Source organism: Cyprinus carpio, chromosome B12 (assembly GCF_018340385.1).
Source record: "Cyprinus carpio isolate SPL01 chromosome B12, ASM1834038v1, whole genome shotgun sequence".
NCBI lineage: Eukaryota > Metazoa > Chordata > Actinopteri > Cypriniformes > Cyprinidae > Cyprinus > Cyprinus carpio.
Window position 1 is genome coordinate 10,161,822 of NC_056608.1, and position 72,089 is coordinate 10,233,910.

Below are 72,089 nucleotides of genomic sequence, written 5' to 3' on the forward strand. Positions count from 1 at the left end.
CTGGCATTGCCTAATTTATTTCTTGGAGTGCCACAGTGCTGCATTAACATGGCATTTGCCTTTGCTGAAGTTGAGAGACTGACTTACATAAGCATCTATGAATAATTTTTTGAGCATCGCGGTACATGGCTGTGCTTCTTACAGTGAGGTCCATCCCATTTAGATGTAAAAATACAGCGAGAGTAAATTGGGTGACCCAAACATTGGTCAGGATAGTGGCAGGTTTAAAATGGAAATGAAATCTTGCATGAAACTAGAATAATTTTTTTGCATATTGCAACTAAGAAGATCCTGATTTTGAATCTGCTGTCATCAGGGGGCTTAATGTGAAATAATTCCCAAATAAGATGTAACCTCACAAAGACAAAGGCAGCCGTGTCATTTGATTGCAGTTTTCACCCTGTGTTCCAGGCTGGCACCCCACACGTTCTCACTTCAATCAACCTTATCACACATATAAACACAGACAACCTGCAAGGATGAATTATAATGAGTTACGGGGTTCTTTATTTACCAGAACATCCTCAACAAACAACGCCACGTTTCTTTAGTCACCGTTGACTGAAGTAATGCATGTTTGAACATAGAAGAAACCTTGTAAGATGACCTTATATATATATATATATATATATATATATATATATATATATATATATATATATATATATATATATATATATATATACAGGTGCATCTCAATAAATTAGAATGTCGTGGAAAAGTTCATTTATTTCAGTAATTCAACTCAAATTGTGAAACTCGTGTATTAAATAAATTTAGTGCACACAGACTGCAGTAGTTTAAGTCTTTGGTTCTTTTAATTGTGATGATTTTGGTTCACATTTAACAAAAACCCACCAATTCATCTCAACAAATTAGAATACTTCATAAGACCAATAAAAAATAAATAAATTAGTGTATTGTTGGCCTTCTGGAAAGTATGTTAATTTACTGTATATGTACTCAATACTTGGTAGGGGCTCCGTTTGCTTTAATTACTGCCTCAGTTCGGCGTGGCATGGAGGTGTTCAGTTTATGGCACTGCTGAGGTGGTATGGAAGCCCAGGTTTCTTTGACAGTGGCTTTCAGCTCATCTGCATTTTTTGGTCTCTTGTTTCTCATTTTTCTCTTGACAATACCCCACATAGATTCTCTATGGGGTTCAGGTCTGGTGAGTTTGCTGGCCAGTCAAGCACACCAACACCATGGTCATTTAACCAACTTTTGGTCCTTTTGGCAGTGTGGGCAGGTGCCAAATCCTGCTGGAAAATGAAATCAGCATCTTCAAAAAGCTGATCAGCAGAAGGAAGCATGAAGTGCTTCAAAATTTCTTGGTAAACTGGTGCAGTGACTTTGGTTTTCAAAAAACAAAATGGACCAATACCAGCAGATGACATTGCACCCCAAATCATCACAGACTGTGGAAACTTAACACTGGACTTCAAACAACTTGAGCTATGAGCTTCTCCACCCTTCCTCCAGACTCTAGGACCTTGGTTTACAAATGAAATACAATACTTGCTCTCATCTGAAAAGAGGACTTTGGACCACTGGGCAACAGTCCAGTTCTTCTTCTCCTTAGCCCAGGTAAGACACCTCTGACGCTGTCTGTGGTTCAGGAGTGGCTTAACAAGAGGAATACGACAACTGTAGCCAAATTCCTTGACACATCTGTGTGTGGTGGCTCTTGATGCCTTGACCTCAACCTCAGTTCATTCCTTGTGAAGTTCACTCAAATTCTTGAATCAATTTTGCTTGACAGTCCTCATAAGGCAGTTCTCTCGATTGGTTGTGCATCTTTTTCTTCCACACTTTTTCCTTGATTGTCAATGATTGTCTTCTGGACAACTGTCAGATCAGCAGTCTTCCCCATGATTGTGTAGCCTAGTGAACCAAACTGAGAGACCATTTTGAAGGCTCAGGAAATGTTTTGAGTTGATTAGCTGATTGGCATGTCACTATATTCTAATTTGTTGAGATGGTGAATTGGTGGGTTTTTGTTAAATGTGAGCCAAAATCATCACAATTAAAAGAACCAAAGACTTAAACTACTTAAGTCTGTGTGCATTGAATTTATTTAATACACAAGTTTCACAATTTGAGTTGAATTACTGAAATAAATGAACTTTTCCACGACATTCTAATTTATTGAGATGCACCTGTATATATAAATAGGGTTTATGGCACTCTCAGATGTCACTGAAAAACATCTGAGGATTTCCAATTTAGACAATAAACCTTTAGTGATGTTCTTACCAGGTAGTGGATATTATGTCATTATATGACACACTGAGTAGCAATTATGACTGTCAATGTGTATTTTTGTATCTTAATAATTATATGATTTGCCTATAAATTAATCTAATTAGTCACAAATAATTATGTATCAATATTTGCTGAGGTAAAAAAAAAAAACTCTAAATAACCCAAATAAATAATTAAAAGTTTAATTAAAAAACACCATGAAAAGTGGCCTTTCAAAAAGTTAATGTTGAATGTTTAATACATGTTTAAGTTATGTTTAATTATATAATCTCCTCATTAATGCAACACATTCTTGTATTCTGTCTGGAATATGTTTTAGCCTCTTCATCACATCTTGCTATTCAAAGGAATAGTTCACCCAAAAAAAAAAAAAAAAAAAAGAAAATTCTCTCATCATTTACTCACCCTCATGTCGTCCCAGATGTTTATGACTTTCTTTCTTCAGATGAACACAAAAAGAGGTTATGCAAGGGGACAGGACCACTTCAGAAACCGAGTGAACAGAAAAGTGAACACGACGGTCAAGTTTAAAATATTGTTTTTTGTATTTTTTGTATTTATCCTTTCACTTAAGAATACACTGATTCATTGACGAGATGTATGAGTTACAATCTGTCATATTCATTTTTGGACATCCCATTCACTTGCATTAAACTAAGAGAGATGATTTTTTTTTTCTAAAACTCTTAGTTTGTGTTCATCTGATAAATGAAAGTTATATATATATATAAGTTCAGATGCAAAAGCCTCTAAGTGCCATTTGAAATTTTCTTTTAAAATGAGCATTTTGTCAGGCTTCTATGTTTATGTTAAGTTATTTCACTTTACTGCCAATGAAGAGAACCATCACCAGCTGGGTCATCCTTCATTTGTGGTGGCAAGTTGTGTCCCTCTACTTTACAACAGTTGAAATAAACATTAATTAAATATAAATAATTTATTTTAAATTATTTTTTTGTTTTTGGTTTGTTGGATTTGTTTTGTAAATGTGCATGTTCTCATCTTACCTTAGAGAGGTATCATGGAATGTAACTGCAACAATATAACATTTTTAAAACAAATAAAATTGTTATATTGTGAATAAAGATTTTATTTAACGATTTATTATTTAACAATTTTATTAAATTGTTTTTTTTTTTAAATTGTTTTTTTTTTTTTTTTAGAGATTTTGTTCCTGTTATTTAAGAATTAATGTGTGTGGTGTTACAAATTTGGTTTGGTTTTGTAAATTTGATTGCTTTGTTTGATTTGTGGGGTGCAAGGGTATTTAAGAAAAAACCTGTGTCCCCCAAAAGTTAGAAAAATTTCTGACAATTTCATGTGTCGCAAATTAGTGTCTGTGGGTGTTGATAACTTGCAGATCTGACATATTTTAATCAAATCAAAATTCTGATTACATGTCCCCTGATCTTACTTTGTGTCCAAAATGTCGTGGTATTACAGTACTTCAAAATGTATCTGACTTTATTTCCGTCCTTCTGCTCAAATAATATATAGGGAATTTTAATAATTAATCAGGAATATGATTGATATATATCTCGCATAACAGTTACATTAAAATTATTGAAGATGAAAAATAGGTCAATTGTATATATCAATAACTCATTACAAGGCACTGTAATTTACTCATTAATATGTCAATATTCCATTCTTCATATCAATTAACGTGATATCTTTTACTGGGAATTAATGCAAATCAAACAGTGGTTTGTCCAGCAAACGGCCGTAAGATTAACTTATCAACTTCAATAAAGTTATCACTTCTTATAATTCCAGGAAAAATAGTTTCTGGCCATGAAACCATTCTCCCGTCCTTATAAAATTTAGGTTACTGAAAAGTAACAAATAAGCTTTGTAGCTAAGATCAAACATTTCATTGACTTCGTAATGTGAGCATTTTAGACAGAAGCAATCATGAATATATTGGCTTTTAATAATTGAACTAATAATACATCAAACTACGATTCACACAGAGTAAATATGCGTATAACAATACAAACAGTAAAAACAAATACAATACAAAACGAATAACAAAATGAGAGAGAGAGAGAGAGAGAGAGAGAGAGAGTGTGAGTGAGTGAAAGGGTGAGCGAGAGAGGAGAGAGTAGAGAGAGATAGGCAGAATCATGCAGAATGATCGCGCAGTATGGCAAAATCACATACAGTAACCTTTTTGAAAGACAACAAGGAATCAGATCACCTTGAAAAGGGAATAGACAACCTTAAGCAGCGTTTAAATCTCTATAGGAAATAATACTTGCATGTGGGTATCTTTGTGCCTGCTAAGAGCTGCGTGCGTCGTCTTTTAGAGCTGGGCGTGTTCTCTCGTGTCTTCCGGGGCGACCAGACTCGCGCGAAGTTTCAAAGGTTCAACGAACGTGGAGTTACCAAAGAAATAATTCAGAGTTCGTCTCCCTCGTGTAGGGAGAGGCGAATATAAGAATAAAACTTAGTAAAGAAAAGAAAAAAGAAAAACGGAGATGAAAGCTCCCTAAGGAGCCATCGCGACAGACGTTCTCTCGACGAAGTGCCGAAACAAAAAGTGCAACGAGAAAGTTCTGTGTCAGTCTCTTATGGAGCGACTGGGTTCACGCCTCTGTTTGCGCGAACAACCAATGAACGTCCACGATCTGAAGCGGGAAAAAGTTCCTTTGTCTCTGGGGAGACACCCACTCGAGTGAGTTATGGTGTTGTCAGAATTCAGCAATTATATTCCAGCAAGATGGTAATTCCAGAATAATACATTTTACTGTAATTTCCTATGTATGAGTGGTTCGGTCAAAGCAAGACGGTTTAAACAGATACCAAAAATGACAGGTAAAGGTAGGAGAAACATAAAGTTACATTCATATGCAGAATTACACACATTTAAAGTTTGATTAACACACAATAAAATTGCAGATACTCCAATTTGATTTGGAAGACATCTAAGCACAAAAAGGAAATACAGTCAATACATTTAGAAAATATATACTTTCCTTTTTCCTTTCAAGAATTCCTAGCGAGTTGGGCTTTTTCTGTTTCTCCCAGTTGGGGTAATAAAGTTTTACGATCTGGTCAGGAATTTAAACCCAGCCATGCTGGCACCAGGCCGGCCATTCAGCTTGCAGAGAGTTTGATTTACCTGCATGAGTTCAGGGGCTAAAAGCTTTGGGTTTTAGCCAAGGAATGTGCATTGTTTTAGATTCAACGAGCCATGATTCATTAATTCAGAACCAATGAATGAATGAACTGCTCATACGCTACAGTCCCCCTTTTCGTCGGATGAAGTCCCTGTGTGGACATCATCGGACGGCAATCATCACGATGGGCAGATGGCAGGTGAATCATGATGGTCGTGTAGCAGGTGGATCATAATGGCAGGTGGTTCCTGGAGCTGAGGATTCAGCTTGATGAGGTTCGGTGTGGTCTCGGACTTGGCACCCCCCTTTCCGGGGATTCTGTCTGAGACCTGTAGAGATGCACAGTGCAATGTCGGCAGCGGTCCAGGCTCGGACCGCAGATGACGGGTTCAGAACGGGCCGTCGAGACAGTGCTTGGAGGGCTGTGTCGATGGGAGCAATGTCAATGTGTCGGGGGACCCCCTTTCCTCAATCCAGAGTTCCAGTTCTGGATCTAAGATGAACTTGTAATCCTTGAAGGATGGGAGTTCCAGTGCTGTCTGGTACTCTTCACTCGGAAAATGGTATAAGGCCAGGTCGTGAAGGTAGGGTGTGGCACCTTTCGGTACTTGAATCCCCCTATTGGGGTTGGGCACGTTGACACGGCTGGTTGTGTCATGCTGGTCGTAAGTGAGAGTAGCTGTACGCACGGGAGTGTTGACGAGCCATCTGTCACCTACAATCTCTGCTTGCGTCTCTGTGACTTGTGTACGAGGCTTGGATTCGGCAGGGCAGTGTGTGTCGCTGACCAGGGTTTGCAGCCCGCAGATTCCTTCAGTGTTGTTTCTGAGGAAGGGTTTGCTAGGGCAGAGATAATGCATGTCTTTGGTCAAAGTACACATGTGCAGGTTTGGGGCCAGGTACAGCTGTGTGTCGCTGTCGTGGTAGGCCACCACATCTGGAATGTGTGTCTTGGTGTGGGTGTTGCTTTTCCAAAACCTGACATTGACAATGTCTTTAAGTCTGTAGACTTGGCTTGACTCACTGATGGGTTGGTTCAGGAGCACATCCACTTCCCTCTGCTCGGGATTGACGTGCAGTAGGATGGCGCTATCCAGAGAGTAGGCCAGGTGTATTTGTAGTGGGTCAGCTGGCGTGGTGATGGCGGAAGCCAGCACAGTTAGCACAAGGCTTAAGGGTATCATGTAAGGTGGGATTCTACCCGTGGTTAGGCTGTCATTGGAGGAGTTAACCTCCCACAGCATGTCTGTCGTTAGCGCTGTAACTAGCTGAGTCTTGGCAAAGTCATTCTGGAAGGCAGTAAACAGCGGTTTCGTGGAGTTCACGGCCTGGTTCGCTGCATTGACACTGGACATACCAATGTTAAACAGAGTTCTGGCGGCAGCGGCGGCTCCGAGCAAAGCTCCCAGGAACCGTTTGGAGTGGTGGTTGTGTCCAACTAACTCCACTTGTGTAACAGTCATTTTCTCACGTTGGCTGAACACGTGTTTGACATCGGCCTCAGCGTGAGTGAGGAAGTTCTCTGTCCATCGGGCACCTGCCCAGCTGTATTGGGCTACGGTGCTGGGGTAGTGTGGTCTGTAGTCGGTGGTCAGGAGTCTCAGTTGTTCTCTCGGTGGCAGCCGTCCTCTGGTTGGCTGACAGCACAGCATGGCGAACCACAGCAGCATCCTGGTACAGACAACAGGGAGAGAGAGACAAAAAGGGGAGGAAGAAACAAGCGAGGGTTGTCTTTGGTTGGACAGGGCAGTCTCTTTACTTTGTGTGGGCGGCGACTGGGTTTAGCTCGCCTTGGCCCATGTTTTGCCACATCTTGCTGCTGGCATGACGCTTGCTTCAGTGTCTCGTCAGTGGCTCTGGTGCTGCGTTGTGCAGCACATGATGCGTCATGGAAATACATTGGCATTATCCCCCTTTTGCGCCGTGGCATTACAAGCCTTGGCATTGTGATGTCAGACGGTACACAACCCACAGTGTTGTTCTGTGCACGCAGCATGTTCTTTGTTTCATGCAGTGGTCTGAGGCACTGGTTGTCAGTGAGTGTAGACAGCGTGCAAGGGTGGATGGAGGGGTTTGAGAGGTGGTTAAGCAAAGTCTTTATGGAGGTGTCAGAAACCCGCTCGTCTGCTATGTTGGTATTTGTAAACAGCGGAGCCAGCGTAAGCGGCTCTGAGGTAGGCAGTTTAGTTTGTAAAGTTCTTATGCTGTGTGTAATCACTTTAACCTTGAAAGTGGGGTGGGTGGGTTGGGAGTGACCACAGCCTGTTGTTTAGTGCGCCAGTTTTGGCGAGGGTGTCAGTTTGAACATTTAAGTCCTTGTCGAGACGTAGTAGCTTCGAGTGTCCTTTTACCTTCTTCCAGTACACAGTGACATTGTGTGTTTTTGTGATGTTATCACGTTCCTGGAACAGGTGTTGGTGTTTGACTGGCTTGTTGTTTGCAGTTTTGAAACCATTCTGTTTCCAGCTCGGAAGATGGCACACAAAACTGAGTCTGGCATAGTTAGAGTCTGTACATGCTTTGTTCAGAAAGATGCTGAATTCAGCTGAGTTGGCGTAGCTGAACGGGCACCTGTTGAAGGTGAACTGTCGGTTGCCAAATGTGAATGCCAGCTTGTGTTGGTTTTCCGGGTGCACCGGAATGGTCCAGAATCCAGAGGCCACATCAAGTGTAGAAAAGATTGTGGCTCCTCTGATTCGGGGTATTTCTTGTTCTAGCTGGGTCATGGGCCGTTGTGACAGCGGCACCTGTTGATTCAATTTCCTGTAGTCAATGGTGGGTCGCCATTCGCCGTTAGGTTTGAGGACGGGCCAGATGGGGGCTGAGTAGGTGCTGTTGCGTGGACGGATGACACCTTTCTCAAGCATAGATTCGATGATCTCCTGCACTGGTTCGTGTGAGGCGATGGGAATCTTGTACTGTTTGACAAAAGTGGGAGGAGCATCAGGGTGCGTAGGGATGTGCACCATGTGGAGGTTGGTAAGACCACAGTCTAAAGAGTCTTTGGCACAGGATTCTTTGAATTTATAAAGAACTTGTCTGAGTCCTTGACGAACTGTATCGCTCTGAAGTGCATTAGCGTCTTGTAGAATTCGCTGCACTGGAGATTCAAAACCTGGGTAAGGCTCCTCCATCGGTGTGTCATCAGTCGGTTTGGTATTAAGAGGTGTAGCAGGTTCATCAGTCTCACCGACGCTCTGGTGGGAGACTGTGTATACTGCGAGGTGTTGGTCCTCGGTCAGCTCCGTTCTGCACACCTGGTCTTTGGTCACTGACATGACAGATGTGATGGCGATGAATTTGAAGGGTGCAGTGAACAATGTGTTGTCTGTACTCCCTTCGGGTATCAGTGCAGGTGGAATGGGCCCTATGACAGGTCGTACACGTTCAAAGTCATGAAAGTCATGGCTCACTAGCCATCCCAGCCGGTAGGCCTTGGGAATGTTGATGTCAGTTACCGTCCAGTTGTTGCACAGGATGTAAACTATATGAGATGACACTTCAGTGAGGGGTGTGGCTTCAAGTGTGAGTCCGAGTTCCACACATTCAGGTGAGGGTTGGAAGAAACCCAGCGTGTGGTTTAAGGTTTGACAACATCGCATGTTGAGCCGAACAGTGACCCCTTTGGTGTAAGCTGGTACCACCGTTCCCTGTTCGTTGACTAAGGTGCAGAGGAGCGAACTTGAGCCCTGGTTTGTTGTTGAGGCTGTGTACCCATGGCTGGCTGCTGGGGTTCCCGTGAGCTCTGTGACTTGGCAGTCTGGCTCTGTGGGAGTTCCCGTGACCTCTGTGACTTGGCAGTCTGGCTCTGTGGGAGTTCCCGTGACCTCTGTGACCTGACAGTCTGTCACCGGCGACCTGTGTGGCTGGAGGGGAAGAGTTTCTCGCACTTGAGCCCAGACTTTTAGCTGTTTGAAGTCCAGTAAAGGTTCAAAGCGATCTAGCAGGTCTTTGCCGATGAGGAGTGGGTAAGTGTCCATTGGTGAAATGTACACAGGATGTACGAGACTAATAGGACCAATCGTCAGGTGAATGGAAGCTACCTTGTCAAACCGGATGTCATTCTGGCTGTATGACTGTACATTCAGTTCACAAGTTTGAGGTGTAAGAGTTCGATCTTGTCTCTTAGCTTCAAATTGGAGTCTTTTGAAAAGTTGAGATGAGATCACTGTAAGGTCTGATCCTGTGTTGGTCAGGGCTTCCATGCTCACTCCTTTTCCTAGTGTGATGTTCAGGTGGAGTTTTTCGGCCCACCCCCTTTTCGACAAGGTTGCCCAGGAATGTTGGCATGGGGCAGGTGTGACGATCGATGGGTGGTTAGGACCGGTCTCGTGTAGCTCGCTGTGGAGGCAGGTAGCCCAAAACAGCATTTTCTGGTACCTTGGGATTGTGGTACCTGGTGTGAGGAACTGTGCTGTCTCGTTCAGGGTGTGCAGCTGTCAGCTGTGGAGCTTGGGTGATGCTGTCACCTTGTGATGTGACAGTTAGCTCTGTGGTCTGTGGATGACGAGCAGTGTTCGGGGTGCTTGGCTCAGTCAGATGGCAGTTAGACATGTTGTTGGTTTCAGTTCTTATGCTTAGACATATGAGGTCTGGTTCGTCTTTCTTGTCTTCCTTGCGAGTTTTCATGTAAAGAAGCTCTTTCAGCACCCTCAGGATCTCTGCTGTCTCAGACGTGGCTGCCCTGTGTTTTTCTGATGTGTGCTCAGGATTGAGCTTACCAGTGTCGTGTCGAGAGTGGTTCCACTGCAGGCTGTCGGGGCTTTGTGTCCTGGACGGTGGGGATCGGCTCTTTTTGGGTCGCCGGTCCCAGAATCTTTCATAGCGCTTGCTCTGGTGCTTTGGATGAGCACCACCACGATTATGTAGCCCTCTGCTGGCTTGGAACGGTCTTGACTCTCTGTAAAAAGGTCTGTGACTGTGGTGTTGTGGGGCGCCCTCTAGGGTCAACTCCGAGCAGTGCTCAGAGACAGAGTAGATTGTGGGGTCTTTCACAGTCTTTTCAGAAATAGTCTTTTGCTTGGTGTAAGCTTTGTGGGCTAAGTCCCATGACTCTTGTGTAGACATGCTACACGGACACGCTGAGACTCCGAGATGAAAACTCCAACTGGCATGTAGGTTTCGGAGGAACAGAGTTTTAAAGTTGACATCCTGTTCCATACCTGGTTTGTTGCTTGCTCCGAAGTAGGCTTTCCGTAGTTGAGTGTAGAAAGTCTGTGGGTTTTCAAGTCGGCCCTGTTTGAGGTCCATAGCGTTAAGGAGCCCGTGGTCTGAGTCTGGATCAGAGAATTCAAGAATCAAAGTTTTTCTCAGTTGCTGGTAGTCCACTTTGACAGTCTCTGGTTGACGATCCAGAATCCTATGCACATCACGGCGGGACGTGATTCTTAACAGGTACAATTTGTCCAAAGCTGTCACGTTGGCGACAGTTTGTAAGTGAAAGTCAATGTCTTGTAAATAAGTGTGAACGTCATGACCTCCTGCAGGATCTGGATTGAACGTAGGGATGTTTCTGGCTAGCTTGTCAAGTTCTCGGGGAGCCGTGCAGGGTTTAGTGGCATGCGTTCTCTGGAAGGGCTCTCCCCCCTCCATTGCTGACAGGTGTTCTTGGAAGCTGGCTGGTGATGTCTTGAGCCATGGGCTTACGCCCACCTTTTCAGCTCTGGGTTCTTGGCTGAAAGGGTTGGAGTGGCGGTCCGGGAGAAACTCTATGGTGTGTGTTTCTCTGTTCCAGCCACTCTGTAATCTGTAAGAATGTTTCAGTTCAGCGTGAACAGTGTCAAGTTCATCTTGGAGCTCGTCTCTCTGCAGAGTAAGCTTGTCGATTTTAGCTCGGGCCGCTTGCAAGTGTTTTTCACAGGCCCTGGCTTTAGAGTCTCTTTCTTTGAGTTCAGTCTTTGCTCTCTCTAGGAGAGTGTCACATTGCTGGAGTTTTTCGTTGAGTTCCTTTTGGGATTCTCTCTCCAACTGTCCTCTTTGGTCTGTGTTGAGGAGTGTATATTTCATGTTGTTTTTAGTTTTTTTTAATTGTTTGTTTAGCTCTGGATCTGTGGCGTCCTCTTTCTCGGGCTGGTTCTGGGTCTCGAGGAGGAGCTGATCAAGGCGACTCTGGGTTCGGGCCTGGTCCTTCCAGGCCTGCTCCGCTTGAAGCATAAGTTTTGCTGCTTGCTGTTCCAGGTCGATGTTGCTCCATTCGCTGAGCCGTGCCTGGGTGACGAGAATGTGAACTAGGCTTCCGAGGATCTTGGCGAGCTCTTTGTAGTTGTAGCTTTGGGTTGGATCGTGTGCCATCAGTTCATCTGGCTCGGTGTCCCAGTTGCTCTTGGTTTAGGTGCTGCAGGTTACTGGCGTCCTTGGGCAGGAAGGGGGTCGTCACTGCTTTCAACCATGTCGAGAGGTTGCCCCCGTGGACTGCTGGACTGGATGAACGGAACATCCTGGCTCACTGTAGGTGAGAGAAACACAGCATACACACAAAGAGACCAATGCAAGTTCGTTCTACGGTTAACGAGCTATACTCATACGGGCTATGCCGTTTATGAGAATTTTGGGGCTAACTGATGCAAACAGTCAGACAGTTCGCGGAGCCAATTAACTTGGGTCAACGGAGGACCTGAAATGGAGATTTGACAGGCAGTAGCCTAGCGGGTCACGTGATGACACCGGCTGCTGGTTGTCACTCTACTGTTTAGCTTCCTTGGTGGCTCTCATAGGTTACTGTCTTTCTGTGAAATGAAAAAGAAACAAATCACAACAGAACAAAGGACAGAAAAGATCAAAGTGAAACAAAACACTTGAAATGAGATAAAACAGTAGTAACACGATATGTGTTAGGGAGAATAAGGAGGCCTAAGCCTACTGCTAGGTTTTAAGATAGGGCCAACAGGTGAGTGGGGCTATCGGGGTAGGAAACCTAGGAAGATGGTGTGGCTTGGAGAAGAGATGGGCCAAACACTTAAAATATATCCGGGGGAATATCTAATATTCTGTGGCTTATAATAAGTGGATGGGTTTTATCACATTTCGGTACGCTGGTCGGGCAACCTTGCTCACTGGAAACCTGAGATGACTGTCCAATCACCAAGGGAGTTCTACAATCAAATACACAAAGGATGAACAAGGGAAACTTAAAGTGAATTAAGGCTTGTTTGTTTAAAATCAATTGAGTAAATATATATGTAGAAATGAGAGGTAACAGCTTTACCTAATAATGATAAAACAAAAAGGGAATTATGATAGTGATGGTAATTATCAAAATAACCTAACCCAAAAGAGAGAAGAAAAAGAATCAAAATCAAAAATAGAAATAGACAGGATGAAACATAGGAGAAGGCCGCAGTAGCTGGTTTTCACCACAAGGGGGTGAAACTCTCTCTCTGTGCTTCACCTGGTAAACAGAAAACTTAACTCAAATTTAAAAATTCAAAACTTGTTTAAACTGAAATTTAAAATAAGCAAGAAGAGAGCTGAAAGCTATGAACCGACTTAACAGGAGACGGCCACTAGATGGCTCACTTCCTTCTAAGTGGGTCAATCAGTGGTTAACCTGAGACACTTAATTTACACTATTAAACAATTAAATTTTAATTCAAATCATGTTTGAACCAAACTCAAAGTAAGTGTGAACAGTCAAAGGCAGGAAAATTTGTCTAACATAAAATAATATTCGCACGAGCAAAGCTGTAAATGCAAATAATTATTGAGAATTTAGACGGGCTAATTCAACAACCACAGGGAAAAAAAAAATTAGCATTATCTGAAACGGCCACGAGATGGCGTAATTGCACTCATGCAGACTGAAGTCAGAAGGCAGGGCGTAATTTGAGACTACTAAACCCTTAAAGGACGCCCTCTGGTGTTTAGTTAGCGGAATTACACCCTACTTCAGTGCGATTTAGAATCTGAGCGTTTGTCAGCGCTGATTCTCCAACAGACAAAGGTTTGTACCTTTAAGGTGCTATACTGCACAAGAGCGTGAGGCAGGATTTCTTCGCTGCAAAACACGCAAATGTGAACAACAGGAATTGTCCGTCTGTTGCACTCCCATACACATTTATCAAAATAGCACTTATGATTTAAATGTTTTAGGTTTAAAATTGGGTAGCTAAGCCAATTTTTCGACCAGGAGTTTTATCGTTTATTTTTGAATATCACTGTGGTTAACCACGAATTCAATAACGATATGTAATTACAAGGCCTTTTAATTACTGAATCAAAGGAACGTCGCTCTGATCAGATTTACGTCTCGTCCTAAAAAAAAAGAGATTTCTTCGTCTTTAATAGGCGGGTTACTAATATTAAAATGTTCTCACTGCAGAGAGATCTTGATCTTCTCTTAACAGGACATTTAACATTATACTGCAGTGTACTTTCAGCAAAATAACAGTGACTATACTGTTAGGTATTTCTAGAAATTGTTAATGTGCTGACTGATCAGCTTTTTTGCCTCAGTCAGTTAGGAGTGAGTTCGCGTCTTGCGACTTATCTCACAATCTCATAATTTCATAGCGCGCGTGCAGAAATTATTAATAACCATATAAACAGATTGAAACTGAATTGCTCATAAAACGAAGTTTGAAATGCCCGCGTTTCTCCACCAAAATAATGTAGCCGCACTGGGTAGTACGTTAACGTTAGCTCAAATGATATATAGGGATCTTTAATGATTAATCAGGAATATGATTAATATATATATCTCGCGTAACAGTTACATTAAAATTATTGAAGATGAAAAATAGGTCAATTGTATATATCAATAACTCATTACAAGGCACTGTAATTTACTCATTAATATGTCAATATTCCATTCTTCATATCAATTAACGTGATATCTTTTACTGGGAATTAATGCAAATCAAACAGTGGTTTGTCCAGCAAACGGACGTAAGATTAACTTATCAACTTCAATAAAGTTATCACTTCTTATAATTCCAGGAAAAATATAGTTTCTGGCCATGAAACCATTCTCCCGTCCTTATAAAATTTAGGTTACTGAAAAGTAACAAATAAGCTTTGTAGCTAAGATCAAACATTTCATTGACTTCGTAATGTGAGCATTTTAGACAGAAGCAATCATGAATATATTGGCTTTTAATAATTGAACTAATAATACATCAAACTACGATTCACACAGAGTAAATATGCGTATAACAATACAAACAGTAAAAACAAATACAATACAAAACGAATAACAAAATAGAGAGAGAGAGAGAGAGAGAGAGAGTGAGAGTGAGTGAGTGAGTGAGAGGGTGAGCGAGAGAAGGTGAGAGAGAGATAGGCAGAATCATGCAGAATGATCGCGCAGTATGGCAAAATCACATACAGTAACCTTTTTGAAAGACAACAAGGAATCAGATCACCTTGAAAAGGGAATAGACAACCTTAAGCAGCGTTTAAATCTCTATAGGAAATAATACTTGCATGTGGGTATCTTTGTGCCTGCTAAAGACGAGCGTGCGTTGTTCTTTTAGAGCTGGGCGTGTTCTCTCGTGTCTTCCGGGGCGAGCAGACTTGCGCGAAGTTTCAAAGGTTCAACGAACGTGGAGTTACCAAAGAAATAATTCAGAGTTCGTCTCCCTCGTGTAGGGAGAGGCGAATATAAGAATAAAACTTAGTAAAGAAAAGCAAAGAAAAACGGAGATGAAAGCTCCCTAAGGAGCCATCGCGACAGACGTTCTCTCGACGAAGTGCCGAAACAAAAAGTGGAACGAGAAAGTTCTGTGTCAGTCTCTTATGGAGTGACTGGGTTCACGCCTCTGTTTGCGCGAACAACCAATGAACGTCCACGATCTGAAGCGGGAAAAAGTTCCTTTGTCTCTGGGGAGACACCCACTCGAGTGAGTTATGGTGTTGTCAGAATTCAGCAATTATATTCCAGCAAGATGGTAATTCCAGAATAATACATTTTACTGTAATTTCCTATGTATGAGTGGTTCGGTCAAAGCAAGACTGGTAAACAGATACCAAAAATGACAGGTAAAGGTAGGAGAGAAACATAAAGTTACATTCATAGGCAGAATTACACACATTTAAAGTTTGATTAACACAATAAAATTGTAGATACTCCATTTGATATGGAAGACATCTAAGCACAAAAAGGAAATACAGTCAATACATTTAGAATATATTTACTTTTCCTTTTCCTTACAAGAATTCCTAGCGATTCTGGGCTTTTTCTGTTTTCTCCAGTTTGGGGTAATAAAGTTTTACGATCTGGTCAGGAATTTAAACCCAGCCATGCTGGCACCAGGCCGGCCATTCAGCTTTCCAGAGAACTGCCCTGCATATCCTTAAAAAGTACTTTTTACCTGCATGAGTAGGTGGCTATCCTTTTTCCCGTAAAAGCTTTGGGTTTTAGGTTCAAGGAATTTGTGCATTGCTTTTGTGTTTAGTGAATGTGTATTAGAATCAACGAGCCAATTAATTTTAAAACAGTGAATATGCAGTTAGGACATCAAGAAACATTCGTGTTAAAATAAATAATGCCACAAAGAGATTTTACACTGACCACGGTTGTGGCCTATTGCTGTCCTTTGATGATCCTTGATAAAGCATCACGCAGTTGCTGCAGATTTGTTTGATTGTGCAGAGTTGATGCAAATCTACCGTTCCACCACATCGCAAAGCTGCTCTATTGAATTGAGATCTGGTGACTGTGGAGGCCATTTGAGTAAAGTGAACTCATTGTCATGTTCCAGAAATGGTGTATTATCCTGCTGGAAGTACCCATCAGAAGATGGGTACACTGTAGTCATAAAGGGATGGACATGGTCAGCAACAATACTCAGGTAGGCTGTGGCATTTAAACGATGCTCAGTTGGTACTAAGGGGCCCAAAGTGTGCCAAGAATATATTCCCACACCATTACACCACCACCACCAGCCTGAACCGTTGAGACAAGGCAGGATGGATCCATGCTTTCATGTTCTTTATGCCAAATTCTGACCCTACCATCTGAATGTCGCAGCAGAAATCGAGACTCATCAGACCAGGCAACATTTTTCTAATCTTCTTTTGTCCAATTTTGTTGAGCTTGTGTGAATTGTAGCCTCCGTTTCCTGTTCTTAGCTGACAGAAGCGGCACCCAGTGTGGTCTTCTGCTGCTGTAGCCCATCTGCTTCAGGGTTCGATGTGTTGTGCGTTCAGAGATGGTATTCTGCATACCTTGGTTGTAACGAGTGGTTATTTTACTATCATCTGTAACCAGTCTGCCCATTCTCCTCTGACCTCTGACATCAACAAGGCATTTTCGCCCACACAACTGCCGCTCACTGGATGTTTTCTCTTTTTGAAAATTCCAGTAGATTAGTAGTTTTTTAAATACTCAGACCAGCCCATCTGGCACCAACAACCATTCCACATTCAAAGTCACTTAAATCCCCTTTTTTCCCCATTCTGATGATCGGTTTGAACTTCAGCAAGTCGTCTTCACCACATATAGATGCCTAAATGCATTGAGTTGCTGCCATGTGATTGACTGATTAGTAGTTTGTGTTACCAAGCAATTGAACAGGTGAACCTAATTGTGGCCGGTAAGTGTTTACAAATAATAAAAAAAAAGAAACTATTCTCCTTTTGGCAGAAATAGGGGCTAAGATGAACAATTAAACATTTATTTAAAAAACTAAAAAACAAAGCAAACCTTTTCACAAATTCTGCCTCTCATTTGCCACCCCAACTGAAGAATGACCCAGCTGCTAAATTCAAATCTGCGTTCACTGGCTGGCACAGAGCTAGAGATACACACGTTTTTAAAGCACTGCACATTATAACCAATCCCATAAGATTCTGTTGAGCTTATGAATGCAAGGACCAATCAGGCATTCAGATGAGTCATCGCTGAAACACGGTGTTTCGTCGGTGACTGTGATTTTACCAAGTACAACATCTTCTGGATCAACATCGTTGTTGATCCTAGAACAACATTCCAATTAACCAATCAAAATTGAAGGATAACTTTTCAGGAAATATCTGTTTTAGGCTTACAGTCAGGGTTAGGTGCTTCTACACCCTTGTTATTCAGCTATCATTTCCCACTGATTTTAGGAATAAATTATGGGTAGGGTTAGGTTTAGGGGTAGGGATTGGGTTTAGTCTATATTTTTGGATAGTAATGTTGTGATGACGATCGGGAGGATGTCATCACCAAAGCGCCCACTTAATATCTGGTTATGTTGTGGCTATGGGGAAGGAAGCAATGTGTTTAAAGTGTTCATTGACAAAATGTGTAGGGTTTATGTCCCATGGACTATGATTATCAAGAGCTGTGTGAACGTCACCTAGTAGCTAGCATATTGTAAGTATTGCCTGTAAGTGGTAGAGGCAATAATAACGAGACGACGTGTTTCACAGTACTTTATTGTATACCATAATTTATTCATATATTTATAAGTATAGTTGAAGATGTGTAGACCAGTCTTACCTGTCAGTTCCAGTTTGAACATGGAGTGCTCCGGTAGCGCGCGTAACCGGAGCCATCCTGTAATTAAGATCATTCCATTTTCTAAATGGGAGAGGTCCTAGGAGATGTGGTAACATATCCGTTATATCCGTTATATGAATAAGTCAGTTTCAGGGTAGTTATGCGGTAAATAAGAGGTATTTTTTTCTTTGTATTAATGTCATTTTCTTTTTGTATTTCTGGTTTGAGGCAATGTGTTCGGTGAGGTGTACATTGAGATATGTGCTCCCCTATAATTGGTTCGTGCCATCATTGTCTGGCGGGAAAATAGCCTATTTAGTCAGTTTGTTTGTGGTTGTAAGGGGAGGGGGGCAGAAGGCCGAAACTGTTTGACTTGAAGTACATGTCTGCTGTGAGATGTGTATGAACTGAAAGACGTACCCCTGCAAGTGGTTGAGTTGTAGGTTTTGCTGTTGACAGCATTTTTCTTTGTGTTTTGTAGTTTCAGTGCTTGTTTTGTTGTATTTTTGTTACTTTCTTTGTTTTTTGTTTTGTTTCTTTTTAAAATATCACTCTGAAATCATCACTGATTGGCGGCATGTCTCTAATAAATTCGAGCAACTGGAAAATTACCCTGTTGTACTGAGCCTTCCTAACTCCTTCCTGGCCTCTCAGTTACTTCTACCCGACAAATGTTGATCCAAGATCAACAAAAGATGTTGATCCAGGAACATGTCTTACTTGACAAAATCACGCCGATCGTGTTTCATCACCGCACACGCTGGCTGTCTGAATTCTCTGGCTAATTCTCTCATCAGAAACAAAGTGAAGATGTAAGAATATAAGTAAGATATTAATTTCATAGTGTAAACAGCTTTAGAGATTATTATGGGAGTTTTTGAGAGTGCTTGAACTCGCTGGACTGAAGTGAAAATGTTCTTTGATAATGTAAGCCTTCTTTGCTCTCTTTTTGTACAATGAAAGTGTTATAGGCTAATTAGTAACTTGCAATGTTTTTATTAAATTCACATTAAATACAAAGTCAGTCGTATTAAATCATGGTGTCATGGTATGCAGTCAGGTTTAGGCCTGCCTCAGGGAAAAGGACGCCCCTGCCATGCATAGTCCACCATAGGCACCATAGGAGGTGCGACAGGCCTCAGGGTCCAGCAGAAAGACCACCTCACTGTAATGAATGAAAGTCAGTCGTATTAAAAATATTTTATGGTATGACACCCATATCTGGTTCTTAAGTAAAAAGATGGATTTTATGCAAGTTAATACTTTACACTTTTGGGCTACATTACTAGAGAACTAACATGATCTATAAAGGTGAAAAATGCATTTACTTTCACATATTTGAGAATCAAGATATATCATGATATATTTTGGGAATTTTTAATAAAAATAAAAAATGTATAAAACCCCTGCTGAAAAAACAACAACAACAACAAAAACAATAGACACCATTAGAAAATTTGTAATGGTTAAAATTTAAAGTTAATGGTTTGTAATGTTTGTAACGTTTTTTTTGTTGTCACATGACAAGCATGAGAGCCCCCCCCCCATACCCTTCACTCGTGCCCCCTCAAAAATGATGCCCCTGACACTACAATACAAAATTATTTGTCAAATAAATGAAACATGATGAAACTTTCATTTTAGTTGAAATTGTTATAGATTACTTTAGAGATTGCAGCGATACATGACATTGTGAAAAATGACTGAATGAATAATAGGCTACTTAAAGTAGGTTAAGATGAATTTTAAAATTGTACCCCCTAAAAGCACAAAATTTTAACCGGGCCTGCTGACACCTGACATTCTGTACAAACCCTTGCCCCCTTGCTGCCTGATGAAGGGTCCTTGAAAATGTTGTCATGGTGAATAACAGTATGTCAGCAGAAAGGTGCACTCTGCAAGTTTATTATTGGCCAGAGTGAAATGCAAGTTCTCCAGTTACATGTCAGAGTATGAAGACTAAATCCTGAAATTCTCACCCAGGCCTCGATATTTAAGTAAAACCATAACATTTGCAATTATTTGAATTCCTAATGTACTTTATAAATTTAGAACATATGTATTTTATCTTTAAAATCAATGCATGCACAATGTTTATTTATAAAGTGTTTACTTTTATTGTAAAGAATTTACTTACCATACCAAATGGTGAAAAAAAGATTAACTACATATGTTGCTCCATATAAATATCAGTAACTAGTGTCATGTCAGTCATGCTAAATGAAAGATGTTTACTTACCATCTCAATATGATAATGTGTGAGCAGCTGTGTCTCCAGGTTCACTGGAGAGTGAGATTAGTACAATGGCAGCCAGCCTCTCCACATTAACACAGGACGACAGCTAGTCCTGCTGTGATGCTGGCAAGACCTGAGGAGCTTAAAATAAGTACAAACCTAATGAATCAACCGCTTTACCAACTTAACCAGTCAAGAGGCAAAGTTCTTTGCCATCCATCTGCATTGTGAAAGCTATTAAATATTACTCATTAGCAATGTCTTTCTTTAAACTAAAATAATGCACAGTGCGATCTAAATATCGAGACCGCTATAGAGAAAATGCACATATTTTTGCATATATAATTTTATTATTATTATTATTTTTACTTTATTTTTAACTAACAATTTGCAAAATAAATAAATAAATAAAATTAAATCCCTGGTTTTCACCTTTTCTTTTTGGATCTCTGAATATTTTAAATAAATTAATTTATGAGCACACTGTGGTTTATGCACTGTTCATCAATGACATCTTTTTATTTATTTCAATCCAAATCATGTCTGCCTTGCTATTTTTAAAATAAATGCAGTTTTTATGCTATTATATTCATTCCCATTGGTAACATTTAAACATTGAAACAAAACAGTTGAACAAATCAATCAGCATTTAGAGAGGTTGTCCCTCTCTCCCTTATACCTGTTCTTAATTGCTGTCATCCATTAATCCCTGACTTCTTGTTAGTAATGGTACCTCCTCTCTTGGAAATCTCAGAGGTGTTATTCCTGACCGATTGTGAAGTTCTGTTAATGATGTCGTCTGATTGTATCAAAGGGCAATACTTTAACCGCCAGGACAGCTGGTCAATTACAGCTTTTCATCAAGGAAGGAGAAGTGCAGGCTTCTGGAAATAAAGCCTCAATGTCAGGCACCATAACTTTCATATTTTTTTTAAATGGCCAAAATAGGATGCACAGGGTGCTTAATGAGAATTTCTTGTTAGCCTGTACTTCCCGTTTGTGTGCCAGGGCCCCGATGATGTCGGGCTAATAATATCACCTCCTCTTGCTTTCAGTGTGTTTGGACTGTCTGTCAGGACTGTGTGATTTATTAGTCTTGAGACTTCTTTGTTTCAGAGGTAGCGGCGGAAATCATGGAGTGGCTTATTGTGTGGAATCTGATCAGGGTCCAAGGTGCACTGAAGAACAGCAAACAGGGGGTCCGAACATTGACAGGGTCATTCTTACTTTCCTTTGTAAGCTTAGATTTCAATTATAGTGATGCCAGGTGGAATTAATGCCATTACACTAGTATTCAAAGACATCAAACTGGTGGAAAGTGCCTATGTGATATGTCTATGATAAAACATACCAAAAAGAAGCAAATGGTATGGATGGATAAAGTGTTTTTGTGTGGAAGATCTCTGTTTGATCAGTAGGATGTAAAGCATGAAGAATGTAGCTTCCAGAGCTTGATAGCCATACAGAAGATCAGTATCTTTAGTATCTTTATAGGCTGGAAAACATCACCCTTTCATCCTTTGTAAATGGTTTAGGTTGAAGGACATGTCTCTCTGACTGAACTGATATGTGTGCTGGTGCTTCTGAAACTGGTGGCAATAGATTCACCTTGAAATCTTCCCTGCACTGATGTACTGGAATACATTATTTATTTATTTATTTGCAGATGGCCAAATTTAAAAAGTGGTGTAATAGATGATTGGATATACTAATAGTTTATAAGGTCCGTAACAATACAGCAATTAAATTAAATTAAATCTTCATTGATTGCACTCATTACTAACAGATGTTTTAAGAGAATCAATGTATTTGGATTGAAAAAATCTTAAGAATAAAGGTGCTTCAAAAGATTCTTCAAGCCATGCCATAGCAGAATGATTTTTGGTTCCACAAAGAACCATTCAGTCAAAGGTTCTTTAAAGAACCATCTCTTTCTTACCTTTTTATAATCTGAAGAACCTTCTTTAGCCACAAAGAACCTTTTGTGAAACAGAAAGGTTCTTCAGATGTTAAAGGTTCTTTATGGAACCATTTAGACAAAAAGGTTCTTCTATAGCATTGTGAAGCACCTTTATTTTTAAGAGTGTACCAGTGTATGTGTGATAATGTAAACCTCAACACAAAATTAATTTGATACACATCTTTACTGTGCAAAAAGTTATACATTTATTTTTTTATTTAAACTGCATATTGAAACTATATTTGCATCTCCGAAAAGCAAATACCAGTGCTTGCAAGGCAGCAAACATGTTAAGTATGTTTAAGGTTTAAGTAAGTTTTTAGGCTTAGTTTTTGTTAGGCTGTTGCCATGACACTCAGGACATTGTGCAAATCAGTATATCCTATAAATGGTTAAACGTATTCCAGGACAATAGATAAAAGAAAGAATACCATTTGTTATTCAGTATGTAAACACTACAAAGGTTCCAACCATGTCAGTTACAATTTGAATTAACTGAACTTCTATTAGCTTTTCTTAAACATCACATTAAAAAAAGACCAAGCTCTAACCTAAATGTTAGTTGAATGTTAATACAATGCTGCCTTGCAAACACTGTTATTGTTCAGATATTCAGATTATTTTTGCCAGACTGCATGGAGAACATAATAAAAAAATTGCTTCAGTAGCTATAACCATAGCTCATATAATAGTGATCACTGCCAATGTTAAAGTTAACATTTTAAAATGATGATATACATGTCTAGAATTAAGCTACAGGACTACAGTCTCTAACCTCATAATTTACAATATTAAACTGGCAGATGTCCCCTGCGAATAAAGTACACTGCTATTGCATATCATGTTGAAGCCTTAAATCTGAATATATTTTCATGGACATTGATTCCGAAAAGCCCCCTGGGAAATGGACAGGAACCAGCCCTCATGCTGTGCCACCGTAGATGTAAAAACAAGACTGAAAGACTCAGCAGGGCAGCGTGTCACAGCATTCAGAAAGAGGTACAATTTACGGAACAGTCGTTCATGTTCAGTTCAGGTATAACATGAGAAAAAAACCTCTTGACCAGTATAGATTCTCTGAAACACTTGGAAAAGCTTTCTTGTTTTTCTTTGATTTTGCATTGTGGCCTAGCTAATAACTCCTAACATCCTTTGGTTTTTACTTTACTTCCGTTTGGTCTTAGATGCTTGACACATTCCGCTGATGACATCCCCATTCATTTCCCTTTCTGTATAAAACAAAGGACAACATGTGTCCTCACCATGGATGCATTCAAAGCATTACTTTCAAATCCTTATACAATGAGTATAAGGCTAATAATAAAAGCATAATGTGAATTCATGTAGAATAGTCAAACTGTCTAAATACTAAAGCACAAACAAATGTTTTTATTATATTATTATTATTATTATTATTATTATTATTATTATTATTCCTTATTAATTAATTGACCCCAGACGTGTCAACTCACACTCACCTAAAGTGAATCTACTTTTTCAACTATATATATAATGTCAACATTGTTGCTCCTTTGGTTTTATACTATGCATTTACCTTTGTATATTTTTGTTTGTTTGTTTTTGTTATATTTGTTTATATTTTGTAATAGTTTCTTTAAAATGTATTTCTACAATCAATTATAATACTTTATTTAAATTTAATAGTTCTTCATCTTATTATTATTTTTATTATACTAAAGCTTAACTGACTTACAATAAGGGCAGTCTGCTATGTTTTCACTGAGTGCGCCTGAATTTAATATTTTTGTTACTACATGTCTTTTAACAACCTATTTTAATCTCAACTCATCATTAATGTTCAGTACTTTTTCTTATAATATTAATTGTAACTTCATATGTATATAGACGTTTCATATTGAAGAACGTCGAATCTGCTGGGCCACTAAGTACATGTTGATGTATTGTTTACCATCTGTTGGCCAAGCATGCTGACAGAAATTAAAGGCACCTGCCCACCCCTGTCTTTCTCACAGCTAGAAGACAATAAATGCCTTGCTTCTAATAATACGACTATTGGTGTGACATGCTCAGCTTGCTGTCACATTATTAGTGGCAATAACTGATGGTTATTTGGAGGGCAGAAGGGACAGGACTGCAACGAAGTGGAGTGTTCAAAACATCATGATTGATTATACACTGTATACTTTATTCTAGTGTTCTATTATGCTTTATAAATTGGATACTTAGATACATAAAGAGATTGTTCACCCCAAATCTTGTTGTTCAAAACCTGTCAACTTTAGTAATTTTAGTAATTTAGTAATCAACATATTTTTTGATTAGTAATCTGCATTGCTAAGGACTTCATTTCGAAAACTTTAAAGGAAATTTCTCAGTATTTAGATTTTTTTGCACATCAGATTTCAGATTTTCAAATAGTTGTATCTCAGCCAAATATTGTCCTATCCTAACAAACCGTACATCAGTGGAAAACTTATTTATTCAGCTTTCAGATGATGTTTTAAATCTAAATTAAAACAAAACTGACCCTTATGACTGGTTTTGTGGTCCAGGGTCACACACAATATAAGCACAGAAATAAACAACAAAGAATACTGTATGAAATACAAACATGATACTGTGTATTCATCGCACTTTGATTTGATTACTATTTTGCTCCTTCATAAAGCACATTTTACAGCATTAAGCTCTCATTTATAAAGCATTTTATAAAACATTTTAAGAAGCTTTACAACCATTCCAATTTCACTTTATTGAAGCCACTGTAATTTGACTTAATTGAAGTGACTGAAAAGCTCCTCTGCAAGAGCAATAAAGAATTCATCAAAAACGTCTCTCAGCCTCCTTGTGACTGCATCAGTCCCTAGAGAGACATGAAGGGTACAGACAGCCTACAGCACCAGGTTAGGTCTCTCAGCTAGTTTCAAAGCCTCGTGCATGCTGGCTGCTGATAGCTTGCGGTTGATGTTTCGAAAGCGGCAGCGGATGAGGTTGTGGTAGGTGGTCCTGAGGTCTCTGTTGAAAAATGCATAAATTAAGGGGTTGATGAGTGAGTTGGCATAGCCCAGCCAAAGCAGTGTCCTCTCCACCCACAAAGGCACGCAGCTACACTGCACTCCGCAGATGAATGGCCGCGCCGTAGAAAGCAGGAAGAAAGGCAGCCAGCATACGGCGAAAGCCCCTACAACAATCCCGAGGGTGGCCGCTGCCTTCTGCTCTCTTTTGAAGATGGAGATGTTTTTACGGTCATTTCTGAGAAGGTGAGAAAAGCTCACACACTCCTCCATCTCCCTCTGCAGCTTTAGGACCGCAGTCACGCAGTTCACGCTTTCTTCATCTTCGGCTTTGGGAAAACCAGCGATTGTGTGTTTGGCAGCACTCACCTTTGCCACTCTGTATATCCGGTAGTACATAATGAGCATCACGGACATGGGAATGTAGAAGGCCACGGCAGTGGAGTAGATAGTGTAGCCCAGGTCCTGGCTGATCAGACACACATTGTTATCGTTGACATTCTGAGCCCATCCAAACAGTGGGGGTAGGGTGATGGAGGCAGAGAGAAGCCATACAAACAGCACTATTTTGGCCATGCACTTTCCACTCTGTCTCACGGGATACGTCAATGGCTTAGTAATGCCTAGGTACCTGAGAAAATGGAATGGAGAATGGGAAAAATTAAAGAAGGAAAGAAAAAAAAAAGAATTGTCAAAGAATGCCTAAATGTGGGCACTTTGGTAGTGACTTTCTTTGTCCTTCTTAGGAATAGTACGATCTAGGCTTTAAATACCTGCTTGAAAAGAGACCAGGGCTAGTTGTCATAATGAATAAATAGCTATTAAATTATGTAAATAGTACAGTAAGGGTTTTAGTTAAACAAGTTTTGTCCAGCAGTTTTTATTATTATTATTATTATTATTATTATTATTATTTTTATTATTATAATTATTTTTAATTCTGTCCTTCAAACTGTTTTTTTTATATATTTGTTAGGTAAACAAACTGACTTACTGACATACATACATTTAGACAATAGTTGAATATACAGGTCCTTCTCAAAAAATTGGCATATTGTGAAAAAGTTCATTATTTTCCATTATGTAATGATAAAAATTAAACTTTCATATATTTTAGATTCATTGCACACCAACTGAAATATTTCAGGTCTTTTATTGTTTTTAATACTGATGATTTTGGCATACAGCTCATGAAAACCCAAAATTCCTATCTCAAAAAATTAGCATATTTCATCCGACCAATAAAAGAAAAGTGTTTTTAATACAAAAAAAGTCAACCTTCAAATAATTATGTTCAGTTATGCGCTCAATACTTGGTCGGGAATCCTTTTGCAGAAATGACTGCTTCAATGCGGCGTGGCATGGAGGCAATCAGCCTGGGGCACTGCTGAGGTGTTATGGAGGCCCAGGATGCTTCGATAGCAGCCTTAAGCTCATCCAGAGTGTTGGGTCTTGCGTCTCTCAACTTTCTCTTCACAATATCCCACAGATTCTCTATGGGGTTCAGGTCAGGAGAGTTGGCAGGCCAATTGAGCACAGTAATACCATGGTCAGTAAAACCATTTACCAGTGGTTTTGGCACTGTGAGCAGGTGCCAGGTTGTGCTGAAAAAAAAAATCTTCATCTCCATAAAGCTTTTCAGCAGATGGAAGCATGAAGTGCTCCAAAATCTCCTGATAGCTAGCTGCATTGACCCTGCCCTTGATAAAACACAGTGGACCAACACCAGCAGCTGACATGGCACCCCAGACCATCACTGACTGTGGGTACTTGACACTGGACTTCAGGCATTTTGGGATTTCCTTCTCCCCAGTCTTCCTCCAGACTCTGGCACCTTGATTTCCGAATGACATCCAAAATTTGCTTTCATCCGAAAAAAGTACTTTGGACCACTGAGCAACAGTCCAGTGCTGCTTCTCTGTAGCCCAGGTCAGGCGCTTCTGCCGCTGTTTTCTGGTTCAAAAGCACACGCCTGTGCACGGTGGCTCTGGATGTTTCTACTCCAGACTCAGTCCACTGCTTCCGCAGGTCCCCCCAAGGTCTGGAATCGGTCCTTCTCCACAATCTTCCTCAGGGTCCGGTCACCTCTTCTCGTTGTGCAGCATTTTTTTGCCACACTTTTTCCTTACCACAGACTTCCCACTGAGGTGCCTTGATACAGCACTCTGGGAACAGCCTATTCGTTCAGAAATTTCTTTCTGTGTCTTACCCTCTCGCTTGAGGGTGTCAATGATGGCCTTCTGGGTTAACCTCTTACCCATGATTGCGGGTTTTGAGTAATGAACCAGGCTGAGAGTTTTTAAAAGCCTCAGGAATCTTTTGCAGGTGTTTAGAGTTAATTAGTTGATTCAGATGATTAGGTTAATAGCTCGTTTAGAGAACCTTTTCATGATATGCTAATTTTTTGAGATAGGAATTTTTGGGTTTTCATGAGCTGTATGCCAAAATCATCAGTATTAAAACAATAAAAGACCTGAAATATTTCAGTTGGTGTGCAATGAATCTAAAATATATGAAAGTTTAATTTTTATCATTACATTATGGAAAATAATGAACTATTTCACAATATGCTAATTTTTTGAGAAGGACCTGTATATAAAAAGGGAGATTTGAACTGCAAGGTTCTCATGAAAATTGTTTTTCAAAAATGTTACATACACTGTAAAAAGTGGTAACCTTTAATTGAGATATATCTTGAAGATATATTCTGCCTGATTTATCCCATAAAATTAAGTTTATAAGCTTGAAAAGAAATGAATGTGTTTAAATTGAGTGATGTTAGATAACATTACTTTATTATTTGAATAAAACCATTTAATTTAGATGTTACTTAGATTTTGTGTGTGTGTGTGCATAATGTCATTTATATTTACTCTCTCTCTCTCTCTCTCTCTCTCTCTCTCTCTCTCTCTTTTTGTGTGTGTGTGTATATTTTTATTTCCTCTCTCTCTCTCTCTCTCTCTCTCTCTCTCTCTCTCTCTCTCTCTCTCTCTGGTTTGACTAATGGTCTGATTAATGGTTTATTGATGGTTTGACATTTTTTGCACTTTTTTTTTTTTACATTTTTGTTGGTTTTATAAATTGTTTTGTGTTTCATGATTATTTTAGTGTTTACATTTTACTGAAAATGTGTTTAAATTAGGCTGTTTAAAGGCCTGTTCTATTGTGAAACGTACAGGTATAGGACCCCACTAAAAGTAATTGTGCCTGTATTTTTCTGGTCTATAACTGTGAAAATGTTTAGTAGCTTATTTGTAGTCAAGTTAAGATATAAGTCTATACAGAAACTGATTTTCAAAAATAAACCACCCCGAGAAATTTTAAATGGAATAAAAATGTGACAATTTACCTCGGTCTCCTGTACATATAACATTCAGAATAAATGACACATTAAAACTGTATAAAGTAAATTATCACTTATTAATTTAATCAAATTATGCTTGCATCTATTTTTAATTACAGCACCTACATCTGGGAGACCTACCTGTCTATGCTTATGACACAAAGTGTCATTATTGAAGCGGTGCAGCACATCACGTCCATGGCGATAAAAACATTACAGAAAACACGACCAAAGATCCATTGTCCTCCTATGAGATCAGTGATGCTGACAAACGGCATTACGACCACCGCAACCGACAGGTCTGCAACGGCCAGAGAAACGATTAAGTAATTAGAAGGTTGCTTCAGTTTCTTCACAAAACACACTGATATGACAACCAACAAATTCCCGCAAACTGTTAAAAAGGTAAGCAAGGTCAGAACTCCTCCGATGAGCACTTTCTCAACATGTCCGTAACTCAAAATCGGCTCTCCGCAAATGGTCTCGTTATCCATGAAACTTGGCGTCGGCAAAGTTGTAGTGGCGTCGTGCATCTTGTTAAGAAAGCGCACGTCCATCACTTCAGATGTCAAACTAGTCATGAGTGCTTGCACGCAATCCTTCGTCAGCGTTGAGATCATATTGGCTGTTGAGAGCTATCCTTGGTTCTGAAATGATATTGTGAGTGGTTGTGTTGAACATAGGAGGAAACTTCCGTCTCTTGAAAATGGGTCCGTTGAAATAATGCAGGCATACACATAAACTGGAACTTTACTGTCTTTTTATTTGACAGAGCTCAGGATTGAATTTTTAACTCGCAGCTCGCATTACAGGCTTTTTCTCTCTTGACACACTTCCCGCGAATGCCCCGTTTCACTTGACAACCAGTGCGCATGTCCTCGCGCCAATTCACTGCGCATGTCATCGCGCCAACCTGTCCCTCACGTCACATACTTAAACCAATCAGATTATCCTACTTGTATAACAATTTACACATAATATAAATAATCAAAATAAATCTCACATTTTTCCCCCCTTAGCAAAAGAAATGTCCTCATTTCAAATATACCAAAAACAAATAAATCTCACATTTTAAAATGTCACAGTTAACATAAGAGATATAACATGTCATAGCACAATGTCAAACAGTGTTCAACCATTGTACAAAAATGTTATCACCTTGTATTTCTGCCTTTTTTTTTTTTCTTTAAACCTCCTCTCCCTCACAGATCTTTGGGCAGACAAAGAAATTACATAATGTGAAAATGCAAGTGTTTGTACATTGTAAAACAGCAAAACTTCAAACCAATAACAAAAGTACAATTTATGCCCAATTTTTATTCATTCATTTATTTTAACAAGAAAACTTCCTAGGCCTTTTAATAACACGCCCTGAACGAGTGACTACACATTTTGACAAAGGTTCCCCACCTACTGAGGAGGTATGTTCAACCAACTGAGGTGGCTGCTGCACAGCATGAGGAACTTGCGCTATGTGACTTGAAGGCCTACGTACATGAGGAACAGAAGAGAGTACAGGAGCCTCCTTTTCACCAACCCACAGCCCTCCTGATGACAAAGGGATTGACCCAGATAAAGCTGTGTAAAATGGTTTCAACTCCTGAACCCTTTCGTCCTTATCTTGACCATCCCATGTAGCAGTAAGTGCTGGTTCTTTCCACTTAGACCTGTAGGGCTTCAAACGTTCATAGTGAACTACCTTAGGTTCTGCCTTTACATTTCTCACATTCAGCACTGTGTAAATAATACCTGCCATGTCCACCGTAAGCACCCGATATGGTCCTGTCCATTTTGGCTCAAGTTTCTTTCTCTGTGTGGTTGGATCATTCATCCACACCAGATCACCCACTTTAAAGGGTCTAAATTTCTCATACCTATTAAAGTAGTACTCACGCTTAAGTCTCTGATCTGCACTAGTGTTAAGCACTTCTCGAAACACAGTTTCCATACGTTTGACTAGAGCTGAACCATAAGTCTGCGGAGTGTTCACGGCTCCATCTGATGGAGAATCAAGGTACATGTGTGCCGGTAAACGAGGTTCACGACCATGGGCCAAGAAGAACGGCGAGTACCCGGTACTAGAATGAGGTGTAGCATTAAATGACAGTACAACTGCAGATAAGTACTGGTCCCATTCACCACCACTCTGAAAAAGAACCTTCGCTAACTGATCCTTCAATGTTCTATTGAACCGTTCTACCATTCCGTTACCACGAGGGTGGTAAGGTGTAGTTCTCTTTTTACAAATGTTTAATCTCTTACAGATGTCCTGCAAAATCTCTGACTCATACTGACGTCCCTGATCAGAGAACAATTCCTCTGGAACACCGTGTTCAGGTATGTACTGGTCACACAACAACCGTGCCACTGTACCGGCTGTTTGGTCTACCATAGGATATGCGTTGACGTATTTCGTAAAGTGATCTTGCACCACCAACACATACCTATTACCGCAGGAAGTGACAGGCAGTTCTGTGATATCAGTACACACAAACTGAAAAGGCCGTACAGTACTAATAGACTGAAGAGGTGCCCTTCGCTGAGGAACAGGCTTTTTTCCGAGATTCACAAGCTTCACAGGACTCACAATGCTGTTCAATGGCACTTCTCATTCCTGGCCAAAAACACAAACTCTGAGCTCTCTTCAGTGTACGTTCAGCACTGTAGTGTCCAGAACAGGGATCACCATGCAAATAGTGTAATGTGTCCTGAATAAGAACATCAGGAATGACCACCTGATAAGTTTGAGGTTTACCTGGAGCACTATAGGCTGTACGACACAAGACTCCACCCTTCAATACCATACGGGGAACCTGCCACCAAAGTTGTCTCAATTTCCCCTTTACTTGTCTAAGATTAGGCCTCTTATGATTTTCAACCCAACTAGATACCTGTGAGAGCAAAGCATCTGTTTTCTGATAGTATGTGATGTCCTTTTCCTCCTCACCCAAAGAGGTACACAGCATCTGCACAGTAGACTCAGACAAACCGTCATCGATTTCACATTCGGTCAGACAAATTTGTGTCTCCACCTTAGGCTGAATTTCTGTACCATTTACACCAACAAAATCATCAGTCTGAGAAGTGAGAGGCAAGTCATCTGTTTGAATAGATACTGTCTGTGTGAGAGGTGTCGGAGTCGTGGATGAATCTACAGGAATACGAGACATGGCATCCGCATTAGTGTGGCTCTTGCCATCTTTGTGGATGATCACCCATTCATAGGGATCAAGCTCCATAGCCCACCGACCTCTACGTCCCGTAGGATCAATATCAAAGTTCAATTTTCTCAGGCCAACAAGAGGTTTGTGATCGGTGACAATTGTAAAAGGGCTGTTACTCAAGTAATGACGGAAATGTCTGAATGACCAAACAATTGCCCACAGTTCTTTGTCGTAAGTGGACCATTTTCGTTCAGTCGAGGTAAGTACGTGACTAGCGTATGCAACAACTCGCTCTTTGCCATCTTGAGTTTGAGACAGGACAGCACCAATAGCTATATTAGACGCATCTGTACTCAATGTAAACGGCTGATCAAAATGAGGGAATGCCATGATAAGCGGAGATGTCAGAGCATCTTTTAGTTGCTGAAAGGCTACTGAACACTCATCGGTCCACTCAAAACGCACATCTTTGTGGGTTAGTCTGTGTAAAGATTGAGCCTTAAAGGCATAGTCCCGCATGAAACGCCTATAATAGCTACACAAGCCCAAAAATATTTGTTGGTTACTCAGTAGCTGATTTTGGAGTTGGCCAATCTCTTACTTTCTCACTATGAGCTGGATCAAGAGACAGCCCATCCTTTGAGACAACATGACCCATGTACGTTACAGATGGCTCGCAAAAATGACACTTCGCGGGGTTAAGCTTGAGACCTGCTTCCCTGAACCTGGTCAAAATGTCTGTGAGGTTTTTCATGTGATCCTCAAAATCTTTACCCATACAAATGATGTCATCCAAATAAATGACACACTTTGTCCAATGCAGCCCTCTAAGGACTGACTCCATTAGCCTTTGAAACGTGGGCGGACTATTTTTAAGGCCCATAGGCATCACTTTGAAATGATACAGGCCATCCCCTGTGGTAAAGGCCGTCTTTTTCCTGTCATTTGGATCTAATTCTACCTGCCAATAACCCGAAGACATATCCATGGTAGAAAAATACTGAGACCCTGACAAAGCATCAAGACTATCGTCTATTCGAGGTAGCGGGTGTGCATCAGTAATGGTTACAGAATTCAATTTGCGATAGTCAACGCAAAATCTGTAGGTATTGTCTTTCTTTCTCACCATTACTACAGGACTTGACCAAGGACTATCACTATCCTCTAGTATATCTTGTGCTTTGAGTTTTTCTACCTGACGGTGAATTTCTGCCTTGAGAGCAGGAGAAGTCCTGTAGGCTCGCTGGGAAATTGGAGTATCATCTATGGTCCTGATTTTGTGGGTAACCAAGCTGGTTCTACCGTAGTCCTGATCATGCTGACTGAAAACATTGGAAAAAGAGATTAGCAAATCTGTCAGATTCTTATGCTGTGTCACAGATAGCTCAGTATTAGAGAGATCTGGAAGTACATGTGTCTTGGGCATTGACACTTGACTTGACACAAAGACATTTTCTGCATTTACATTGTTCACGTTTTTCTCAATGATCACAAAACCATCCTGATCGCTCTCAGAAATGAAATGGAAAGTACCAATTGGAGTACCACAGTACAGAGAAATGTCATCTGCAGAGGGATTGACCACCTTCACATAAACTGAAACCTTATCTGCTTTTGTCACAGTCCATGCAAACCCGATCTTGGAATCTTCGCGATAGTAAGGCTCAAACACACCTGTGTTGCCATTTGGCTGCAAACCTGTGTAAGGTGATGCAAGTTTTGCAGTGATTACAGCCTCTGACAGAGCAGGAACCATCATAGTGGTACACACTGTCACATCTACAAGTTTAAGGGAATGCTTATCTACACCCATAAAGGGTATGGAGTCCTCACCTAGCTGGAAAGACATGTTCTGCATGTTAATCACAATTTTGTGCATAGACAAAAAGTCCCAACCAAGTATAAGTGCTTTTGAGCAATTTTTGATCACTTGAAATGAATGTGACACTGTACGCTTTCCCAAAGTGACATTCGCTGACAATGTACCCACTGAATCTAAAGTGTCACCAGAAATGGATGTTAGAGGTATAAACTGTTTCACCAAAGGTCTTTGACGCAAGGTAGGAGTAGACATTCTGAAATCTTCACTGATAAGCGAAACATCAGCACCAGTATCAATAAATGCATGGACTACTGTGTCTTCGATGACAAGTGCCACATTTTGTGTCACGGCCTGACCAGAGTCTGAAGTCACATGATGTTCAACAACATTACCAATGGGCCTGGAGTCAGTAGCAGTTGGCAATTGGCCCTCCTTGTCAACTACTGATAGTTTCCCTGGCGCTGATGAACACGTGAAGGAGACTGGAAACGCACATGAGCAGGACTTGGAGACCGATGACTCCGCCGCTTTACGTAGCCATCTGATGACCTGCGCCCCGCCTCGACCACTGTCTGAACCAGAAGCACGATCCAGAGAAATCCCGAGCTGTAAGGCGCTGCCCCCATTCAGGTGACATCCTAGGACTTTGATCACGATAGCCCTCATATCTACGTGCTTTGTAATAGTCCCTGTCGCCACTCGTATCTCTATATGATGGTCTACTTCGCTCATGAAAAGAGTCACAGTCAGTATATGAATGTCCGTCATACCTGCGACGTTCAGATGTGCGCCCACGTGAATCGGTCTGGGGTAAGACTGCGACGCTGTCGATCCGGTGAAGAAGTGTGTCGGCCAGCATACCTCTGTCTGTTAACCTCTAGCTGAAGTTGATCCACTCTCTCTGTCAAACTTTCCAAGGTCCGTTGAAGTTTCATGAAGTCCCCTGATGTAGCTGAGTGAACTGCAGGAAGAGCTGTAGACATCGTGGAGCAGGGAGAGGTAGGTACAGTCTGTGGAAGAACGTTGAGGGTAGATCCAGGAAAAACTCCTGCTGCCGAAGAAGTCCACTGTTGTGGGTGAGACGGCAGCAGTACCTTGCTGGCTTGGTGTGCCTGTTCAATCTGTAAAGCCAACGCAAGAGCAGCATCCAGTGTATCTACACCTTGTTCATGAATGCGAAGCTGCAGATAAGGTTCAATTCCAGCAACAAACCGTCTGAATTTTTCTCCATTCTTTGCATTAGCCTCATATGTGGGAAAAGCTTTCATCCACCAAATGGCTAATTTCTGCTGCGAAAACTTGGAGAGCCTCGCCAGGCAGGCGTGTGCGTGCATTCACATAACTTTGAAATGTGGAGAGATAAACTCGTTTTCCGGAAAACAGCTTTCATTTTTTCTTTCACTTGTTTATAGTCTTTCTTAATGTCACTAGGCAGTCTGTCCCAGTAGTTAAAAGCAGTACCACCAAGACAAGGTTGGCAAAAACTTTGCTAACCTGGCGTTATCAAAATCAGCGCTAGCCTCCACAGTCACTTCAAAGCGCCTGCACCAGTGGAGAAAATCTTCTTTCCCGTCGCCCAAAAAGATAGGCGGAAAATGTCCATTAAAGCGCTGCACTGCATGTGAACTGCCAGCGGCAGGCAAATCGCGTGCTGAGTCTGCTTCACTCATTATAGTTCACAGTTCAGAAGTCTCAGTATCCCACGATAATAAAATGTCCCAAAAAGTCCATTAAATTAAACAATGATTACCCTATAAAGTTCGCGTCGTCCTGTTTCTTTAAAGTTCCCGGTCAAACCGACTGTAATCCAGTGATCAGACAAATGCACGAACAAATCTGTCCACGGTTGAAACACCAAGCAAAATAGACGTCACGGAAAACAGACAGCTGAAATCTTGCGCTCGATATCAGTCTCCAACGTCGTGATGCCACATCCATCGCATTTAATACCCGCCGAAGAGAAAGTTCACTCACGCGCCATGCACGTCGTCCAAACCCGCTGCCACCATAAATGTAAGAGGGGCTGTTGACCATAGGAGGAAACTTCCGTCTCTTGAAAATGGGTCCGTTGAAATAATGCAGGCATACACATAAACTGGAACTTTACTGTCTTTTATTTGACAGAGCTCAGGATTGAATTTTAACTCGCAGCTCGCATTACAGGCTTTTCTCTCTTGACACACTTCCCGCGAATGCCCTGTTTCACTTGACAACCAGTGCGCATGTCCTCGCGCCAATTCACTGCGCATGTCATCGCGCCAACCTGTCCCTCACGTCACATACTTAAACCAATCAGATAATCCTACTTGTATAACAATTTACACATAATATAAATAATCAAAATAAATCTCACATTCTGAAATTCATTATCCATCAAATATCCAAGTCCCAGTTAAATACATGATATGAAATAACACACATATATTGTACCGATTTTCTAGCTCTATCAGTGATAAAAGAAAGAACATCCCATTCACACGAGAAGAGCCACTGCAGTTGTCAAGTAAACGCTCACAGAACGAACCACGCGCTCTCCACGGCATTTAGACTATTTTATTAACGTCTTGACTGTGCGTAATGACGTGAGATGTTTATGGGCGTGATTTTGACAGACTGTAGTCATGGGATGTCAACCTGGACAATATCATCTGTGTATTCTGTAGCTAAGAGAAAAAGAAAGACTAAGCATCACAAATTCACAATACATTCAATTTCAGTCTACATAAGAATTTTGTGCAAGTGTGAAAAAAGGCAAATAGTATTTCCTGACACTTTGCTTCAAAAGTCTTTACTACCATCTCATGGCCTTTCACAGAATTACAATTACTAATTATTTGATAGTTGTATTCATACACTATAAACTATAAAAATATGAACCATTAAAAGTAAAGTAAAATAACTGTTAGTAAGTAAAATAACATTTCATTGCATTTATTTGATCAGTTTGAATTTAAATCTTCGTAACACTCATAAAATTGAGTAGAAAGTATTGTGGTTATAATAAGATGTTGTTACAATTTTTTTCGGGGTTAAAAAAAACCTGTGAACCGTGTGTAGCATTGTATGAGATGTGTTAATGCAGGATCATTTCAGATAATCATTTTAGATTTGCAGAGAAAGCTATAGTATTTTTGAATAATACTTGAATATTTATGAATAAGACTAAAACTGGAAGAACACTGAGGCACAGGAACAATATTTGGCTTCCAGTTATCATTAACTCATGATAGTGTCTTCTGCCTCTACAGAATGACCTAAGCTCACATGATGAGGGAGAATGGCGGTCCTAAAAACCCTACAGAAGAGAAATAAAGAGGTAAGGCCATGTATTATTCAAGAGGAGTAACCCCCCCCCCCCCCCCCAAAAAATAAAATAAAAATAAAATAAAAAAAATAAAAATAAAAACATTGACCAGCGAGGGACAGAGAGGACAGGCAAGAAGAATAGAGGAATGAGTGGCTGGAGAGCAAGGAGAGGGGGAAGGAAACATGGAAAGAGGCTGTAGAGTAAGTGGGAGGATAAAGAGAGTGACAGGAGATATGTCAAGGATAAGTTTAAATAGGTTTATTTATGTATGTAAGTGGGCATTGTAAATTCATAATTTATCATGTAATGTCAAACTCACAGATACATTGTATTAACAACAGATTATGTACTATTGTCATAATCTATACTTCAGTACAATGAGAACACATTCATCTTTCAAATTAAGTTAAAATATCCAGTTTGTAAAAATAATAATAATAATAATAATAATAATTGAAAAAAAAAAATATATATGTGATTGTTTGGTGAGGTTGATGCCAAGAAGTGACAGTATTGTGGTTGTGATGGGCTTTACTGCCTCCTCAGTTTCTCTAGGCTCTATGGCTTTATTTACTTTGACTCTGTTTGTAAAAGTTGAAATAAAGGGAATCACAACCCTGTATTATGAAAAAGACTATTTGACATTTAAAAGTGAAATTGAAATCTTTGTTATGTATAAAATCAATCATTTTAAAGTTATTAATTGTTCTCAGTGGAATTAGAAAAGCATTTAAATATTTTAATATGCCTGGATATTTTTTGAATCCACAATTCCTCTCATAATGTCATCTCTAAGAACAGCATTTTCTTATTAGTTCATTTGTCTCTTTAAGCACACCTATTTTTAAACACATTCATTGGCTTCCTGAAGGAGGCGAGTAACCAAAGATGGACTACTCCAAAATGCACTAGATAAAAGTCAAGCTGCCAAAAGAAAAAGAAAAAATGTCTCTTTATAACTACAACTATTACAAATATACTTTGGTATCTCAACTTGTTTCAAGCCTCTTAATAGGCTACTGATTTGGTCAATCGCACCACCCAGTGGTCTGATATCACTGACCAAAAGGGCTTGTCTTACTTTAAATAGTTCACCCTGGGTCAAAAAGAATTCCTTACTTCTGTCTTGCTAACATTTTACACTGTCCGTAATTTACCCACTGTTACAAATTAATTCTGGGCAGGCCAGGTTCCAGAACCAGTTCAATGAGGGTACTTCTGAAAATATACTGGATGCAATTTTTGACTGTACTAAAGCATAAAAATAGAATATGTTTGCAAATGTTTAGGAAACAAGTTTACATCCACTTTGAAATGGGTGTTCTGTGTTGGAATATGTGTTTTTGTTTTGGTCTGCATGATTTCACCCACTGCCAATTTACCCAAATACACCAAGATTGTCGAAACCGTATTGGGTAAAAAAAAATCTGAATAGCATCCAGCTGCGGCACCATACGTTTCAGGACACATGAGCCGGGCCACCCATCTAAGGCTGGAAGTAAGGGGCATAAAATATAAAAAAAATCACGGAGCACGGTAAGTCTGTAATGTAGTAAAAAGTTTATTTATATATTATGTGTTTATCTTATAAATGTTGATTATGTGCATTTCTTTCACATTTTATTACTTAAGGTTAAAATTGTTAACATCGTTTTCAGCATTTTTCTGGACAGTTCAATTACGTTTTTAAATTAGGTGTTATAAATGTTGTTTAAAATGAAGTTTTGAATTTAGTGTCTTTTTTATTATATTTATTACTTAGTTCTAATTCTGTTTCATCTGTTGTGTATTTTTCATCACCTCTTTTAGGGACATACCACAAAATCCCATCAAAAATATGCAAGATTCCAGAGAACATTTTATGTTTAAGTTTTTATTCAAAGAAAACATGGAGACTTTTTTGATCAAATGTATTATAAAAAAGGGGGACTAAATGTGAAGTCTTCTTTTCATGAGTGTTAACAACAATAATAATAATAATAATAATAATAATAATAATAATAATGTATTCTTTTCTGTCAATGATTGACTGCAGCGAGGGCCGTGCCCCCCCTAGCGGTCATTGATGCCCCTCCTACAGGCCATGGCGTGGCCCAAAAAAAAAATCCCTTTTAGTTATTATTTTAATATTAAATGTTCAAACTGTAACTTAAAGTAAATAAAATAAAAAGAATGGGGAAAATGCATAATTTTGGTTGCTCATGGCACGTTACTAGGCTTCGTCATGGTGAATGCTTATTGGTCGCCGAGTAAACTTGTTACATTTGATTTGCAGCGCGCGCGCAAAATCCATTTCAAGTTGAAGAACAGTTTGTCCGTCTATATTATAGACAGTTGTTAGCAGCTAATTATAAAAAAAAAAAAAAAACACAGGTGAATTGTTGATGAATGTTTGTGGGTTCTAACTGCATTTGTGTTTTATACTTGGCTGTCTGTAAAGATATACGGCCTTATGTCATTTCTGCTTGGTGCGTGCATAAACTGTTGGGAGGTGTGTAACCCAGGTTAAAACCAAGTATTAGCATAAAGTAATAGCAGAAAATACATTTATTTTTGTCCTTTATTTATTTTGTTTAGAAAATGAGTCCTTTAGAGTATTTAAAGTCCTTGAAACCCTAAGAAAAAACGGTGTTTAAAGAAATTATTTTATTTGTTGAAGCACACTTTGTATTTTCTGTATTTTATTTTTTCCATTTCCTGTATTTTCTTTTCTTTTATCTATTTCTCAAGTTCTACAGAATTTGCATTCTACGCAAATCAAAAACTACAAAATCAGTTAAACCTTATACCCTGTGTGAGTGGCTCATTATTGTTGTGACATCCTTATTCTCTGCAGGCGAATTTTAGTCTTCTGTTGGTCCATACGCAGACATTTGTGTGATGATGTCCAACTCGTTTTATTAAGAAAAAAAGCCTTAAGTTTTCAGAAACATCTATACGAAAACACTTTGTCTGATGGGGACATTTTTTTTGCCGTTTTTTTCAAAGCTTCAAACTGATTCAGTGTTTTATTTTTGTCGTCGTAATTTGTAAATTATTTAAGTATAAAAAATATATAGCTATTCATTGTAGGCCAATTTTATGTTTTTTATTTAGCCTATATTATATTTATATTATTATTTTCTGTCCTGTTCTGTTGTTTAGGCTACCGGTTCTGGGCCGGGTTTCCCTCGATGTAGCCTAGCCTATTTTAGCTCTTAAAAGCGCTCTCTACGTGCAAGGTTATAAACGTTAGCCGCAATTCCTCGCGCGTTTCCCAAAAATGTAACGCGAGAATGAGTCGCTGTCCATTCGCTGACGTGCTGAACTAGGCTATACTAACCTTATATTGAATCGTATTCTGAACGTTTAACCTAACAATCGTCATCTGTTGTGTATTAGGAATCAAGACAGGTATAAAAAAAAAAAAAAAAAAAAAAATTATATAATGACATTCTATATAGATAGATCATTGGAGCTAACATTATAGGGTAGAATGTCATTCTATATAGATCATTGGAACCGTATCCGGTCGGCAAAACAGCAAATTTCAGCGCTGTCTTCTGTTCCTCTTTTAGATAAAACCCAAAGTCTAAAGGCCCGTTCACACCAAGGACGATAACTATAAAGATAACGATAAAGATATAGTTCTAAAAATCGTTTTCAGTATTAAAGAACAGCAGCGTCCACACCACAACTATAACGATAAAGACAAAGAAAAACGATATCGTTGGAATCACTTTCAAAACGATTTTTTCCAGCTGATGAACGATAAAAAAATTGACAGCCAATCAGAATCCATCCTGTTGTAACGCGCTCGAGAATTTAAAGCGCCAGACGAGCGTGCGCTTAGAATAAACAGAAGATATCGTTCGCTGGTGTGGACGCTAATATCGTTATCTTTATAGTCATCGTTCTTTGTGTGAACGGGCCTTAAATCTTTCATTGTCATTCTATATAGATCTTTCAGATTTAGGTCTGGATTTCCATGCTACTATGATGTTGCCAATGCGTCAAAAAAAATATTTATCAAACGACAGTGCCCCCCCGCCGATGATCCAATGCCCCTCCAGTAGATCTGCTCTGACGCCGACTCTGTGTTAACAACAATAATAATAATAATAATAATAATAATAATAATAATAATAATAATAATTTCAGATGTTGATAATTGTTTTACATTTATAATGTTTTTTTAATGTTTATTTAAAAATGTAAAATAAAAAGTATATTTGCCATTAAATGTCCATTCTCTATGTCTTTATGTATTTGTTACAACACGAACATTAACTAAATATACTCATTATAGTCTACAGCCAAACAAACTGGGTCAGAGATCAGAGACATACCCAACCTAAAAACCATTAGCATCCACCTAAAAAAGCTCTGTTATATCAAAATGCGAATAAATCAGCTCACCAATTTACAGTGTAAGGATCATCACCTTCCATTGTAAACTGTTGTGGAGGAGGAATTGGAAGAAACAACTTTCCAATATTTTGAATTTGGACTGTAGTACACATTTCACCCACTTACTGCCAATATTATATACTGCACCTTTAAGCAGCGGTGGTTCTGTAAACAAGCTTGCACAAACCCCCCCACCCCCCCAAAAAATTTGTAATCATATCACACCAATTTTGGGTGAAATGCCCAGTTTGTCCTGTAAATATATATATATATATATATATATATATATATATATATATATATATATATATATATATATATAAAAGAAAACACCAGCTGCTACATTCAAATCTGCTTTCGCTGGCTGGCACAGGGCCACAGACACACATCTTTAAAGCACTGCACATTGCAACCAATCCCATACGATTCTGTTGATCTTAGCAAGGACCAATCAGAGGCGTTCAGATGAGTCATCGCTGAAACATGCTGTTTCGTCACCAAGTGCGCTGGCTGTCTGAATTCTCTGGCTAATTCTCTCATCAGAAAAAGGTTCTGTTGCTGTCTGAATTCTCTGGCTAATTCTCTCATCAGAAATAACTGTTCCTCTGTAGGAACAGTAACTAAACGTGGGCAAATTATGATTTCTAAATTACATAAACATAACAATTATCAACTAAATACAGAAATATAACAAGCAATATTATAATGATATACTAAACCCCAAACAAATAAATAACTGAGGGTCATTTACACTCCCACCAAATCATAAGTGACTATAAATATCAACTTTAGTCACAAATTATTTTATTAAGCATTATAGTATTTATATCTATTAGTAGAGTTGCTTAACTCAAAGGATATGTCAAGAAGTTCAAGAACCAGGTTCTGTACAGGGCGCTCAACTACTGATGGCTTGTTCAGGCATTTACCATCCTTCTTCAGTTTTATTATCTCCAAAGAGTATTTTTACTCTTCTCACCAGACCATCCCTTTCAGCAATAGTCTCAATAACTTCTGCCAATTGCCATTAATTCCTGGGCACATCATCTGTCTTTTCCAAGACTATATTTCCAACCTGCAAGTTCCTTCTGGGTGAAAGCCATCACTGTCTGGTGGTAATATTAGACAAGTACTCCCTTCGCCAACGACTCCAGAACTGTTCTGCCAAGTACTGGACACGACGCCATCTCTTGCAAGCATACAAGTCTTCCTTGATGAATTTACCTGGAGGTGGTAAAGCTTATACTGGTTTCAGGGTGAGCAGGTGATTTGGAGTCAAGGGTTCAGGACTCTTGGGATCATTCAAATTGTCTACTGTGGGTGGTCGGCTGTTCAAAATGGCCATGGCTTCATAGTAGAAGGTCCATAGAGAAGAGTCATACAATCTTTCAAAGGATAAGGCCAGAGTGGAGTGAAGGACGCTTCTCACAGTTCTAATTTGTCTCTCCCACACGCCTCCAGTGTGACTTGCATGAGGTGAATTGAAGACAAAGTCACACTGGTTTTCTGCTAAGAATGTTACCAGTTGGTTAATGTTAATCTCCTTCATGGCCTTTACAAACTCGTTTTTGGTTCCAACAAAATTAGTACCCTGGTCACACCTTATCTGACAAACTGTTCCTCTGATGGCGATGAAACAGTGCAGGCAATTAATAAAGGCATCCATGGACATGTCATCCAGCATCTTAATATGGACAGCTCTACAGCAGAAACAGGTGACAAGAAGTCCATACCTTTTGTATTATATGCACCCCTGCTTGGTGTTAAACGGACCAAAACAGTCCATTCCACAGTAAGTGAATGGAGGGGACAGGTCTGTACTCTCTGGGGGCACATTGGCCATTTTTTGTTCTTTTGGTGGTCTGCGAAACTTACAACACTTTACACACTGGCATATAAAAGAGGCTACAGTCCTGTTTACTCCTAGAATCCAGAATCCTCCTGACCTGATCTTGTTTAATGTAATGCCTTTACCTTGATGTCCAGTTTTTGCATGCGGTCAGCAATCAGGAGTTTTGTAAGATGGTGTTCCTTTGTAATGACAACTGGATGTGTAATGGAATTGGAAACAGATTAATGTGGTTGTTTTATGTTGTTGTCCAGTATCGGGGGCCTGGTTGAAACATGAGCCGAATTCCACAGAAAGGCAGGATGTTGTAAATCAACTCCTAGCACCACAGTCTGAAGCAAGATAACTAACCAACTCTTTCACAGAACAGCTTTCAACATTAACACCATTAGAACAATTATTGACAATTTCAATTCGAAGAAGAGATTGTCTAATTTGGGGCAAGTAATCGAAGAAATGGACAGTCTGAACCTCTCATGTAAAGCCATGAGAGTAAAACAAGATCGTTGGATTGACTTCCCCCCACCTAGCAAAACCAGACTGAAATTCCTAAGGAGACCTGTTAACCCCTCTGGTCTCCACAGGACATATCCTTACTCCCCAGAATGGCACAGAGAATGCCTTCCAATGCATATATGCACCAAAATGAACTCAAAAAAGACTTCTAAATGGATATCAGTCCATTGCTCAACTCCATATCATACATGAAGCCACACATTTGATTTTAATGTTTCTAATCACTTATTGTGTATGTCTTTTTAAATAACTCTTGAATAGCTTAAGGGATCATATTCATGTTTAGTATGTGTGTGTTCGAATATTCTTGCTTGAAACGTTTCTGTCCATCAGTTATTTGTCAAATGTATCATATTCTTGTTATAGGAATCATGTCCAAATTATACCCTGCAAGAGCGGGAAAATTCGGACCACGAGCTTGATAAGATAACATATGATTTATGAATGGGTGGGACAAACATCGGAACACCCTGAGAAAAGACAATATCTAATTGGTCAAGACAACATTTGAGGTGTGGCCAAAAGGCCAGTTTAAATACTCAGGACACCATCAAATTATTTTTTTAGCTTTGCTTGTAGTTTAAGCTTTTAGTCATGCTTTTTAGCTTTGAGCTTTCGTTTAGCTTTTGCTATCAGTCATGCCGGCTTTTAGCCTTTGCTTTTAGTCATGCTTTGTCATCACTTTTAGCGTTCTTCAAGCGCCGTTCCAGCGTGCTTCGGCCTGCACGCCTGCTGCTACTTAGCCACGATGAGAAGAAACACCACCTAGTCTCGTCAAACTTTACTTCTTTTCTTTTCTGTTTGAGAGTTTCGTGTTCTGAGTTAAGTTTTGTAACGCCGTGTCTCTGAGTCTGACCTCGAGTGCCCGTTCAACTTCAACCAGCCCACAACTCCGCATCTTCAGCCTACGCCCAACCACGGGCTTCCCAAGACGTCACTTCAACGACTACTGAACTTCCAGCCAATCAGCAACTTCGGGAAACCCCCTTTTCAGAGACAAGAAAAAGGGAACCCCGTTAAACAGGCAACGCAAGTAACCTCCAGACTCACATCTGTACTGGTGTTATCTAATATAATTTTAACCTCATTGAGGAACTCAATTCGAGGGTTAATTAAGTGATTAATGGGTTGTTCATATCTATGCAATTTCACGTATTGCTGTAAACTTGGGATTTCACATTTTCATTCTCTTAAACTCTTAAATTCTTTCCTAACGTTCTATCCTCCTGCAACTTGTGCGTATGTGTGAGTGTGTGTGCTTATGTGTTAGATTAGTTTATATGTCTTAGATTTATCTAATAAAGCCTTATTTATATTGAAAAGAGAAGTATCTTGTGTTTTGTGTTCACAAGTTAATGTCTTAAACTGCCGATCTTGTTACTGTGCTAATTAATAGTGTTTTCACTATACTTTGGATATTAATATCCAGCGCAGATTTGATGTTATACAGCTCCTTCAGTGAATCGCTGGTCGTTTCAGTGATCAGCCGTGAAACAGTGATTCTGTTCAAATTCCCTTTAAAATCTTAAATGATTCCCTTTAAGCTAAATTGACCTGTTTCCCTTACAGTATTATGGTGGAGAATGCGGGCAGTTTAATCTAAATTGTGAGCACAAACCAAGTTATTTAATCTTTTCTTTTGCTGCGGATGAAAGGTGAGAAGCTTCTGAGTCGAGACGTGTGTGGGTGTGTGTGTGACCCGTGACGTAAGCAGCGCGCAACCGCTTCAATAGAATGAACGCAGAGGAGGCTGTAACTCAAGTCCGCCTCTTCATTTTTTAAACGGCAGTAAGTGAACTTAAAGTTAACATCTGAGATCGTACAATAAGGGTAGAAATTGAGCTTGTTCCTCATTTTTGTAATGCCTTGTTTATAGCTAAATTGATTTCACTGCGTGTTCCAGTGCCTCTCAAAAGCTATACTCCCGGCAGGGAATCTCAGTCATCGTTAACTGAACGGAGCTAAACTGTAGCAAGCAACTGTAGAAAGGGAAATAAATCGGTGAATAAAGAATAGTGTTGAGCGTGTTCCTCAATCTATTTATCAAAGCCTCGTTATTCATAGCTTGATTGCAGTGCGTGTTCCACTGCTGAATCAAATGCTATTCGACTCCCTGGGTTAATATTAGAGAATAATGTTTTCCTGTTCACAAAGTGAATGCAATCTCGCTTAACACTGCGTGTGTCAGAGTGTGATGGGAGTGTTTTAAAAGCTTGATCAAGTAAATTTTAAGTTTGTACCAACAGCGAAGAAAACCTGTTGTGTTTATGTGTCCAGAGAAACTGGCATGGAGATTTAGATCCGCTGAGATCGCTGATTTCCCTTAACTACAGCAAGAAGCTGCTATTTAAATTAAGTTAAAGTTAACTCTATACGAACTGAGAGTTTAAGTGCCACATCGCAAAACCATCTAAACGCGGTGTTGTTATTTGTACAGTGTTGAAATGCGCCGACATTTCATGTAACATGCTTAACTGTACTTGCAATGCAATGATTCATGTGCTAGTCCACTAGAGTTAGGTTTGTTTTGGTTGCCACAGCGATCGTGACACGGAAGTCTTAACATACTTCCGGAGCAACTTTGAAGCTGTGCACGCGCAGCGCATCGACGCTAGTGTAAACAAACTCCACGGTGTTGCTAAGCTAACGAAACAGTTGTATTTACATTGAAGTCTATGCTAAAGCCACTAGCCTCAAAGGTTAGCTGTTAGCATTAACATCCAGTGGTTGAATTGTGTCTGTTTGGGCAACGCTAAAGTGATTTAACCCTTTAAACATCTAAACTAATACACTTGTTGGTCTCTTTCTCTCTCTTATTTCTCTCTTTTATCACGATACCATTTATTGGCATTTTACTAGAAAGGGAAATACTGACTCGCAATTATTAATTGTCAAATTCAAATTTAATTGCAACATTAAATTCATTTGGAATCATTCAGATTTCCCTATCAGATCATTTCATATGATCATTATTCTGGTATTCTTTTTGGGCCTAATTATTTTAGGTATGAATAAGCCTTGAACTTTGAAAGTTTAAACTTATTCTACCTAATTTATTTATTACCCATCTGAATATATACTATTCAGACTCAGTACTTATTTTATTGTGTTTTACCCCTCTTTCTTTCTATTGTGGTTATACACTTAGCCACTATTGTTTTATTTATAGATTTTCTCCTTTATTTAATTTAATTTTTGCTTATTTTGCCCATTTATTTACTTTTTAATTTCTGTGTATCCTAGCTTGGGAACGACACACCTAAGCCCTAAAAGGAGACATTGTTATCCCTCACTACGAGTTCAAATAAATTAGAAAGCCAACTCTCTTTCACTTAAAGTTTATTTTGTTTGATTAGTTGTGCAGCAACTAAAACAACGCTCTCCTCGTAGTTGAGATAACCTCTACTGAGACTTACCATCTCCGTCCTCTCTCTCCTTTCCTTTCCTCTTCATTTTTTTTAACATTTGTAGGGACATGTAAGAACCATCAATCAATTCTAAGTGAATGAAATACACAATCTTTTGTCAAAGACAAATCACCCTTATGAATTTGATTGTAATCAACCCCTCCTTTGTTCTTCCTAACCTCCCTGCATTTGGAAACGCGATCCAAGTTTTAGCATCTCATACAACGCTGAGATCAATTTAATAGAGATACGTGTTGAACAACTGTCGCCTTCGCAGCCTCCCTGGTGAGCGGTCCAACTGTAAGGGTGTACGGTGTCAATCCTGTCAGACTAAGGAAAGAGATATCAGCATTATTATTGTATTCTTTTGTCCAAAACAAGAGATTTAATAATATTGTTTACCTTCTTGATAAGATTTAATTGGGAAAATTAATTTTCCTCATTTGAAAAACAGAAATTGTTGCTTGTCATTGAATTTGTTTTTCACCTCTTTCTCTCTTTTCCCTCTTCCTCATTAGAGTGACAAAGTCTTCGCATATCTGGTCTACTTAGACACCCTGAGACCAACACAGTCATCACCACACTTCACTAGTGGTTCACAATCACTGACACAACACTTAGTTGTCCCACCACACATAGGCTTTTACTCTACACAGATCTGTGTCAGTCTCTCTTCTCCCCAGCGTGCAACATGCCGCAGACTGCAGACCCCATTGCCCATGGGGAAGATGTGAACACTTGGCTGAGAGGCATGACAGACAGCCTCACCCCCAAGACATTTGAACTGTTATTATTTTTAATAATAATCCTAATCCTAACCCTAATCTTCTAACAAGATTCAAGCCAGAACAACAACCATGAGGAGCTAGTCAAGATCACCAACACCCTAAGCTATGCCTTCACAACCCAGCTGAAACTGAGCGACAAGCACATCACCCACCTTCAAGAGGAGCTGACACGTGCTCAACGTCGCATAGACAAGCTGGAAGTGAAAGTTCAAGATCAACTCAAAGCACCCAACGAGAGGGAGCAGGAAACAACGGAACAGGTTAAGAAGCTCCAAGCAGCCCTGGCAGCAGCTCAGCTCGAACAGCAACATGCAACAGCTGCCCAGAGAGACCTGGTAAACAGACTCCAGTATGCCGAACAGCTACTAGAGAAAACCAAGGATGACATCAGAGACAAGAATTCTGAAATCAGTGCTTTGAAAGACCACCTTGAAAGGTACAGAACTGAAATGGACAATCTGACCCAACAACTAGACGATACCAACGATGAGCTCTACATGGTCAGAAAAGAACTCCAATATGCTTACAAGCAGAAACAAGTGCCAAGAAAAGAGAAACATCTCTTAGCCTCATCACTGCTGAGCAGAGCAGAGTCCCACGTCCAAGAACTGGCATATGACGAAAGGAGCGAAGTGCCACAACCCAAAACCTCACCTGCCTTCGCCACACAACCCTTTCCTGCCAACGTAAGAAAACCTCCCGTCCAAGACCTTGGAGCTGCACACGGGATGACCATCAAAGACCTCAACAAGCTGTCTGAAAACATCAGCAGGTTCAACCCGAAACTTCACAGAGGGCCACGACATACAGGCATACCTGCAAGATATCGAATTTCATCTGGAAATGAGACCTCATGTGACTGACAGAGACAGGTTATACATCCTTAGAGCCACGTCCAGTCCAGAGGTACGAAACTTCCTAGATCGACAGCCCAGTAAAACAAAGTCAAACTACCAGCGACTTCGTGAGGTCCTGATTAAAGAGTTTACAGACCCAGAGTCTGAACATGGACTGTTGACTGCCTTGGAAACCAAACAAGGTCGACAAGAGACTCCACAAGCTTACTACAACCGACTCCGACAAGCCTACTTTGGTGCACACAACAAGCCTGACCTTTAAGAGGATGTGAACTTCAAAAGCCTCTTCCTAAAGAATCTGCACCCTGGAGTCAGCCACCATCTAGGTGTCATGGCCTGTCCACACTCCATGACCATCCAACAGTTGCGTGACCTAACACAGAAGGCCTATAACAAGCAAAAGATGGCCTCAAAGAAAGGTAACAAAACATCCACACTCTTGAACTCTGTCAACAAAGACTCAAGCCTTGCACTGGACGACACCCAGTGGAATCACAACACCAGAGTCTTCCATCTAGAGCACAGAGAATGTGACACCCATGTCCACAACCACTTTCAGCCCAACCGCTGGAAAAATCCATGGGACCAGCCACGTTTCTCAAGAAACCAAAATCATAAGAACAACTGGAAACCTAACCAGACATCCAAAGGTAATCACCTGACTCATCCAAGAGCAAGTCATGTGGGTAAGCGACAACGAAACCCACCTCAGCACCACTCAGACATGCACAGTGCTGAGTATTCACAAGAACATGACAGCTTACCATCAGAAGACATGGAACAAGTCATGAGACAACTGAAAGAGTTCCTTCAAGATCAGTTTCACACTTATGACCACAAAGTTGAGTCATGCTTGCTGTGACCAGCGACAGAACGGAAGGCCCGGTGATCACCTGGTGCACCACATCAGAGATGACAAACACCTGTTCAACAAACCACCCGGAACGACCAAGTCTTTCACGGCCAACCGTTGATGAAAAATCTGAGGTACTAAAGAACATCACCTCAGTCTCCCATCACTCAATAATAAACTGTCAAATGAACTCCAACTCCAAGAACCACATCCCTGCCTGTGCAACAGCGACCACCAGAGCACAGAAGGTCAGAAAGTCTGCCACAGCCGGAAGGCATCACAAGAAGAGTGCAACATAGGAGACGAAGTTTTGCAACCCAGCTTCACACAGCCATGCCAAACTACCTCCGACTGTCTGCTAAAGAACTTCCTGCCTTGCTGGACTGACCCCCATTAGACCATGGACACGCCCTCATCCAAGCCAAGGATGCAGAGAGCCAGTCTTCAGTGACATACAAGCAAAGGGGGGAGACAACACAGACTGAAACAGATCTGACCACACATACATTACACCTTTAACACACACAACATTACCTACACCCAGAGGTAACCACATCTACTGATAACACATTCAACAAACATATTCTTCCCACAGGTAGAATGTCCAAATTTTAGTGTAACAAAGTTACATATACCCTCCATGAAGAAACATGCAGCCATCCTCACAATAGGTTATAACATCTGACACTAAGTTAAGGTACATGACACACTAGCTGCACACGACATCCTAGCTCAACAGCAGTTGTAAGCCATGCTAGGAAAACCCACAGCAGCTTTGTTTTGTTTGTTTTGTTTTGTTTTGTTCTTTTACCTATCATTCTCCTTACCCTTTTTACTGAGTAGGTGAAACACCTAGACACCCTGCAAGGGTCGAAAGTCTGATATTAGGATTGACTCACCACACCTAATATCCGCCAGCCACTCTAAACTGAATGGAAGCCAGAGAGCTCCATGCACGATAGGTCAACTCATTTCATTGCAAATGATGTTACTAGGATAATTAACGGTAAACGTTTAAATTAAGACAACCTAGAAGAACCAAACAAAGTTAACCACAAATTTGATTTGCGAATCAAAATAAAACAATGATTTCCAAAATGATCTAAATTATCCTCAATGTACTAAACTACATTGACTAATTGAACTTAACCACGTGTACCTAAATAACCTGATGACTGCACCAGTACAGTAACTGTCATGGAGGTGTTGTCTTGTTGTTTGCTGTGTTTGTCTGCTTCTTCTGCCTTTGTTTCTCCAGCGATCGACGATGTCTTCAGCTAAACACCTCGCCGATCGAGGGGGGGTATGTAGCGTGAACCAGACAAATTAAAGATTCGATCGGGAGCATGGTTGAAACATGAGGCGAATTCCACAGAAAGGCAGGATGTTGTAAATCAACTCCTAGCACCACAGTCTGAAGCAAGATAACTAACCAACTCTTTCACAGAACAGCTTTCAACATTAACACCATTAGAACAATTATTGACAATTTCAATTCGAAGAAGAGATTGTCTAATTTGGGGCAAGTAATCGAAGAAATGGAAAGTCTGAACCTCACATGTAAAGCCATGAGAGTAAACAAGATCGTTGGATTGACTTCTCCCCACCTAGCAAAACCAGACTGAAATTCCTAAGGAGACCTGTTAACCCCTCTGGTCTTCACAGGACATATCCTTTCTCCCCAGAATGGCACAGAGAATGCCTTCCAATGCATATATGCACCAAAATGAACTCAAAAAAGACTTCTAAATGGATATCAGTCCATTGCTCAACTCCATATCATACATGAAGCCACACATTTGATTTTAATGTTTCTAATCACTTATTGTGTATGTCTTTTTAAATAACTCTTGAATAGCTTAAGGGATCATATTCATGTTTAGTATGTGTGTGTTCGAATATTCTTGCTTGAAACGTTTCTGACCATCAGTTATTTGTCAAATGTATCATATTCTTGTTATAGGAATCATGTCCAAATTATACCCTGCAAGAGCGGGAAAAATTCGGACCACGAGCTTGATAAGATAATATATGATTTATGAATGGGTGGGACAAACATCGGAACACCCTGAGAAAAGACAATATCTAATTGGTCAAGACAACATTTGAGGTGTAAAGGCCAGTTTAAATACTCAGGACACCATCAAATTATGCTTTTAGCTTTGCTTGTAGTTTAAGCTTTTAGTCATGCTTTTAGCTTGCGTTTAGCTTTTGCTATCAGTCATGCCGGCTTTTAGCCTGCTTTTAGTCATGCTTTGTCATCACTTTTAGCGTTCTTCGAGCGCCGTTCCAGCGTGCTTCGGCCTGCACGCCTGCTGCTACTTAGCCACGATGAGAAGAAGAAACACCACCTAGTCTCGTCAAACTTTACTTCTTTTCTTTTCTGTTTGAGAGTTTCGTGTTCTGAGTTAAGTTTTGTAACGCCATGTCTCTGAGTCTGACCTCGAGTGCCCGTTCAGCTTCAACCAGCCCACAACTCCGCATCTTCAGCCTACGCCCAACCACGGGCTTCCCAAGACGTCACTTCAACGACTACTGAACTTCCAGCCAATCAGCAACTTCGGGAAACCCCCTTTTCAGCGACAAGAAAAAGGGAACCCCGTTAAACAGGCAACGCAAGTAACCTCCAGACTCACATCTGTACTGGTGTTATCTAATATAATTTTAACCTCATTGAGGAACTCAATGCAAGGGTTAATTAAGTGATTAAATGGTTGTTCATGTCTATGCAATTTCACGTATTGCTGTAAACTTGGGCTTTCACATTTTCATTCTCTTAAACTCATTCTTTCCTAACGTTCTATCCTCCTGCAACTTGTGCGTATGTGTGAGTGTGTGTGCTTATGTGTTAGATTAGTTTATATGTCTTAGATTTATCTAATAAAGCCTTATTTATATTGAAAAGAGAAGTATCTTGTGTTTTGTGCTCACAAGTTAATGTCTTAAACTGCCGATCTTGTTACTGTGCTAATTAATAGTGTTTTCACTATACTTTGGATATTAATATCCAGCGCAGATTTGATGTTATACGGCTCGTTTAGTGAATCGCTTGTCGATTCAGTGATCAGCCGTGAAACAGTGATTCTGTTCAAATTCCCTTTAAAATCTTAAATGATTCCCTTTGAGCTAAATTGACCTGTTTCCCTTACTTGTAAGGAAAAGTGATTCTGTTTTGGATCTTGATAAGTTCTTAGTTGTTTACATTTGAGTTAAGTTAGTATAGCTTGTTGCTACGAGGTAGTCTCTTGCCCATATTCAGTATGGCTATTTCCTCTGAATACACTTGATGCTGTAAATCCATGATGATGATACGCTTAGCATCCTCACCCTCTGCTACTGTACTGTGGTTGCTCGACTTGTTTTTCCTGACTCAATGAAGTAGATGTGCAACTGCTTGGACTGCCTTAGACCAGGAAGATAACCTTGTGAGATGATCAGACAAACAGGAATACTCTAGTGCTCTATTCAGGGACTTGGCTTTCTTGACTTCTGGGTCTCCAATTGGTAGTTGTGTATCAACAGCCACAGAGTGAGGTAAGTGCCTTTCCCATAAGATGTTAGGTCCTGTGAACCAGTTGGAAGTGACAAGACTGTTGACACTCAGGCCTTGTGAAGCACAGTCGGCTGGATTTTCGTTTGAAGAAATATATCAACATTGTTGAGGAATTCTACTTTGATGGATTCTCTGAACTCTATTTGCAACAAAGGTGTGGAAGGGCTGAGCTTCATTGACAGTGTAACCCAAAACCACCTTGGAATCAGTCCAAAAATACGCCTCAGCATCTGCAAGATCCATTTCTTCCTTTAACATATCATCCACTGTAATCGACACTACGGCTGCAGTTAACTCTAGCCGAGGGATTGTTGTAATCTTGAGAGAGGCTACTCTGGATTTGGCCATGAGCAATGAACAATGGACATCACCTTTTTCATTCTTGATTCTGAGATATGAGCACTGGCCATATCTCCTGGTGCTACTGTAGAATCCGAGAAGTGGTGAATCTCTCTCTTTGTGAATTTCCCAAACCCATCAGGCACAATGCAACAAGGTACTTTTATCTTCTCCAATTTAGCCAGATCAGCTTTCCATCGCTCCCACCTTGGCAGCAAAATATCAGGCAAAGGATCATCCCAGCTCATGTCATTTCTGCACGTTTCTTGAAGAATAGGTTTTCCCGTAAGCAAGACTAGTGCAAGGAACCCTGGAGGATCAAACAATGAGGCCACGGTGGACAGTATACCACTACGTGTTGCTGGCTGGGTTTTAGGATTAACACAAAATCTAAAGTTGTCCCCTTTCAAATCCCTGTAAATGCCCAATGCTCTTTCCAAAGGTTGGTCTGTGAGTGAAAGATCAATGGCTGTAACGTTGACTCAGAGGGAAGTATGCCTTCCAAAAGTGCCTTGCTGTTAGGAGGAAACTCTAGGACTGTTTTAGAATTAAAACCTCTGTCTCTGAGGCCAGACACTCTTTCACTTGACATTAAGAGATCCTTTCCGACCATAGTAGTAAGCCTAAGAGTCACTGGACATGCAAACAGTTGGATGTCTTCCTTTGCATGTATTACAGGTATGTCTGTGACGACAGTCTCTGGCACTGTGACCGAGCTTCAGACATCCATAGCATAGCTTTGTGTCCTTGAAGAACTGTCTTCATTCCTCAAGAGTCCTTGCAGTAAATTTAGAACAAGCGTAAATTTGATGTTCACTGTCTTGACAGAAAAGGCATGGTTTAGTGACTTTAGGAGTGGACCATCTTCGTATGGAAGACACTGGCTTTGGTCTTATTAGCCTCCTTATTAGCTTCCGCATGAAGAGCATTGAAGGATCTAATTGGGTTTCAGGCTATCTCAGCCTCAGCCAACATGAAGCTGGCAAACTCATGAAAGGTTGGGAATTCTTGAGTCTCACTCAGGGTTTGGGTAGCTTGACAATTCCAGCGGGCAGCCGCCCAATCAGGAAGTTTACTAACAAGCTTTCTGTTCTCTTCACATTCGTTTCACAATCGTTCACAAACCAGTTCTTTGCATGCATCTTTATAGACTTCTTCATCCGTTCTGTTAAAGATGCCTTCTATAGCTTTCTGAGCAGGACCTTTGATGTACTTCTTCAGGTAATACAACTTATCTGTTGAAGAGACATGTCTTTTACCAATGAGCAATTGGAATGATGCCTTCCACTCAATAAATTGAATGGGGCTCCCACTGAAGACTGTAGGCTCTGGTATCGGAAGTCTATTAAGTGGTGATGATTTTTTCCTTTCAAGTGTTGACTTAACTGAAGATAAGTACACTGGTTCTTGTTTCACATGGTGACTCAGACATTTGGTGTTATCCACAGACTGAATGCTTGCTTCTTGATTATAGACTTCCAACCTTACTCTCGCTGCTTTTATCTCCTTCTCTGCTTGAAGTCTTTCTAGCTCATCCTTCTGAGCATCAAGATCTCGCTTTGGCTTTTCCTTTAAAAGCTGTATCTTTTCTTTTAGTATCCTTTCCTTCTGAAGCATTTCATATTCTGCTTCCTTTGCTGCTGTCTCAGCTGCTGCCTCTGCTCGTTTGATCATACAGATCATACAAATGAAAGTAAATCGACTCCTCCACTGATGTTTGTTATGGCTCTTTGTGTTTATTTTCTTCCTTTGTATCCACGATACCACAACACCACACCGTAACAGCTAAAACAAATAAATGAAAACATAAATATATATCTTAAATTATCATTCATACAGAATGAAATTACAATAGAATATTTACAAATATATAAATGTATACAAAAATATTAGATAATTACTAATATTTAAAATAAACAACATAATGTAACTCAAATTTAACCAAACCTTGTATAAACAAGCAAAAAGGCAAAAAAAAATATTTTTATTTGCAGGCTAAATATATTTAAAATATCCAAAATAGACATATTGCTTAATGCAAAGAAATTTAACTGACCTTCTTCTGCCCTCAGTTGAGTGAGCGGATGAGCATTCACTATTGCAGTGACTTCAGCCATTAATGTCACTCATATCTCATAAGTAAGTTTTGCATTTCTATGTTCTAGGAGCATTGCATCGAGGATTTTGCGTGTGACCCCAATCATGCGCTCCCAGGAGCCACCCATATGAGATGCATGTGGGGGGTTAAAATGCCATTTGCCAGAGTCTTTGAGAAAGCTGTGAAGTTTGCTGTTGTGACAGCCCTGTTTGTCTATTTGCAGTTCTTTGCAGGCGCTCACAAAATTTGTCCCACAATCGGATCTAAGAAGTTTGACTGCACCCCTGACGGCGAAGAAACAACATAGGGCATTGATGAACGACGACATGTCCATCGATTCTATAGTTTCAATGTGAATGGGACGTGTGCTCATACATGTAAATATGACTGCCCATCACTTAGCATCTGATTGCCCACCACGTGTTCTTCTGACTATGACAGGCCAGGGGCCAAACACATCAAGGCCTACATGTGTGAAAAGAGGGTCCGTGGACAGCCTGTCCTCTGGTGGCTCAGCCATGGTTTGTTCCTGTTGTCTGCCCCTTAGTTTGCAGCATGTGATGCAGTTGAATATCACTCTGCTTATTGCTCTCCCACAATCCAAAAACCTGCAGTCCTGACTGCCCATTCAGTAAAATGTCTGCCCTGGTGGCATACTTTCCCGTGGAAGTGTTTTATAATGAGCTGGGCAAGGTGGTGCTTTCCAGGGATGAGTATGGGATTTGTTTTGTCCGATGTCAACTGTACACGTTTTAGTCTCCCACCCACTCTGAGGATTCCATTAGTGTCGACAATAGGGCTCAGTTTGCTAAGTGGGCTTGAGTTTTTAAGGGGCACACCTTTTTCAACTTGTCTTAAGTCCTCTGCGTAAACTTCATACACACTATTAATGACTGACAGCACTCCCCGTTTAGTGAAGGGGCTTTTGATTGACTGTTACCTGAAACTTGAACAGGTCTGTGGACAGGTCCCAGCCCAAGCCTTAGCTGCGCTGCATGGGTGGGGTAGTCTGCCCAAGGTCAAGGCCCTGCATGTCCATTGCAAGGTCCTCACTTGGAAAAGCACTTGTGATGATAGGACAGTTGGATGAGATTTTGTGCAGGCGTATGTTACACTGAGCCAGCATCTACAGAGAATGTCAATGGCCTCATCTGTGGAAGAGAATAATTTTAGTCCATCATCTACATAAAAGTGACGTTCAATGAACTCTCTTGCATCACTGCTGTATTCCCTTTCTCCCTCCATCACTGACCGTTTCAGTCCATAGATAGCCACTGATGGGGAGGGGCAGTTCCCAAATACGTGTACTCTCATCCTGAATTCCTGCACTTCTCCATCCAGATCATGGTTTTTAAACCACAAGAATCGAAGGTAGTTGCGGTGGTCCTCTCTAACTAGAAAGTTGTGAAACATTTGCTCCACATCTGCCATGACTGCGTATGGGTCAGACCTGAAACGCATCAGAACTCCCAGTGTTATTGAGATCTGGCCCTTTTAGTAGCATGTCATTGAGAGAAACATTGCTGCACTGAGCACTCGAATCAAAGACTACCCTAATTTTTCCTGGCTTTTGATGGTGGTAAACTCCTAAACTAGGGAGATACCAGCATTCTTGGTCTGGAGTAAGAGCAGGAGCTGGTTCTGCGTGGCCCTTACTGAAGATTTTGTCCAAAAACTCAACATAATGCTCCCTCATTTCAGGTTTCCTTTTCAGCGTTTTGCGGCGCATCATTAAACGACTGAGGGCCTGGTCCCTGTTGTTGGGCAAACGCTGTCTGGGGGGTGCGGAATGGGAGTGGAGCTACCCAATTATTTGCATCATCTTTTGCAAAGTCTTTGTGCATAATGTCCAAGAACAAAGCATCTTCTGCCAAAAGTGCCACTTTGTCATCATCTGCTGTTTGCTGGAAAATGTGTCTGCCCAATTCAACTTGTGTCTTATCAAGTGTATGACAGCTGACAGCTTTCTGTGGATTTTGTTTTCACAGGGGCTGTGGAAGGTAGGGCGGCCATTGTTAAGAACGTTTGTATTAAAAGAGTTCACTGTGGGTTTGTGGACACTACCCATCCCAGATCAAGGTGTTGAGCGTAAGGCGCACTCTTTGGACCATTCACCTGACTGAAGACCTTGTGAGCTTGGATGATGTCCCTGCCCAAGAGGAGAAGGATTTCTGCTGATGGGTCCGGAGGAGGAATCTGCGAAGCGATTTCCTGTAGATGAGGGTGAGCCAACACAGCCTCAGAGGTGGGAATCTCGTCCCTGTTATCTGGAATCTGATCACATTCTGTAAGTATGGGCAGCAGCATGGACACTTTTCCATTTACATCCTCAATAACAAAGTCACTAGCTCTGCACCCTCCAGTCTCTGATAAACCAGCACATGTTTTCATGGTGTATGGGAGTTTGTTACATTAAACATGTCAAAGAAGGCAGACCTGGCTAAGGATGAATTGATTTGATCATCTAACATGGCATACATCCTCCTTTTCTCTTCAGGCGATGTGCGGGATACACGTTGACTAAGCAAATCTTAGAGCAGGATTTATCTTTGAGACCTTGGCAACACACTTCTGTGCAACTGGTTGTAGTTACAGGGCTTAGGGAATCAGACTCCCCGCCGTGGTTCTGAGGCAGATGGTTAGAGTCTTTAGGTGTCCACAGAGGTGGACCAGCATGCATGGCGGACACGTGCACATCACTATTACATTCTGAGCATTGGATAATGGCTTTACAGTCTTTAGCCCTGTGACTTGTGGAGGAACAACACTTATAACAATTACCGTGTTCTTTGAGAATACCTTTTCTTTCGTCCAGTGTTTTTGACCTAAATCCCCTGCATTTAGCGAGTGAATGGGGCTTGTGGTGAATAGGACATTGCTTGTCTGGATTGAGAACGGATGTTTGAGCTGTGCCATTTGTTTGACTGATATCTGTTTTGTTCACCACAACAGGAACTCTGTATCTGGTTGGTTTTACCAGTGACTTGTCAACTCTTGGAGCTACTATGTTTGAACTTTGTAACATAAAGCTAGGGTCTGTTTTCATTTCAGCATAGTCATTTACAAACTGAACAAAATATGAGAAATGTGGGTAAACTGCACCATTGTCTCTTTTGTATTTTGTCCCTTGTTTCACCCATGACTCCTGGAGTCCGTAAGGGAAGAAGGTTAGAAGGTCAAGCTCTTCGCTGAGAGGAAGCGACTGGTGTTTGGCTCTGTTGTAGATGGTGAGAGTCGTTATGACTGACCAGTTGTCTTGTGTCAGGCTTTTCTTCTTCTTTCACTTGCAAACTGAAGTTGGTGAAGTGAGCATTCACATAGTCTCGAGCACGTCTAATGGAAGGAGGCGTCTTAGGGGAGATGCCTTGCTCAGTGAGGTTGATGGCATGGTGCTCCTCGTCAGCTGCCGCTTCCAGGACATGAGCTGCAGCAAGCGCTGCTTCAGCCTCACCCTCCTTCTTCAGAGCGTTTAGCATTGCCTCGATGCGCACCTTCTCAACCTCCATGTCTATGTGGCATTTGGCGTACTGTGCTCTGGCGCGGGCAGCTTCTGCGTCTGCTCGGGCTCGTGCTGCAGCTTGGCTGGTGGACGAACGGCGCGAAGAACGTGAGTAGAACTCCGACCAGGCCACCATCTGGGACATAGGCGGTGTAACTTCATGCTGAGACATCTTGGGTGCTTGATAGGTAGATAATCTTTTTACTCTTCTGCCCTCAGTTGAGTGTGTGGCTACTCAGCCTATGCAGCGAGTTAAACATACAGAAAGAGAAGGTGGTTCCAGGAATGACAGGACACAGTTTTCTTCTTAGTGCCTTTACTGAAGACCTTTTTTGATTGTAAAAAGATTATGGCATGTCAAAGCTTCCCAAAGATATAAGGGGTCTAAGAGGAGTGTAGGATGTCAACACCTCCGGACATTTTCTCACACTGCGTGTAACAAACTTTTATTTTGCCTTTATTTTATGCTGCCTCAGCACATCTCCAACAGAGTGCCGTCGTAGCGCATGCAATATATAATGGCACTGAGCCATGCCGAGTCGTACCACGCAGTTGAAAAACGCCATAAGAAGCACAAGATGTGGTGCCTGCCCACAGTCAAGCCGTTTACAGTGAGTAAAGCTAACTTAAGTAGGCCTACTATTTGTGACGACTAGAAGCGACGTGAACTCCACACATCAACATACATTGCTTGCCACACATCATTTTAATGCCGTGGATGAATTATCGGACATACTGAAGGATGAGACCGGAGCGTTCCAGATGCACAGAACCAAATGTTCGGCTGTCATTAAGTCAGTTCTGGCGCGATATTTTAGAGATGAACTTCATCAGGACATTGGTAACTCACCTTACTCCCTTTACTTGGACGAAACAACCGACATTTCTGTAAACAAGTTACTTTGCATATGCATAAAATATTGTTCAAAGAAACGCAATCGGTTTGTAAGCACAGGACTGGTCGAACTTTTGGACGCTGATGCTTATGGGATTGTGGATGCCATCATCGGGTTTCTGCAAGCCAATGCGCTGGACATAGCAAATATGGTTGGGATATGTAACAAATTTTAGCTCAAAGTGAGATCAACATAATGAATCATAATGGCTTACTATTAACTATATTAATCTTCAGGAATTACTTGTAGCATTATAGCATTAATAGTACAATAAAATGATTTGTTTGTCCGCAGGACGGACAGTGTTAATCGTTTATTGACTAAGTAAAATTATTTCTCTGGCCACAAGAATTTTTTTTACTACTAATACATTGCTCCCAGAGCATGTAACAAAACCGGAACGTTACAGTGACCTCGTCTTGTGAGCAGCAAACACAGACAACCATACAGACTTTATTAAAGAGTTTGCTGATTTTACATCCGAGTTAGTGCTGGCTGCAGATAAAGTTTTAATTGTTGGTGATTTTAATATCCATGTTGATAATGAAAAAGATGCATTGGGATCAGCATTTATAGACATTCTGAACTCTATTGGGGTTAGACAACACGTCTCAGGACCTACTCATTGTCGAAATCATACTGTAGATTTAATACTGTCACATGGAATTGATGTTGATGGTGTTGAAATTATGCAGCCAAACGATGATATCTCAGATCATTATTTAGTTTTGTGCAAACTTCATATAGCTAAAACTGTAAATTCCACTTCTTGTTACAAGTATGGTAGAACCATCACTTCTACCACAAAAGACTGCTTTGTAAGTAATCTTCCTGATGTATCCCAATTCCTTAGCATATCCAAAACCTCAGAACAACTTGATGATGTAACAGAAACTATGGACTCTCTCTTTTCTAGCATTTTAAATACAGTTGCTCCTTTACGCTTAAGTAAGGTTAAGGAAAAACAGTCTGGCACCGTGGTATGATGAGCACACTCGCACCCTAAAGAGAGCAGCCCGGAAAATGGAGCGCAGCTGGAGGAAAACAAAACTAGAAGTATTTCGTATTGCTTGGAGGGAAAGTAACTTATCTTACAGAAAAGCATTAAAAACTGCTAAATCTGATTACTTTTCGTCTCTTTTAGAAGAAAACAAACATAACCCCAGGTATTTATTCAATACAGTCGCTAAATTAACGAAAAATAAAGCATCAACAGGTGTTGACATTTCTCAACATCACAGCAGTAATGACTTTATGAACTACTTTACTTCTAAAGTCGATACTATTAGAGATAAAATTGTAACCATGCAGCCATCAGCTACAGTATCACATCAGACAGTGCACTATAGATCCCCTGAGGAACAGTTCCACTCATTCTCTATTATAAGAGAGGAAGAATTGTATAAACTTGTTAAATCATCTAAACCAACAACATGTATGTTAGACCCTATTCCATCTAAGCTCCTAAAAGAGGTGCTTCCAGAAGTCATAGATCCTCTTCTGACTATTATTAATTCCTCATTGTTATTAGGGTATGTCCCCAAAACCTTCAAACTGGCTGTTATTAAGCCTCTCATCAAAAAACCACAACTTGACCCCAAAGAACTAGTTAATTATAGACCGATCTCGAATCTCCCTTTTCTTTCCAAGATACTAGAAAAGGTAGTATCCTCACAATTATATTCCTTCTTAGAGAAAAATGGCATCTGTGAGGATTTCCAGTCAGGATTTAGACCGTATCATAGTTCTGAGACTGCTCTCCTTAGAGTTACAATTGACCTGCTCTTATCATCTGATCGTGGTTGTATCTCTCTATTAGTGCTATTGGATCTTAGTGCTGCATTCGACACTATTGACCACACTATTCTTCTGCATAGACTAGAACATTTTGTTGGCATTAATGGAAGTGCATTAGCATGGTTTAAATCGTACTTATATGACCGCCACCAATTCGTAGCAGTGAATTGAAGAGGTATCATATCGATCACAAGTGCAGTATGGAGTACCGCAAGGCTCAGTACTAGGGCCGTTACTCTTCACGCTTTACATGTTACCCTTGGGAGATATCATCAGGAAACACGGTGTTAGCTTTCACTGTTATGCTGATGATACTCAGCTCTATATTTCTTCGTGGCCCGGTGAAACATACCAATTTGAAAAACTAACGGAATGCATAGTCGATATAAAAAACTGGATGACAAGTAATTTCTTACTGATAAATTCTGAAAAAAAAAAACAGAGGTGTTAATTATAAGACCTAAAAGCTCTGCATGTAATAACCTAGAACGCTGTCTAAGCCTTGATGGCTACTCTGTCAATTCTTCGTCATCAGTTAGGAACCTAGCTGTGCTATTTGATAGCAACCTTTCCTTAGAAAGCCACGTTTCTAGCATTTGTAAAACTGCATTTTTCCATCTCAAAAATATATCTAAATTACGGCCTATGCTCTCAATGTCAAATGCAGAAATGTTAATCCATGCGTTTATGACCTCAAGGTTAGACTATTGTAATGCTCTATTGGGTGGTTGTTCTGCACGCTTAGTAAACAAACTCCAGTTAGTCCAAAATGCAGCAGCTAGAGTTCTTACTAGAACCAGGAAGTATGATCATATTAACCCGGTCCTGTCAACACTGCACTGGCTCCCTATCAAACATTGTAGAGATTTTAAAATCTTGCTTATTACTTATAAAGCCCTGAATGGTTTAGCACCTCAGTATTTGAACGAGCTCTTGTTACATTATAGTCCTCCACGTCCGCTCCGTTCTCAAAACTCTGGCACTTTGATAATACCTAGAATATCAAAGTCACCTGCGGGCGGCAGATCCTTCTCCTATTTAGCGCCCAAAACTCTGGAATAACCTACCTAACATTGTTCGGGAGGCAGACACACTCTTGCAGTTTAAATCTAGATTAAAGACCCATCTCTTTTACCTGGCTTACACATAACATACTAATACACTTCTAATATCCAAATCCGTTAAAGGATTTTTAGGCTGCATTAATTAGGTAAACCGGAACCGGGAACACTTCCCATAACACCCGATATACTTGCTACATCGTTAGAAGAATGGCATCTACGCTCATATTTGTCTGTTTCTCTCTTATTCCGAGGTCACCGTAGCCACCAGATCCAGTCTGTATCCAAGTCAGAGGGTCACTGCAGTCACCCGGATCCAGTATGTATCCAGCCCAGATGGTGGATCAGCACCTAGAAAGGACCTCTACAGCCCTGAAAGACAGCGGAGACCAGGACTAGAGCCCCAGATAAAGATCCCCTGTAAAAACCTTGTCTCAGACGACCACCGGGACAGACCACAGGAAACAGATGATTCTTATGCACATTCTGACTTTGCTGCAGCCTGGAATTGAACTGCTGGTTTCGTCTGTTCAGAGGAGAACTGGCCCCCCCAACTGAGCCTGGTTTCTCCCAAGGTTTTTTTTCTCCATTCTGTCACCAATGGAGTTTAGGTTCCTTGACACTTTCGCCTCTGGCTTGCTTAGTTGGGGACGCTTCATTTACAGCGATATCGTTGACTTGATTGCAAATTATTGCACAGATACGATTTAAACTGAACTGAGCTGCATGATGACATCACTGAATTCAATGATGAACTGCCTTTAACTGTCATTTTGCATTATTGACACTGTTTTCCTAATTAATGTTGTTCAGTTGCTTTGATGCAATCTTTTTTGTTTAAAGCGCTATATAAATAAAGATGACTTGACTTGACTTGACTTGAAAGTGTTCATATTTTTTGATGTTTTTTTTTTTGTTTTAAGGGGTATATTGATAAATATGACTAGACACAAACATACACACATTAAACCTAGATGCCAATGCAAGGAAGGCATGGATAGAGAGAGAGAGAACACAATGTAGAGAGAGAGAGAGTATGCACGCAAAAGAGTAATAGCAGTATTTACTCATCAACTAATTACAACCTGTCAAAGAATCACATCACCTTAATTAAAAGGGGTCAAAGCCTAGAAGCACAACTAGATAGTTAACAAGCGGTTACTTACATTGGTTCTGTAGGTGCTGAGTAAAGTGTCCTGGTAGCAGCCTGTAGTATTTTGTTTTGTTTATTTTGGATTGCTATATTAGTCATGTCTATAGCTCAGGAGTTTGCTGAAAACCCTTCTGTAGAGTCATTTAATAATCTTAAAAAAGAACAACTTTTGGAATTGGCTACTTATTATGAAATTGAGTTGTCTGCTTCCGAAAAACGACTCAAAGACAGCATTAAAACTGTTTTGCTTCCAGTTTTGGTAGAGAAGAGGTTTTTGCGTCCTGTTGATATGAGAGATTCTATTCAGTTGAAAGAGCTTTCTATTTGGGAGAGAGAGTTAGACAATGAGAGAGAAGCGTTGCGTTTAAAAGTCTCTGAGAACGAGTTGGAAATGAAACGCTTAGATTTAAGAGCTAGACAGGAAAATATTGATCTTAGTCACACCGGGTCTTTTGACGTGAGTAAAAACATTAGGCTTGTACCACCGTTCATTGAGAAAGACGTGGAAAAATATTTTCCGCATTTTGAGAAAGTTGCATCAACTTTAAATTGGCCGAAAGAAGTATGGACTTTGTTAATTCAGTCAGTTTTAACTGGTAGGGCACAAGAAGTGTTTCTTCACTTTTACTTGATCAAAGTAAAGACTACGATGTGGTTAAGGCTGATATTCTTTGTTGTTACCAACTAGTCCCAGAAGCTTATCGACAGTGCTTTCGCCGATGTGAGAAAACCGAGCATCAGACTTATATCGAGTTTGCGCGTGAAAAAGAGGCTTTGTTTGATCGATGGTGTTCGTCAAGTGAAGTAGACAGCCAGGCAAAGTTGCGAGCTTTGATTCTTGTGGAGGAGTTTAAAAACTGCTTGCCCGATGTTGTAGCTACTTACCTTAATGAACATAAAGTCAATTCTCTGCATGAAGCTGCTGTCCTGGCAGATGAATTTGTTTTGACCCACCGTATCTTTAAAGACAGATATAAGCCTGTAGGTTCATCTCTAAAGCCCAGTTATGCTGCGGTCCATTCTTCCAGTAGTCCAGAGCAGGCTTGTTTTTATTGTAAGAAGCCTGGGCACTTGGTGGCAGACTGTCCAGTGTTGAAAAAAAACAAGCTGTAAAAGGCTTTGGGTTGATTAAAGTATCTCCACATTTTGCTATGAACCTTTCCTTAGTGATGGTTTTGTCCCGTTGTCTGATGATAATCTCATTCCCGTTTTGCGTGACACTGGTGCTGCACAATCATTCATTTTGAAAGGAGTTTTGCTTTTGTCTGAAACAACAAAAAATGGCACCAGTGTATTAGTTTGTGGCTTTGAGATGGGCTTTACTGTTGTTCCACTTCACCAAATCATGTTCGTGAATCTCTGCCCATTCCTGGCGTGTCTTTTATTTTGGGCAATGATTTGGCAGGTGGTAATGTGTGGAACCGAGTGAGTTCAGAAGTTCTCCCTCAAGTTGTTACTGTACCTAGCAAAACAGCCGACCATGAGTGTGTAGAGAAAAATCCAGATGTTTTTCCTGCATGCGCGATTACTTGCGCTATGTCGAGAAAAGGAGGGCACTCTATTTCTCCTGTTGAATATGAACTGTCCGATTCTTTCTTTGTGAATCTTGAGTCTGAGACGTCTTCCGAGTCATCGGCCATTGATCTATCTGGGCCTGATAGGAAATAAGAGATAAGAGTCTGCATGCTTGTCACGGACAAAATTGATTGCTGCTCAAAAAGCAGATGTGTCATTAGTCTCTTTATTCCGCTCTGCCTCACCTGATATTAACATTGATAAAGAACCACAATGTTTTTTCTTTCAGGATGGTGTTTTAATGAGGAAATGGAGGCCTTACAATGTTCTAGACCATGGTAACTCTGTTCATCAGATTGTGATGCCCATTGAGTACAGAGATAAAATTTTGATTGTAGCTCATGACTGTGTAGCTGCTCATATGGGGGTCGCTAAAACACTAAACCGTGTTAATCAACATTTTTACTGGCCAGGGTTGAAGCGGGATGTAGTTAGTTTCTGTAAAACCTGTAAGGTCTGTCAGGTGGTTGGCAAACCCAACCAGAAAATCCCTCCTGCTCCTCTATATCCCATTCCTGTGTTGGCCCCACCATTTGATCATGTCATTGTTGATATTGTTGGTCCACTTGTGCGTTCCACGAGTGGATATCAATATCTTTTAACAATGATGTGTGCAGCTACTCGTTTTCTGGAGGCCATTACTCTGCAAAAAAAAAAAAAAAAATGCTGCCAAAGTGGTGTTAAAGGAGCTGCTAAAATTTTTCTTTGTGTTTGGTCTGCCAAAAATCATTCAGACTGATCGTGGACCGAATTTCATGTCTCGTGTGTTCACCCGTGTTTCCCAGGTAATGGGTGTCTCCAGGGAACCGCAACATAAGAGAAGCCCACTTTTTGGGTGTGGGAGAGGTTTTATCTGTTTTGCCTGTAACACCCCTTTTGGTTAGATTGACCAGTAACAAGGTGTATAGTTTCAGCAGGAAAGTGTGTCTTTGTCCCAGTGACACCTCATTTGCATGCTTTATGAACGTCCTGATGAGTTGGTGTCATTTTACTTAAAATATGGTACAAATAGTATCTTACATTTCACGATTACATAGAGTACATCATGGTTTGAGGAATAAAGAGCAGATCATTTTAAAACCAAGAACGAAACATCTAGAAGATATTAAACTAGCGATACATTCATACACTTGAATATTAGCATTTAGAGCTTAACTAATACAAATAAACAGTGGTAACTAGACTAATGTAATAGGGAAACATACAGACAACACATGCATATACCAGATGCATTTGTAGCTGATTAATTATAGTCTAAAATAAAGAAAACGTCTTTGTGTGTGTGATGTGTTTTGAAATTGTGGAGATAGACCACTGGTCTAGTCAGGCCATTGGTGCCTGGCACAGGGGTCATTTACTCCTCCTGGAATGTGTTTGAAGTTTGATGGGGAGACCAGAGAGTTGATCCCGTCAGCATCTTCCAGACAATGGGAGTAACCATTGGCCATTAATAGCACCCATATAACTAGACTATGGGGCCAGATGTAAATGTCAAAAGGCTAAAAGGATTTTCTAAAACATAAAGCCCAAACGATCATACATGATCCTAAGCAGATTGTGGTTTGTTTGTGTATTTTATATGTATATGTGGATTTTCTAAAAGGTTTAGCCCAAACGATCATGATGGTCGGACAGCAGATGGATCATGAGGATCGGATGGCAGGTGGATCATGATTGTCAGATGGCAGGTGAAGGATTTTCTAAAACATAAAGCCCAAACGATCATACATGATCCTAAGCAACCTTGGTCAGGTTCAGCATTGTCTCTGCCTGGGTCCCTCTTTTCTGTTGGCTCTGTTTGAAGGTTCAAGGAAGGGCAGCTGTGCATCTGTTCATGGACCTTTGCACTCCGTTGACTCCGTTAAACAGGACATAGGCAAGGCCGAGATTTAGGGTGTACCCGATTGCTGTGGCGAAGCAAAGTGCTTTGTCTGCAGAGGTCCAAGATCGGGCGATGGGAAAGGTGGTCTGGACAGGCAACTGAGACTGTGCTTGCAGGGCTGTGTCGATTGGGGTGATGTCAATCATCTGGGACCCCCCCCCCCCCTCTCAATGTTCAGTTCCAATTCAGGTGAGATTTTGTTCCTTGAAGAAGGCTGGAATTTCTACCTTGGATTGGTACTCTTCACTTGAAAGGTGGTACAGCGCCAGGTCCCCGAGGTGGAGGAATTGAATCCACATACTTTGGTTGGGCAGGCTGACACAGGTGGCAGTGTCATGCTGGTCATAGGTCAGTGTGGTGGTACGGATGGGCATGTTGACAAGCCACTGATTTCCCACAATCTCTGCTTACGTTTCTGTGACTTGTGTGTGAGACTTGGCCTCAGCCGGGCAGAGTGTCTGTCTTTGCATAAGGTTGTAACCCACAGATTTCATCAGTGTTGTCTCGGAGGAAAGGCTTGCTAGGGCAGAGACACATACGCAGATTTGTGGCCAGGTATAACCATGGGTTACTGTCATGGTAGGCTACCATAACTGGTGTGTGTATCCTGATGTGAGTGTTTCCTTGCCAAAATTCAACATTTATAATGTCTTTGAGTCTGTAAATGTTGTCGGATTCAATGATGGGTAGATTCAGGAGAAACGCCATCTCGTTCTGCTCAGGATTGACATGTAGCAGGAAGGGCCCTCCCAGGGAGTAGGCAAGGTGAGCTTTCTTCTTTTGTTAGAAAGGAAGAGCTCTGTGGTGAAGGCTGGCGATGCTTTGGTTTGCGGCCAATCACTTCTTCCATTTTGTAGCAATTCTTGGATGGGGGACTCCATTCTGCTCAGGGGTGGTGATGCTGATGAGGGTTCCACCCTTCTTGGCTCTAATTTCTTTTCAGGTGGTCTTCCAGAGCATTTATCTTAGAGTCTTTGTTTTAAAGTCAGTTTAGTATTTCTCTAGTAGCTGTTCTACAGACTGGAGATGTTTTTTCAGGTCCTTCTGGGAAAACTTTAATTCTTGTCAGTCACATAAAGCAAGTGCAAGGGCTTCTTAGAGCTGTTCAACTTTTTCCTTTGTTTCTTGCTTCACTCTATCTGGTACCTTGAGTTTTTCCTGGGTTTTCACTTCGAGCTTGTCTGTACAATGTGAGATGTGTAATAGCTCTCTCAGGAACTCATTGGTCTGATGTTTGAAATCATCCTGGACATTCACAGCCAGCTTGTCTATGCAGCTTTGGGCGTGTGTCAGCTCCTTCTGAAGATGGTTGTGGTGCTTGTCACTTAATGTCAGCTTGACTGTGAAGGCATAGATTAGGAAACTGGTGACCTCGGTTATCTCCCCGTGGTTGTGATTCTGGCTTAAGTCATTTGTCAGGAGTCTCTTCCGAATCATGACTATTACTCAGAATAATAACAGTTCAGTGTTCTTGTGAATGAGGCTATCCATAATGCCTCTTAGCAAGGTGTCCACATCCCCCCCTCTTTGTCATTGTGGCACCACAAGCTTTGGCGCAGTGTGGTTGTCAGTGACATATTATAGAATGTTGTTCATCACACGCAGCATGTGTTTGACATCATTCAGATGTGAAAGGGTGGTTGGAGGGGTTAGGGAGGTGGCAAAAATAGTTTTTATTGAGGTGTCAGAGGTTTGCATTTAAGCAATGCCAGGGCCGCAAGGTGGGTACCATGGAGGTGAAAGTTGGTCTCCTGCAGCTTATGGCTGTCATGTCATTGGAGGGGTCGGTGGGTCTTGATAGAGACCATAGCTCACCATGCAATGCACCTGTTTTGGCAAGGGCCTGTTAGGATTCGGTCGCTTTGAGTGTCCTTACACCTAAGAGTAGATGATCAGATCATGCTTACTTGTGATGTTGTTGCACGCCTGGGCCAGGTGTTGTTGCTTGACTGGCTTCTTTTTCATTGTGGCCAACTCATCTTTTTCCTAGCCAAGGAGGTGGTGTGTGAAGCTGAGCTTGGCATAATTTGAGTCTGTGAAAATCAGGAGTTATTTGATGCACTTCTTGTGAGTCGATGCAATTTGAAGGACGGCTGTCACTTGTACTTTGATGACTGGAAGTCCAGCTTGCAGTGTTGCTGTGGGAGAGGTTTACTGTTAACCCACAAAACACCTGCTCTGGGCCCACCGTGCCTCAACATTGTGTCCTTAACCCTCTGAAGTCGATTAACGTGTATACGCGTTCTGAGGCATTTTGTCCTGATAACCCCAAAAAGAACTTAAATTACACTTTCAGTTTTGATTGTACAGATAAGAGCAATACATCAATCGAATCTGTAAAGGGTCTACTTTTTTTTGTATACAGACATAATAACAAAAAAACTTTGTGCACTTATAAAATAAAGATAACAAACAAGGTGTGCTGTCTGCAGCCTTTGTCTGCGCTGATCTTCATTTACAAACGCGTCATTAAAATGAACTGTAACTCAGTGAATACTCAACGAAGAGACATGAGAGATATATCTATAGAAAGCCTGACATGTCTACTTTTAAACTAAACAAGTGCTGCCGAAAACAAGTATTCTGTGATAAAGTAATCCATATGAAAACAACGCGATGTCCTTTTTTTTACGTCTCCCTTCATTATCTTCTAATGCGACCACGCCCATGCGCTGAACACGCTTTTGGGATGATAATGAAGTGCACGGCTTGAATACGCCCACACAACAGACGACAACGCAGCGAGACTGTTCTTCAAGTTTTTTATTTTACTGTTTGCTTCGCGATGAGAGGAATAAGACATAATTCACCCCAAAAAGATGTGATGTGGTTGAGGATTTGAGATTTGGATTTCCTCAGAAAAAAAAGAATGAAGCACTTTATTCAGCAGAGATCATAAACATAAGTAAGTCTCTTTTTATTTATTTATATACTTGTACTAGTTTTCACATAACGTGTAAACATTTTTCTAGTTAGACTTTTTCCAAAGACTTTTTCCAAGCTATAATTCCTGACTAAATGTATAATCAAGTGAAATATTATGAAGTTTCAATAACAATATACACTACTATACCATTCAAAAGCTTGATGTAAATAATATTAAATGTAACAAATAAATGTAACTGTAACAAATGTAACAAACAATGCTGTTCTTTCAATTTATCCCCCCTAAAAAACCTGAAAAAAAATATTCTCAGCTCTTTTCAACATTAATAATAATAATAATAATAATAATAATAATAATAATAATAATAATAATAACAATAAATGTTTTTTGTAGAAAATAAGATTGTTAAAAGGATTTCTGAAGGATTGTGTGACTGGAGTAATGATGCAAAAAATTCAGTTTGAAAGTCAGCTTTGATTGTTCCTAATAAACTGTTTAACTGCACTCACAAGTGAATATTAAATTATGTTGTGGGATAATTAAATATATTCTAAATAAACTACAAACATAAAATTTTATACATTTATTTTGTCCTTACATTCCTTCTTGTAACTCTTCCCTCTCAGTGACACAGCTGACAGAATGGCTCATTATGCAGCTCATTATGTGGGGTCTTTGTCTTCTCAGGTGTGAATCATAATGATATTCATGATAGTTGACGCCTACTCGCATATGACTTTTACTAACAAAAAGTGTCTTAGAAAATTTTAATCAATATATTGTTTTCTGTAAGTGAGTAAACAAGATTATTTTCACATAATTTAGTTTTAGTTTAGTTTTTTCACTAACCACGCATAACATTTTTTTTTTCTCAAAAAACACAATAATGTACATACATGCTGCTCACATATTATTATAGCCCAGTTTGTGCTGATTACAGTGAGATTAGACTTTAGCCATTTAGATATTTACAAGAAACTGAAAAAAACCCTCTGAGGTCTAAGGGTATTTTTGGGGCCTGGAGAAGTTTTGTCATGCCCTGACATTTGTGCTTTTTTCAGTTTTTTATAAACATCTAATGGCTAAAGTCTAATCTCACTGTAATCAACACAAACTGGGCTATAATAATATGTAAGCATCATGTATGTACATGATTGTGTTTTTTGAGAAAAAAAAAAATGTTATGCGTGGTTAGTGAAAAACTAAAAATGTTAAATCACTTGAATAAGGCAATAAAACACATACAGAACATTGGTTCCCGGGACTTTTGAGAAATTGGAGCTTGTAGCCTAGAATTTTTTTTTCTAAATTATGTGAAAATCATCTTGTTTACTCATTTACAGAAAACAATATATTGATTTAAATTTTCTAAGACACTTTTTGTGGTAAAAGTCATATGCGAGTAGATGTCAGCTATCATGAATATTTGTGTGATTCACACCTGAGAAGACAAAGACCCACATAATGAGCTGCATAATGAGCCTTTCAGTCAGCTGTGTCACTGAGAGAGAAGAGTACCAAGAAAGAATGTAAGGACAAAATAAATGTATATAATTTTATGTTTGTAGTTTATTTAGAATATATTTAATTATCCCACAACATAATTTAATATTCACTTGCGAGTGCAGATAAAGAGTTTATTAGGAACAATCAAAGCTGACTTTCAAAGCTGAATTTTTAGCATCATTACTCCAGTCACACAATCCTTCAGAAATCCTTTTAACAATCTGTTTTTCTACAAAAAAAAAAAAAAAAAACATTTATTATTATTAATGTTGAAAAGAGCTGAGAATATTCTTTCAGGTTTTTTTTTTTTTTTTTGGGGGGGGGGGGGTAAATTGAAAGAACAGCATTGTTTGTTACATCTGTTACATTTATTTGTTACATTTATATTATTTACATCAAGCTTTTGATTAGTATAGTAGTGTACTGTATATTGTTATTGAAACTTCATAATGTTTCACTTGATTATACATCTAGTCAGGAATTATAGTTTGGAAAAAGTCTAACTAGTAAAATGTTTACACATTATGTGAAACCTAATACAAGTATAT

General features: G+C 40.2%; 1 protein-coding gene and 1 pseudogene across 3 annotated transcripts; one reads left to right on the top strand and one right to left on the bottom strand.

Moving 5' to 3' along the window:
• Positions 1-24,458: 24,458 nt before the first annotated feature.
• LOC122139193 (5-hydroxytryptamine receptor 7-like) lies at positions 24,459-36,589 on the bottom strand. 3 transcript variants are annotated; one of them, XM_042735271.1, is made up of 4 exons: positions 35,760-36,588; positions 28,801-28,990; positions 28,485-28,644; positions 24,459-25,631 (listed from the first exon to the last, which is right to left on the bottom strand). In XM_042735271.1, the coding sequence occupies exons 2-4, from the start codon at positions 28,961-28,963 to the stop codon at positions 24,878-24,880; spliced, it is 1,077 nt and encodes a 358-aa protein (XP_042591205.1). In that variant the 5' UTR covers positions 28,964-28,990; positions 35,760-36,588; the 3' UTR covers positions 24,459-24,877. The 3 variants fall into 3 exon arrangements, with proteins under 3 accessions (XP_042591205.1, XP_042591203.1, XP_042591204.1); XM_042735269.1 differs by having other exon boundaries at positions 28,485-28,990; positions 35,760-36,589; XM_042735270.1 differs by lacking the exon at positions 35,760-36,588 and having other exon boundaries at positions 28,485-28,998.
• Positions 36,590-45,038: 8,449 nt separating this feature from the next.
• LOC122139037 lies at positions 45,039-48,854 on the top strand (annotated as a pseudogene).
• Positions 48,855-72,089: the final 23,235 nt, after the last annotated feature.

Bases quoted from the DNA above. Each gene is read 5' to 3' on its own strand.
- LOC122139193 (XM_042735269.1), bottom strand. From the start codon at position 28,963: ATGATCTCAACGCTGACGAAGGATTGCGTGCAAGCACTCATGACTAGT. The intron at 25,632-28,484 runs GTAGGTCTCCCA...CCATTTTCTCAG, and splicing joins TGTGTCATAAGCATAGACAG to GTACCTAGGCATTACTAAGC.